Source organism: Girardinichthys multiradiatus, chromosome 22 (assembly GCF_021462225.1).
Source record: "Girardinichthys multiradiatus isolate DD_20200921_A chromosome 22, DD_fGirMul_XY1, whole genome shotgun sequence".
Taxonomy (NCBI): domain Eukaryota; kingdom Metazoa; phylum Chordata; class Actinopteri; order Cyprinodontiformes; family Goodeidae; genus Girardinichthys; species Girardinichthys multiradiatus.
The window spans coordinates 2,087,886-2,159,974 of NC_061814.1; the positions used below are offsets into that span (position 1 = coordinate 2,087,886).

Below are 72,089 nucleotides of genomic sequence, written 5' to 3' on the forward strand. Positions count from 1 at the left end.
TGGGAAATTATTTATATTGTGAAAGTGCTTGTTTTTACTGTGTAATTTTGCTCATATGACTAGGGACAATTATTTTATAAATTTCGATTTAAAAACAACAATTTTTCCAATGTGCTCGGCTTTAGGCGATTCCTCTTTTTTGAAAGGATTTCACCTGCTTTAGAAAATACCCTTTCACAGGGCACAGATGAAGCAGATGTAGCCAGGAAAACAACAGCAAGTGTATACAAGTTTGGGTAGAAACTTTTCTTTCATTTCCAATACTCCAAGGGATTCTCCAGTCTTCCAGTGTTTGGTTCATGCAGGTAAGTTTGGACCTCCACTGTCACATCCGCTGTGACAGTTTGTCACCTTGTCTACAGGACTGTAGTGTCCAAAGGCTGCTACATTTTACTTTTAATGTGAATAAGACTGTCAATGTCAGACTCTGGTTACCTCCGTGCCTGCTGCTTCCTTTTTCCACCACTAGGGGCCGTGGAGCTGGAGGACCGAAGGTGTGACAGGTGTTCTTCATTGACTCATCAGTTCAGAGGACTATATGAGGGCGGCTCACCTGCACTTCTGCGCCTGAGTGTTTTTGCCCTTTGTGGTAGTACTCACTGGCCATATACCTTGTATCTTGTGATTGTTTTATGAGGATTTTTACTAACAGTCTGTTTACCTTGTCTAAGGCACCATAGCCTTGCTCTTGGTTGGAGATCTCAAGAAAACCTCTGATCACAGTCTGGACTCTGGATTCATTCCATGCAGCGGGCCGCCCAGGATACCTCTCTTGTCTGGTTAAGTGAACCCTGTCCACGCTCCTACGGTTCCTCCTGGATCATCAAGAAGCCCCAACGGAATCAGCACCACCTCACTGTCCTAGACTCGCAACCATCTCCCCCCTGGCGGATCGCCCCACCTGAATAATAAGCCTAACCACAGAATTAGCAAGTCTGGTATCCCGATCTGAACTCACCTTGTTGTTTTCCCTTCCAGTCAGAGAGCCTTCCTGGAAACTTCGCTCCTTGTACATTTCACAAATTGTTAATAAATTATTTAAACGTTTCTCTGTTTGAGTGTTCCCTGCATGCGGGTCAAATCGGCCTTAAAAAAGATGACAGTCAATTCACTGAATACAATAATGTAATTATAGCGTATGCATTTACCTTGAGTCACAGGTGGATTGTGAGGCTGGAGATGAAGCTATGGTAGAATCTGATGAAGCAGATGAAAAGGCTGAAGTAGAAGCTGATGATGATGCTGATGGTAAAGCAGATGTTGACGAGTGTTGTATAACAGCAACACATTCAGAAGTGAGATGTCTCTCAGCATCAGCTGCTTTGTTGGGGCTAAAGAAGCCTAGCTTTTTAAATCTAAGATCAAGTAGTGTTGCCAATGACATGATGATCATGGACTGCAAAGTATAAAGCGTTTCCCTTAACTGATTTTTAAGACTCATTAATATCTGTGCTCTCTTGAGTTAGGATCACTCCCATTTCCTTGTCCTCCAGTGCATGGTGTAGCATTGACAGCAGTGGAATGATCTTTGATACAGACGTATTCTTTTCCTCAGAAAACCCAATAGTACCATCATTAAATGGGGACAGCACTTTTAAACTTTGAGCAATAATGTCATAGTGTTATGATGAAAGAGGGTTAATGTCAGTGTGTTGGCCTGCCGAAACGGCTCCTGCAGGTTCCCTGAGGTCATAGAGACATTGAAGCATTAGGTATGTGCTGTTCCAATGAGTATCCACTTCTTGAATTGGCTTCCATTTTGGTAGGACCATTTGCTGCAGCACTTCTGGTCAGTCTCTCCTATGAAACAGGCCAAAAAAATATTTTATTAAACAGCATCGCAAACAAAGCAGCATCATTTATAATATTGCTATGAACAAAATGAATTGCCTTTGCAGTGTTACTGGTCTTGAAATAATGTTGTTGGAATGTTAGACAGCATGAGGTTGTTTTCAAGAGTCTTCTTTATTTCTAAAGTATGCGCCACACAATTTGTGTAATGCATACGACGTTTATTGGCACAAGCACCCATATTTGCTGTTCCATCAGTCACAAGATAAGTAACTTTATTGGCAATACCCCACTGTAATGGCCGGTGACCTGCTTTGCTGTGATGCAGTTTTTAGTATGCAGATTTGGCTGTGGGAGCACACCGAGAAGATTGGTTGATTCAGATTCTGGGCCAGTCTCCTTCCTGCTAATCTCCGATTGGACCGGCCGTCAAACACTGGACCAATCACGTCTGCCAATCCACCAGCTGGATTCTTTAAGAAGCTCTAAGTAGAAACCCATTCAGTGGGGCAGCTTTGAACTGTGCACACTACATGCACACACTACATCACCATTTATGTAATCAACACAAGCCTCGTTACATTCTTCACTGAATATCTGCCTGGACTACGCGACATATGCTTTGAAGCATTGGCACGCTGAACACATCACTACTGTTTTGTGTTTAGACAGGGAGCACAGGATTTGTATCTTTTTTGGTTTGCAGGTTGTAGTGATGGCCAAATAAAGCCTCATGAAGCGATGAAGCTTTCCAGCACATTGCTTTGGTCCATTTCTTGATAGTTCATTCATTTCTCACCAGTAACATATGCTGCCACACAAACAATGTGGCAGCCTTCATACTTTAAATATCAGAACATGGCAGTATTTACAATGGTGTCACAATAGTTTTTTTTTTTTTTTTTTCAAACCCGTGTGTCATTTCTTTTTAGTCCTTAAAATAATTTATACCAAAAATAATTCTGCTAATATGCTGACGTCTGAGGTAACTTTTCTTTTATGTGACATGATTTTTTTTTATGTGAACTGATTTGACAATGAAGATGCACTGTATGCTTTGTTTGTGACTTCTTGCCTGAAAAACTTGAATTCTTTTTCTAGGACTTCTGCTTCCGATCCTTTATAGTTAGCTGCACTGTCACATTTGACAAGGTGATGGATGTGTATTTATGGAGCAAGAGCCACGTGAAACGAGGAGACTGAATGCTTAGTGCAGGTGAACCAAATAAAGTTAATTGACACACAGGAGAGAACAAAACTTGGCTGGAGCAAAACAGAGACTCTTGAATTCAAACTTAACCACAACTAGTAAACCATGAAACTAAAGCATGACCAGATCCAAAAAACCTAACTTGACAAAACATGAACTAGAAGCCAAAAACTAAAGCATGACCAGGAAAATAACAGAAGCATGATTCAAAAGTTTTCAATAATATTAATAATAATAATAATAATAATAATATAAGAAGAAGAACCCAAAAACACCCACAAATCATGACATGCACACAGAATTTCACTCGTTCAATAGGTGAAACTGATGTGTCCTTGCTGATCAAACAACTAAATGTGAAATTGCTAGTGGATGGATATTTTGATGTTTATTTTTATTCAAGAACAATACTTTTTTCAAAACTTGTTTGTAGTTTGTCATAATGAGGTGAGGTCCTTCCATGTATCCATGCAGAAATTAATTAAACCCTCCTAATTAGATCAATGAAATATACAGCAGTAAATGTTCACATTTTAAAGCTATGAAGTCTGGGGGGCCCATTTGGTGTATGTTTTAATTCTCCTTTCCTATGCAGAAGTTTATCCCTATGATTGAGTTTAACAACAATCACATATGATGAAATGAGAGCCTAATCTTTAAAATATCAAATAAATAATGATCATATTACATGGATAAGATGTCATGAAACAGTTAAAAAATATATCTTCCCACTCTGGAAATGAGGACTGAGGAGGCCTTTATGGAGTCACACATTAACTGTGACTGTCTTATCTTTTTCAGAAAACTACAAGTATAATCAAAGAAAAATGTTTTTTTGTTTTTCTACAATTATTACATGTAATGAAGAGGGGTAGTGGACCATGTTCTCTGCATCTATTGTCGATGCTGCTGCCCATAGCTGCGGCCGTAAGGTCTGCGGTGCCTGTCGTGGCGGCAATCCCAGAACCCGGTGGTGGACACCGGCAGTAAGGGATGCAGTTAAGCTGAAGAAGGAGTCCTATCGGCTGTGGTTGGCTTGTGGGACTCCTGAGGCGGCTGACGGGTACCGTGAGGCCAAGCGTGCTGCGGCCCGGGCTGTGGCAGAGGCAAAAACTCGGGCCTGGGAAGAGTTCGGTGAGGCCATGGAGAAGGACTACCGGTTGGCCTCGAAGCGATTCTGGCAAACCGTCCGGCGCCTCAGGAGGGGGAAGCAGTGCTTTGCCAACACTGTTTATAGTGGGGGCGGGAGACTGCTGACCTCGACTGAGGACATTATCGGGCGGTGGAAGGAGTACTTCGAGGATCTCCTCAATCCTGCCATCACGCATTCCGTGGTGGAAACAGAGGCTGGGGACTCGGGGTTGGACTCTTTCATCACCCAGGCTGAAGTCACCGAGGTGGTTAAAAAGCTCCGCGGTGGCAAGGCTTCGGGGGTGGATGAGATCCGCCCTGAGTACCTCAAGTGTCTGGATGTTGTAGGGCTGTCATGGTTGACACGCCTCTTCAACATTGCGTGGCGGTCGGGGACAGTGCCTCTGGACTGGCAGACTGGGGTGGTGGTCCCCCTTCATAAGAAGGGGTACCGGAGGGTGTGTTCCAACTACAGGGGGATCACACTCCTCAGCCTCCCTGGTAAGGCCTACGCCAGGGTATTGGAGAGGAGAGTCCGACCGATAGTCGAACCTCGGCTTCAGGAGGAACAGTGTGGTTTTCGTCCCAGCCGTGGAACACTGGACCAGCTCTATACCCTCTACAGGGTGCTCGAGGGTTCATGGGAGTTTGCCCAACCGGTTCACATGTCTTTTGTGGACCTGGAGAAGGCATTCGACTGTGTCCCTCGTGATGCCCTGTGGGGGGTGCTCCAGGAGTATGGAATCGGGGGCCCTTTATTAGGGGCCATCCGGTCCCTGTACGAGCGGAGCAGGAGTTTTGTCCGCATTGCCGGCACTAAGTCGGACCTGTTCCCAGTGCATGTTGGACTCCGGCAGGGCTGCCCTTTGTCGCCGGTCCTGTTCATAACTTTTATGGACAGGATTTCTAGATGCAGCCAAGGGCCGGAGGGGGTCTGGTTTGGGGACCAGTGGATTTCGTCTCTTCTTTTTGCGGATGACGTGGTCCTGCTGGCCCCCTCTAGCCAAGACCTACAGCATGCGCTGTGGCGGTTCGCAGCCGAGTGTGAAGTGGCTGGGATGAGGATCAGCTCCTTCAAGTCCGAGGCCATGGTACTCGACTGGAAAATGGTGGCTTGTCCTCTTCAGGTTGGAGGGGAGTTCCTGCCTCAAGTGGAGGAGTTTAAGTATCTCGGGGTCTTGTTCACGAGTGAGGGAAGAATGGAGCGGGAGATCGACAGACGGAGAGCTGAGCCGAAAATCAAAGCTCTCAATTTACTGGTCGGTCTACGTTCCTACCCTCACCTATGGCCATGAACTTTGGGTCATGACCGAAAGAACGAGATCATGGATACAAGCGGCTGAAATGAGCTTCCTCCGTAGGGTGGGCGGGCACTCCCTTAGAGATAGGGTGAGGGGCTCGGCCATCCGGGAGGAGCTCGGAGTAGAGCCGCTGCTCCTCCACATTGAGAGGAGCCAGTTGAGGTGGCTCGGGCATCTATACCGGATGCCTCCTGGACGCCTTCCTCGGGAGGTGTTCCAGGCACGTCCCACCGGGAGGAGGCCCAGGGGACGGCCCAGGACACGCTGGAGGGACTATGTCTCTCGGCTGGCCTGGGAACGCCTTGGGCTCCCCCTGGAGGAGCTGGAGGAGGTGTCTGGAGAGAGGGACGTCTGGGCGTCTCTGCTGAGTCTGCTGCCCCCGCGACCCGGTCCTGGATAAGCGGAAGACGACGAACGAACGAACGAAGAGGGGTAATGTTAATCAATTGTGAAAATGAATTGATGGTTTTTGCTGTAACTGTAACCAGCTGTAACTGGTTTGAGAGCAAAAAGCAGATAAATACTGTTAGAAAGCTTGAGGCTGAGCAGATAAGGAGGGCAACATGGCCTGGGAGCAAGAAGCGGCAGAGTCATAACATCAGGACAGGAGGTGCAGAGGAGAGCCAGCTTCACAGGAACTGGGCATGGATGGAAGGTCAACGAGCAAGCTCAAGTCATAACAAGCATGGGAGCGAGAAACAGGAAGCCAGGTGCATGCTGTTTTTCATCAGTCTGAAGTCCGAATAACAGGCAAAAGTGATGGCACCAGGATGGGAGCAGGAGTTATAAAAGTTGAAAAACAGGCAAAAGTCGTGGCACCCTGACAGGAGCGGGAGTCGTGAAGGTCGAAAAACAGGCAAAAGTCATAATACAGAGACTCTGTTTATGGAGGCTGGGAGACAGCACCGAAAAGTCACGCTGACCACATAACTCAATGATGGGAATGCTTGCCCGGCAACAGGGGATGAGCAGTGAGGCTATCTGCACTATACAAACTGTGCCAAAAAAGAAACAGAGTTGTTTCCTCGCAGAAGACCACCGAACAAGATCGGACGATGAAAGAAGCTACAGATGAATCAGAAGACCGGAGACGCAGCCCCGCTGACAAATTCTGCATAATACAGGTCCTTCTCAAAAAATTAGCATATTGTGATAAAGTTAATTATTTTCCATAATGTAATGATTAAAATTTAACATTCATATATTTTAGATTCATTGCACACTAACTGAAATATTTCAGGTCTTTTATTGTCTTAATACGGATGATTTTGGCATACAGCTCATGAAAACCCAAAATTCCTATCTCACAAAATTAGCATATCATTAAAAGGGTCTCTAAACGAGCTATGAACCTAATCATCTGAATCAACGAGTTAACTCTAAACACCTGCAAAAGATTCCTGAGGCCTTTAAAACTCCCAGCCTGGTTCATCACTCAAAACCCCAATCATGGGTAAGACTGCCAACCTGACTGCTGTTCAGAAGGCCACTATTGACACCCTCAAGCAAGAGGGTAAGACACAGAAAGAAATTTCTGAACGAATAGGCTGTTCCCAGAGTGCTGTATCAAGGCACCTCAGAGGGAAGTCTGTGGGAAGGAAAAAGTGTGGCAGAAAACGCTGCACAACGAGAAGAGGTGACCGGACCCTGAGGAAGATTGTGGAGAAGGGCCGATTCCAGACCTTGGGGGACCTGCAGAAGCAGTGGACTGAGTCTGGAGTAGAAACATCCAGAGCGTGTACAGAGTGTACAGGCGTGTGCAGGAAATGGGCTACAGGTGCCGCATTCCCCAGACCTGGGCTACAGAGAAGCAGCACTGGACTGTTGCTCAGTGGTTCAAAGTACTTTTTTCGGATGAAAGCAAATTCTGCATGTCATTCGGAAATCAAGGTGCCAGAGTCTGGAGGAAGACTGGGGAGAAGGAAATGCCAAAATGCCAGAAGTCCAGTGTCAAGTACCCACAGTCAGTGATGGTCTGGGGGGCCGTGTCAGCTGCTGGTGTTGGTCCACTGTGTTTTATCAAGGGCAGGGTCAATGCAGCTAGCTATCAGGAGATTTTGGAGCACTTCATGCTTCCATCTGCTGAAAAGCTTTATGGAGATGAAGATTTCATTTTTCAGCACGACGTGGCACCTGCTCACAGTGCCAAAACCACTGGTAAATGGTTTACTGACCATGGTATCACTGTGCTCAATTGGCCTGCCTACTCTCCTGACCTGAACCCCATAGAGAATCTGTGGGATATTGTGAAGAGAACGTTGAGAGACTCAAGACCCAACACTCTGGATGAGCTAAAGGCCGCTATCGAAGCATCCTGGGCCTCCATAAGACCTCAGCAGTGCCACAGGCTGATTTCCTCCATGCCACGCCGCATTGAAGCAGTCATTTCTGCAAAAGGATTCCCAACCAAGTATTGAGTGCATAACTGTACATGATTATTTGAAGGTTGACGTTTTTTGTATTAAAAACACTTTTCTTTTATTGGTCGGATGAAATATGCTAATTTTGTGAGATAGGAATTTTGGGTTTTCATGAGCTGTATGCCACAATCATCTGTATTAAGTCAATAAAGGACCTGAAATATTTCAGTTAGTGTGCAATGAATCTAAAATATATGAATATTACATTTTCATCATTACATTATAGAAAATAATGAACTTTTCACAATATGCTAATTTTTTGAGAAGGACCTGTATAGTGTGCCCTGAGAAGAGCTGCAACTCAAAATTGAGAATCTGAATTTCATCTGTTGCATTTTTACCAAGACAACTGAAGTGAACTTGGTCAGTGAACTGATTGCTCTAAGTTTCAGGCTACTGGTCCTGAACCAACCTCAATTACACCTCAAAGGTTTCCTTCAACTATTCAGCCTCTGAAAGCTACCGACTTTTGAAACATATGCCAACAAAGTTTCCGTTTTTTTAACTTTTTTAAAATTTTTTTCCAACTTGACCATCGAAACCCCGAGCATCAGTGCCTGTTCACTTAAAGGAAGAGAACTGAAGATTTGCCTTTCATGCAAGAAGAAAATCACTCTTGCCTACTAAAGGAATCATTCCATTCGGATCCAAGGTGAGCCTCCGTCTCCAAAGCCTCTTCAGCCTTACCAGTTTCAGCATTTGGGAAAGATAGGTTAGGTGGATTGATTTATTTCTATTATTCGAATGATTAGCTTTCGCTGATCTTTAAGCTGTTACTGACCAATGCAAAAGCATTACTAAGTAAAGAAAGCATATACAATTCTAGATTTATTGTGGACAGTCAATTATTTGAGTCACCTTATTTTTTGAGTTTTTTGTTGGTGGTAAAAAGTCTTGTTGCCTGGTTCCAAATGACTTTAGGAGGTTGCCTTAAGCCAAACTTGTTAAAACAATGCCCTTGGGGCTTGTGCCGAGCCACTAAACTATCAATCTAACCCATATTCCAATTGTAAGTTGTAAAATAGGGAATGAGCAGCCGTTAACAGAAGTGACTGTCGAGGAGAGGATGACTGCTATGGGCTACTCGGTTGTCCAGACCACCGGTTGAAGAATGGTGAGACCTTTGGATGTAGGCTGTCAGAGGTTAGGCATGTAATTTCCCGACACCAGCTTAAACAGATTTTCCAGGAAACCTGCTTAGTAAGACCTTCCAAGTTTAGGGAAGTCCGGAGCCGTTATATGGAGAGTTGGATTGAGCAATCCCCTTAGAAATAGGTGTCAGGTTTAAACCTACAATACTTATAACATCACAAAAAGAAGAGAAAGACAAATAATTATTTATTTCACTCGCAGCGAGGAGAACGGACAGAGATGTGCTTCAGTTACAAATCTCCTACCGCTCTGAAAACCACCTGTCCGACCCTCTCTTTTTATTATCTTTCGGGGGTCCCTAGTTACAAAGAACGTTCCTCTCTAAGGATGGGAAAAACAGCTGCATCGTAAACAGGTCATAAACGCCATTATCTTTTAACAACACACTTCCACAGTCTCCTCCAATCTTAGGATCAGTGCGTCTTCATTCACTTCAATCAGCCTTCATCTTTATAACCTCCTCAACTGCTTCCTCCTCATCTCCACTTTTGATGGTTGCCTGCAGACAACTCACACATCCTTTACTCACACAAACATCATGAAAGGTTATAAAATCAAATAGTCAAATAAAACAAAAGGAAAAATATAAGATAAAAGATATAAACTATATACAATTATTCCAACATTTCCCCACTGTTTGTCTTATATTTGCTCATATTCTCATATCACTTAACAGCCACTTCTTTATTATTTTCATGAGTACAAAGACAATTATACTCAGAGGTACTTACTGACATTTAAATCACAGATTCATATAGAGATGGATCTAGGTACAGGTCAGAAAAGAGGTCAGTCGCATCCTCATCATCTTCATCATCCTGATGTTTAAATAACAGATAGAGTTGTGTAACTCTGTCTTCCATAGGAGAAATAGTTGTGGTGATGAGACGATTAAGCAGAGAACGAAGGCAGGGAATACAACAATATCCACACAATGTCAAAATTGCAGCAAACACTGCAAAGGAAATTATTACTGATGATACTAAAATTGTATACTTCCCAAACACATCCAGTCAGGAGTCCCACATCGAGGTGTCTACTCCAGAATGCTCTTTCATTTTGCCATTTAGAGATCTCAAACCTTCTATGGCTTTCATTTGGCTGCCATCAGCCAGCAGCAGTGTTGTTAGGTATGAATGTACAACATTCTTCTCCAAAAATGGCACAAACCCCTCCTTTTTCAGCTGACAACATGTCCAAAGCAATTCTATTCTGGAATGCCATCAGGGACATTGAAGCCAATTGGTCATGGACAGCTTCAAACCCACTTTGTGTCCAATTTCCTAGTTTTTGTACATTGTAATGGATATAATTGATCCTGTCTACGTTTCTGTTCATCGTACACCACCAACAGATACTTGACTCAAATCTTGCAGCTTCTTGATCAGTTAATTTATCTTCATCTATAGCATCGATGTATGTAGAGTCTTCCTCAGTCTGCCAAGCTACTGCTCTGCACTTTCTATTACGCCAGTTATGTGGGTTTACACTAGATAGTCCATCTGTTACTTCATCTACATAGAATATACTGAAACTGGTAACAATAAAGTAATTAGAGCACAGAGTCCTGTTACTTTTGAAGGTGATCAATCAAACAACCTGTCGTCACCACACCACCACCAAATGTCTCCTCTAGAGACTGGTTTAAAATACTTATTAACTTTTACAATTGCAGTACACCATACTGCAGTGAGTTTTCCCAATTTATTGCCTCTCTCTGTCATATTTATACATGCGTAGTTTCCAGTGGTGACTCGCTTATGGAATACTGATTTATACTTATCTGCTCTAATTACAGGAAAAACAGAATCCTTGTGCTGACACATTTTATTATGATTAGTTTGATTCATTACTTCCATCACACAGAGTTGTGGTATCACAGCTGGAATTATTTGTGACAAAGGCCTGGGACCCAAACACACAACACAATCTCTTTTAGTCATGTTAGCCGCTTGCTCTACCATCAATAACCAGTTATTATTTGTTCCTGATACTCCAGGATCAGGAATAAAGTACCTGGAACTAGTCATCTGTGGTTAAGTTTCCTAACATAATTTTTACTCTCTTCGCTGTGTTACCTGGATTGCATTATCAGCTTTATGGAACTTAAACAACTTCTTTTGATGACTAGCATAAGCAGTGGTGCACCACTCTGGTGTCCAATTGTTTCCTTCATCAGCTACCATCATGGACCATGAGGTGTCTCTTCTGTCATTAGTTAAGTACCATTTATAACTTCTATAATCCTGCCCTTTCCTTCCTCGTTTGGTCAAGTTAATGAGTGGGATCAGCACCACAGCTATGTTTTTAGATTTCATGCACGCTTGAATGAAATAAGTATAAGAAGTTTGTTTAGTACACATAGTTAGGTTATCTTGCTTTCCTTGATTTAGCGCTACTTGTTTCATATGACTCATAACAGGTGTTATTACATTCTTATTTATCTTAACTAGTTCCCAGAAATACCAGAAAAATAAAAAATCAATATGAGAAAAAATATAAATACCGAGCAACGGAAAGCATTGTTCATCCATCTAAAAGTCATTTTGGCTCCTCTAAGTGGTTCCAGTGTCTTAATTTTCTTCACTGACTTTCGGGTCTCTCCAGCCTCTAAATGTCTGGGTCCACCCTATTATCAGTCTGTAAATCACTTCCCCTGACGGAGTTTTCAACCGAAATGACCTTTTTACAATGTATAAGGTGAATCCAGGTTGATCTCTCAGCTATTTTTACTGCTGTAGGAGTGGTTAGTAATACCTAATATGGGTCCTCCCACTTAGGTGAATACCAATGTTTCTTTTCTACACTCCTTATTAACACCCAGTCTCCTGGGTCTACTAGTTGCTTTTCCTGCTGGGAAATAGAACATTCCTCATTAGTTTGAATTTGTTTCTGTTGCTTTTCTAACATACTCCTCATATAATCAGCTAGGTTAGCTTCTTCATCTAACTCCCACTTATTTTTTAACTGTGGTAGTCTGTATGGTCTTCCAAATAACGTTTCATATTGTGTTAGCCCTGATGTGCTTGTAATGTTTAGCTGGAAATAGTTATATCCATTTAGAAAATGCATCTATAATGACTAAACAGAACTTTTTTTCCCTTCACTGTGATTTAACTCAATAAAATCCATATTAATTGTTTGTAGGGGTATTTTGGTTTTGGAAATTGTCCCCTTTGTGGTCTTAAATTCCCTTGTGGATTATGTTTTATACCACATGGTAATATGTAGATAACCTGGTGTCATCTGATCTTGTAGTCGAGTTATGACATTTCTTTCTTCTTTTAATAAAGCTGTACCTATGTCTAGGGGTGGCTTATTCGGAACATCCAGTGAATAGTGGTAATAAGGTGGTCCCACTCCTTTTAACACGAAATAATCTCCTTGGCTGAGTTCTGCTTTTCTCTTTACTACAATATGTCCTTCTGAGGTTGGAATTAATGCTAACCCCAGATGTAGTAATCCATCTCGTCCCAATAGATTCACCGGACACTCAGGGAACATTAGAATAGATAGCTGACATGACTGTCCATTGGGATCTCTTATCCAAACTGGTTCAGACTCACAGACTTGTGTCAATTTCCCACTAGCTGACCTTACTGTTATTTGTTGATCACTAAGTCTGGAATTTGGGATTGTTTCTCTACAGGTGGTCCTGCATGCTCCGGTATCACAAAGAAAAGTAATTGATTTTCCATTCAATAGTAAGGTAACTTCAGGTTTTATGCTATCTAGGGAGAGAAGGTCCTGGAAATTTAGGAGGACATCCTGCCCCTGTGTTTTTCTTTTTTTGTTTTTATCGGCGTCTGAGGTACTAGGAACAATTTCACTTGTTTTCTGTCCTAGTCATGCTGAATCATTATTTCTCCTCTCAGGACAGTCTCTAGCCAGATTTCCTTCTCACCCAGAACACCAACACCCTGAGGTATATTGTCTGTAATTTCCTCTCCCTACTCCTCCTCTCTGACCCCTGCGGTTTTGTCCTCTGCCTCTAAATCTTCTTCTTCCTTTGTTGTCTTGATAATAAATCTGTTCTTCTTCTTCTTCTTCTTGCTGAAAAAAGGTGTTGACTATATTTTTTTGTTTTTTATCCTTCATTACTCTTTCTGCATGGAGGGCATGATTTACATAGTCTTCTAGATTTGCTGTGGGGAACCCTATAAAATGTCTCCTTACCCAGGTATTAATTGCATCCCTGGAACCAGCATGTAATGCAATTTTTTAAGTGCTATCAATAAGCTCCTTGCTCGTTTTCATCTTCTTGTAGACCACTATGTATTTTAAACACTTTTGTCAGTCTAATCCTATATTCTTCAAAAGGTTCTTCCTCTTTTTGTTTCACTCTGGCTATTTCAGCGTAGTCAGCTCTGCGTCTGTACCTGACTGTAAGCCTATCGATTAATCCCCTCACTCTGTTTGTTCTGCTGTTAAAAAGAGTAAAATATTTTCTAAGGTTACTCAGAGAAAAAAAAACTTGTCATGCCATGAACCTCCGTGACACGCTGTATCAACAGCCTTCAGCGTCTCAAACAATAATTTAAAAAAATAAACACAAATAAAACATACATGGTGGGGATGGATTTATTCACCAAAGGGACTCATTTTAGCCCATCTTATCCTGTCAAACCTCATCAGATCTTTGGTACAAAACAAAAACTTTCCACCTACTCTTTTTACTCACTTTCTTTTGTCCTGCTGTTCTACATTGCAAGTCCATCAAAAATTACTTCTTAGCCCTCTGACCTTTTCTGCTTTCCAAAAAAACGTCCATTCTTATCTCCTGCATCACATCTCTCTCTTTTTAGTTACTTTTAACCAATAATCTACATCATCATAACCTTCTTTGTCCATTTTTCTTAAATCACGTGTATTTTTAATGTACTTTTAATTATTGCATCCTATAGATCATCTCATTTTTTAGAGTTTAAACGACCATCATAATGATATGTGGTTATCCATTTATCTAAATATTTTAATTTTAATATTTTAATTTGATCCTGTGCTTCTATAAATTTCCAATCTTTGCATTGTTATTCATTTTTAGATTATTTTACTCACCCGTTTTCCCATTGTTTTTTTTATTTTTATTTTTTTCAATCTGGTCCAGTATCTCAATACCTAGGGTATTCTAAATACTGGATTATTCTGCTCAGTAGTTTGCATCCACAAAAGTTAGTCACTTTCAATCCCACTGCTTTGGTATGAGGCAAACCTAGTTGTTTAAATCCTCCATTAATTTCTCACATGCACACATTTTTAAACGCGGAATTTTCTTAGTATTTTTGTTTAAAATACTTAAACGCGTACTCCGCCGTCCTTTACACTCTGAATTTTCAGTATTACTTCTTAATACTTCAAGGACTCCGCCGTCCTTTACACACTGAATTTTCAGTATTACTTATTTATACTTAAGAGGACTCCGCCGTCCTTTACACTCTGAATTTTCAGTATTACTTCTTAATACTTATCCAGGACTCTGCCGTCCTACTTTTACCTGTTAGGGCCTAGGATTCACAGGGTTTTATTTCACACAATGACCCCCAGTCATTCGTCACTCTTTTTTAATCCAAACTCAACTCACCACTTTGTCTTCTACTCTCTCAGAGTTCCGTCAGCCGTCAGACCCCAGCGGGCGGGCTGAGGTCCAGTCCCGGAAAGGGTCTGTGAGTCTTCCTGTTGAAGCCTGCCGTGCGCACGGTCTTTACTGGTATCTGCCAACCCGCTGGAATCTTCAGGGTCTATTGGAATCCAGCTCCAAAGGACCAAATTAATGTCAGGTTTAAGCAACCTACAATACTTATAACATCACAAAAAGAAGAAAAAGACAAATAATTAGTTTTTTCACTCGCAGCGAGGAGAACGGCCAGAGATGTGCTTCAGTTACAAATCTCCTACAGCTCTGAAAACCACCTGTCCGACCCTCTCTTTTTATTATCTTTCGGGGGTCCCTAATTACAAAGAACGTTACTCTCTAAGGATGGGGAAAACAGCTGCATCGTAAACAGGTCATAAACACCATTATCTTTCAACAACACACTTCCACTGCCCTGCGATGGACTGGCGATCTGTCCAGGGTGTACCCTGCCTCTCGCCCATAGACTGCTGGAGATAGGCACCAGCTCCCCCGCGACCCACTATGGAATAAGCGGTAGAAAATGACTGACTGACTGAACACACTTCCACAATCTCCTCCAATCTTAGGATCAGTGCGTCTTCGTTCAGCACAATCAGCCGTCATCTTTATGACCTCCTCAACTGCTACCTCCTCATCTCCACTTTTGATGGTTGCCTGCAGACAACTCACACATCCTTTACTCACACAAACATCATGAAAGGTTATAAAATCAAATAGTCAAATAAAACAAAAGGAAAAATATAAGATAAAATATATAAACTATATACAATTATTCCAACAATAGGGAAGTAGGAGGAGGGGTTAGCTCATCGGACAACAAAAGGTTGAATGGTTTCTTCATTGGCTGAGGACCTCCCCCAGCCTTCGAAAACACTCTCTTGCAAGGCATCGAGGATCCTGGTGATTGTAGGAACTTCTGTGCCATGCAGTACAAGTAGGGATACACATGTGTTTGTGTATGCCAGTACTCCAGGGGGTCCTCATGTCTCCTCAAGTTAACTTCTGCCAGGTATCGCTTAACCTCAAGTATTGCATCTGCATTGGAGCTTTGTTTCTTCTGATCCACTTTTTCATCTAGCACCACAGTTGACCTATAAATAACAGAAAAAAAAACATTAAATATAATCTTACAACACCAGTAGCTGAAATGCAGGTGTACTAATGCTGCATTGTACGTATGTCAAGGTCAAGGAATTTACAGAATAAATACAAACTCACTAGAGTTGCTGATGCCTTCTCCTGCAACTGGTGGATGTGGAAGTGGAGCTTCACTGCTGGCTTTAGTGCAGTACATTCAGAATTTAGCTGCCGTTCTGCCTCTTGTGCCTTGTTTTGGCTGAGAAAGCCAAGAGTTTTAACCCTCCAGCAGACCTTACTCAGTGCTTGTACAGAGCAAGGTACATATCACAGGAGGCGTGAGACAGTTTTTTCCTCCTCGAACCCAAGACATAGACAACAAAAAATAACAAAAAAAATATATAAATAAATAAACATAGCCAGGGTCTACCCCTCTGAGACAGCATGGAGAGGTGAGAAAAAAAAAATGCAAAGCATATCAGGGGTCCAACTGACCCCCTCTGGGAAAGCGGGAGAAGTAAATAAATAAATAAATATCTACACCACATAAACTTCCAGGGTGTGACGAATTATAATATACCTGTAACAAGATCTGCCCCCCCCCCCCATATCTTTCTCTCACAGACACCGCTTCAGTAACGACAAGAGCACAAACTCAGAAGATATGCATTGTATTCACTCAATCAAAAGATAGCATACATGAGAAGGTTCACTCACTTCAATAATAATAATGAGGCTCTCCAATAGAGCACAATGGTCTTAGACGATAAACTTCATGAGTGTTTGCATACATCTCTAGAATAGCAGCATGAATTCTACAGGAAGATCTCAGTTCATACAAGACCGTCTCCACTATTATTTTCACAGTCTGATCCTCTGCTTTTAGGCTTCGTAGCATTAGCAGATTCTGAATAGCAGGAATGAGATGCGGAGTTCGGAGTCGACGTATGATTGGATTGTAGTGGAGTTGATAATAATCGTCATCCACATCAACTGGGCATTGGCGTCGATTTGGGCTGGGGTGACCTGTGTCACAGCCGCTTTCTCGGTGGAATTCATCACAGGTCGCAGGTCGTTATTGAGCAGATGAAGCAACCCGCTTCTCACAGTAGATATGAAAGCGGAAGACATCTATCCGTCAACTTCATCCCACTCCCGCGAACCTCGCTGGAGGCCTCCTCGTCGACGACACTCTCCCCTTCCTCCTCGGTCTCTTCGTGCGAGGTACTCAATTCGACAAACTTGCTCAGAGACGGTGCTCCCAACAAAGAGTATAAGGAGGACATGGAATGGAAGATGTAGGGAGAAGGTGGACCCGTCGGAGGTGTTGGTGTTGGCAGTGCTGTTGTCAAAAAACAGCTCATATGCATTGTCCTCCTAACAAGAAACAACTGTTTTTTTTTTGTTTTTTTTTTGTTTTAAAGTTCTTAAAAGCCGGAAAACTATCGTTTATAAACTAGAGTTTCTAACTACAATACTGGTCCAAACTTTAACTGCTCTCAAGAATAACAGTTTAAAACCTTAAAGAGCTGTACATCATATGTTTATTGATATAGGAAAACACCATGAATAACTATGTGAGCTGCAGTTAAGAAAAAACAACAATAACAACAAGACAGAACCCACCTCAGCCATGTTCAGCTCTTGCCGATATTGTAAAGTTTTGGTAGAACAGTGCGTTTGAGCATTTTGCAGCAGGACGGTTAGTTGTCTGACAGTCTGCAAGCGGACCTTCCCATGTTAATAAGCAGACATGGTCAGCCGCTCAACCCCCCCACCCTTTTTTTTCCACCCGTTCAACAGCCTCTTTCTGCTTCTCGCTATGAATAACGAACCTTGTAGTAATATCCCTCTGTGTGTGTTTGTTTGTTTTTATGAAATATCAGGACATTTTTATGATGACACACCTACAATATTAGCACACTTGGAAAAATTAGGAAATTTTTCAAGTCCTCATTTTTCAGAACATACTAGAGTGTTCTGGAAATCCCTGAAATGCCCCTAATCAAAAAATCTCCAATATCCTGACATATCACAACTTTCAGCAATTTTGTGCGTGAGTGTGTTTATCGTTTTTGCTCAGTTGTGATTTCGCCAACTAGTGGCTAGTTTTGGAACTTTACACACTTTTCACACACTTGCATCCATTTGTCACGTTGTTCAGAAAAACTAACACTCTTCAACATTAATAGCAGGTATAAGTATTACACCAACAAATAATCTTAAATTCAGAGTCACAACTCTCCAACAACACAAAACAACTCAACAGGGAAAAAAAACTAGAGTCCATAATCCAAAGTCCAAACTAAACAAAGTCGAGGAGGCCAGCGACGAAGCAGCCGGCGATCAGGAGTCCAGCGGCAAAGGAGCAGACAATCAGGAGGCCAGCGACGAAGGAGCAGACGATCAGGAGGCCAGCGACGAAGGAGCAGACGATCAAGAGGTCTGTGGAGGAGGAGCAGATGGTCTGGAGGCCTGCCGAGCAGAATAGAGAACCCTCGGAGCAGGAGGTCTGCCATGGAGTGTAGAGGACCCTCAGACCAGGAGGTCAGCCGTGGCGAATAGAGAACCCTCGGTGCACTCTAAGAAGCTTGGGACCCAGCAGGAACTTAGCAGGCTTGGGACCCAGCAAGAACTCAGGAGGCCTGGAGTCTGGCTGGGAGTCTGATGGCTTGAAGTCAGGCTTGGAGTAAAGCTTGGAGTCAGGCCTGGAGTCAGGTGTGGAGTCAGGCTTGGTGTCAGGCTTGGAGTATGAACGCTGAGAGTCTGAAGGCTGGGAGTCAGGCGGAGAGTCTGGAGACTTGAAGTTAGTCAGTAAGTCAGTCATTGTCTTGCGAAACATGGAGTTTGAAGGCCTAGAGTGTGGGTCTGAAGGCTTGAAGCCTGGCTGAAAGTCTGAAGGCTTGAAGCCTGGCTGAAAGTCTGAAAGCTTGAAGTCTGGCTGAAAGTCTGAAGGCTTGTAGTCTGGCTGAAAGTCTGAGTTGGAGTTGAGTCTTAAGTCAGTCTTAGTGTCGGGCTGAGGCTCTGAAGACTTGACAGCGGGCTGGGGCTCTGGAGACTTGACAGTGGGCTGAGGCTCTGGAGACTTGAAAGCATGCTAGTGTTCTGGAGCATGCTGGGGCTCTGCAGGCTTGGCAGCATGCTGGGGCTCTAGAGGCTTAGCTTGAGGCGGTTCATCCCTGAACCTCTCCTGCAACTCGGGAACCTGGATGGGAGGCGGTTCATCCCCGAACCCCTCTCGAAACTCCGGAACTCAGGATGGAGGCGGTTCATTCTCAAACCCCTCTTGGAACTCTGGAACTTGGATTGGAGGCGGTTCATTCTGGACCTCCTCTCGGAACTCAGAAACTTCAAAGGGAGGCTTGTCGGCAGGCTGGGACTCCTACTTCTTGGCGGTCAGCTGGGGCTCTGGAAGCTTAACAGCTGGCTGAGGCACTGAAGACTTGGACCCACGGTCACCCTGAGAAGTGATACGAGAACCGACAGAGTCCTGGGAAGCAGCCGGTGAGCCCGAAGAAGCTGCAAGTGAGCCCGAAGAAACTGCAGGTGAGCCCAAAGAAGCTGCAGGTGAGCCCTGGTTGGGCACTGGAGCTGGTCTTGATGGGGTTGGTAGACCTCCAGCAGAGACTGAGCCTGGAGCGTCATGGAAACCCCACACCAGGAAATTCCTCTCGAAGTGCCTGGAGCACTAACGCACAGTCCTGGGGTTTTTTGGCCAGATGTAAGGCTGCCTCCAGGCACTAGGAGTCAGAGCAGGCAGTACTAGCTGCAGCTAAACCGGACTGAACCCATGCAGGAGTAGGAAGTTTGCCTGGAGGGCGGACAGCACGTGCAGTGGCTCCTGGTTGCTCTGGAGAGCCGGACCACACCCCTCTCTCTCTCCTGATGTCACCGATGACGAGGTCGGGACCCGAAGAGGAGCGGAGCTCCAATGACAACGGCGTGCTGGCCGAGAAGAGAAGCCCGCAGGAAACTCGGTGGTGGTTGAGGCAGTGGATGGGCCGGCTGAGGCCACTGTGGACGTGGATGGCTCGGCTGAGGCCGCTGCGGACCTGGATGGCTGAGCAGCGAACGCTGCGGGCGAAGAAAGCTGAGCAGCGGGCTCTGTGGGTGAAGAAAGCTGAACAGCGGGCGCTGCGGACAAAGAGAGCTATGCAGCGGCCGCTGCATGATTAGACAGCAGGCGACAACGGCGCCTATGGCGCGAGGAGGAAGCAACTGGACACGGCATAGGGTGAGTGGAGCAGTTCTGGCCTGGTTCGTAGCCTTGTGGCGCCAGCACCAGACGGGATCCCCCAAAAACCTCCTCAATCTCCTCAAAAAGAAGGGGAGAAGGCAGGCCCATACAAAGCTCTGGTGTCCTCCTCCTGCTGCTGAATCCACCCAAGTAGGTTGGCCGCTATGTCTGCTCAGTCCTGATAATGGCTGGTTCCTACTGTCAAGGTTGTGGGTTTGGTGGCAGGACCAGAATGCAGAACACGGTGAGCAGGCCACATGGTGAGCAGATTAAGTATTTTAATATGAAGATAACTGACTTACAGGCAGGTAATCCAAACATCAATTCAGGGGGTCAATAGAAACAGGACCACAAGGAAGACAACTAGGGAAGCGACGTGACAAAACATGAGGAACAAGCGAGGAGTTTAGCAAACAAACCAGTTAATAAACAGAGGGAGTTGGAATATGGACCAATGAGGGAGGAAGGCAGGTAATCAGATGTAAGTGGTAACAGGTGTGCAGGCCAGGTGAAGGGAACCGAGAAAATAGGTTGTTATACTAACTAATGTGATACAGAGGTATGGGAGAAACTAAGCTAGACAAAACTTACAAATGAAAACAAACCTGAGGGTAATAAACCTAGAAGTTAGAAAATAGAAATAAACTGTAGGTAGAACTAAACAAGAGGACATTGGGAAACCAACCGAGTAACAACAAAGGGGTCTAAGGCCAAAGAGGAAAAATAACTAATAAACTAGAAGAAGAATGTACCAAGAATAAATAAACCTAACAGTAAACAAGGACAGAAACACTAACCGAGAAACTGAACTAGAAAAACCAAAGGAAAATAAACAAAGAACTGTAATAATAATAGTAATAACAATAATAACTAGAGGACACAATTCTAAGGAATAAATAAACAAGAAAGCAACCACCAAGGGAACTATGGGTGAGGGGAGAAAGAACTACTAAAACTAGGAGGCAGGAGAGAGAGCAAATCTAACATCAGGATAACAGAAGGAATGAACAAACATAACTACTGGAATAGAAACACCTAACTGGAAAAATAAACAAACACAAAACCAAAATGAAGTCCAAAATGGCAGATCCTGACACTCCTGGTATAAGCCTTTGTTTTTCTTATATTAGAAAAGAATAATAATGGTATGTATAGAAAAATGAGTATTATACAGTACAATTTTTTATGTAAAATCAATTAAAGATATACTGGACAGATATGTAAACAGAATGGAAATTCAATTGCAATAAGATTTCTCATTCATCATATATATATATATATTTATATATATATTTATATATATATATATATATATATATATATATATATATATATATATATATATATCACAAAGGGGATTTCAGTGACTTTGAACTTGGCATGGTTGCTGGTACCAAAGGGCTGGTCTGAGTATGTCAGGAATTTCTCTTTTTTTTTTTTAACCGTGTCCTGTCCGGCAGAGTAGCACTCAGAATTGTCATCTGAGTGCCAAGAAAACAGATTAACTTTCACAAGTGGAGCATTATGAAAGTAATGATTATGTTAGATTATGTTTCAACCATAAAAATGGTTATTCCTTCACTGTAGTGGCTATTGTCTAAACATGTTCAGTACTGCTTTATTCAAGCATTAAAGTTGACTAGCTGCCAAATAGTAAACTGATTGTGTTCTGTTCAGAATGCATTAATCTTAAGGTTCAGCAGAGTAAAGTATGTGTGGATGTCTGAGAATATATTTTTGCACGTTTATACGTTATTAATTATTTCTTTCCCATCCAGCTTACATAAAAGGTGTTTTTTTTTGGAATTATCTTCAGCGCCTGTTATTTTTAATGTACACATCTCACAGAGACTGCTTCAGAAATCACCTAATTTATAGGGTCTTCCTATGTGTAACCTAATCTCAGTATAAATCCAGCTTTTCTTTTTTGAATGCCTCAGAGGTTTAATAGAGACCATAAGTAAACAAACAGCATATTGAAGGCCAAAGCTGTTGAGAAGTTTAAAGCAGTGCTAGGTTATAAAACAATATTCCAAGATGTACACAATCCATTAAGTACTCTTCAGTCTATCATCCAAAAAATGGAAAGACTAAGAGCCATGTGAGAAACAACTAAGACATGGCGATCCACCTAAACTGACAGTCGGGGCAAGGAGATGATTAATCAGAATCTGCTGACAGGAAAAATATTACTTGTGTACTCCATAAATTTGCCATATATGGAAGCTTGGCAAAGAGAAAGCCATTTTGAAAGTAAAAAAGTGTTGGACCATTTGTTTGCTGAATATTGGACCATTTGCACGTTGCTGGATGCTTTCCAACGCCTTTCCAACGTCATCGGCCATTTTGTACCGCAGGATAGTCTGTCCTACAAATCCCAGCGGCCACTGCAGCTGATAAGACGGGGCGTCCCAGTTCCAATGCCCCACTGAACTATATAAACGGACTATGCGACGGCCCATACCTTGCTTTTCACGTTGGATACCGGACCAACATCTGAAGCATCTCTCTCTGGAGAAGAAGAGGTCCCACGTGGATTCTTCATTTATTCTCCTTCGTTGGCCAACAAAAAACTCTGGAATAAGAAGGCCAGAAATTTAACTTTGCCGATCGAAGACGTGAGTTTAACACGTAATCAAAAAACCACGGAGTTTCAAGGAGACACAACTTTCCCTCCTTGTTTTGTAATAGTCGAATGCTGACAATCAGATCATATTTTTCCTTTTCGCCAAGGAGGCCAATTATTTCTTGTATGTGCATGCCTTTGTTCTTTTGAAACGTGATCACCGTTGTTTTCTGAGGCCACTGAGTCTCGCAAGATTGTGGTTTCACCGTGTGAACACCTGAGAGCAGGTGTACTGTTATAATAACCTTATGGTGAAAATCAACCATTTTCTTTGTTTTCAACTTTACTGCTTACTGGCTTGCCGCCAAAAGTTTTATTATCCTTTGTCCTCAGGGTTTACAACCTTGCTGGGGGGGGGGGGGGGGGGGGGGGGGTTTATGACTGCCTGCATCTCACTGAGCTACACTTTCTGGTGTAGCTCATTTTTAATTATAATTCTTGATAAATATTAATTAATCAATAATTATAATTCCAACAGAAGTAACAACTAGTTCCAGTTTGCTACAAGATAAGTAGAAGACACAGCAATCGTGGAGAAAAGTGGCCTGGAGACCAGCACTAAACTTTCGGACACACATGCAACACGATATATAAGTGCGCTGCGCATCAGTCTTAACAAACCATCCTCAGCAAAACATGGTGTTGGCAGCATCTTGCTGTGGGGATGCTTTGTAACAGGAAAATGACTGTAAAGATACACCCAGAGCTCAATTGTCATAATCTGCCTGTGTTTGAGTTCTGTTTACCTTATCTGCATTGCCATGTTCTTCACTTGCTTTATTTTAGTTCATTCAGGTTTATTAGATCACTTCTGTTTTGTTGTTTGTTATTTCCCTGGATTCTTAGATTAGATGTTTTAGTTCTTTTTTCTTGTCGATTGGTTCATTCGTTCATTCTCAACATTTATACACTCTACTGTCCTTACTCTCAACTGGTTCTTCCTGGAAACTACCCTGCATACTATCCTGTTTGCTGCCTGCTCCATGTCTCATATTTGCCTGTGTTTCTTGTATCTGCTCAACCCTGTAAGTCTGCTTATTATTACTAAACCTTTTTACATCTTCCACTATGCTCTGCAGTTGGGTCCTACCTCAACACATCATGATAACAATGGAATGGTTTATATCACAGCATAATGTGTTCAAATTGTCCAGTCAAAGTCTGACCTAAATCAAATTGAAAATGTGTGGCAAGAACTAAAAATGTATCTCTCCGGGGAGTCAGATAGATACATACATACATACATATATGCATTCACTTGCTGTGACATGCTGTACAATATACAAGCTTTTGACACAGAGGACTGAATACATACACACATACATACATACATACATACATTTTTCATCACCAAAAAATCTTAAAAATCATAAATAATCACCCTTCCTTCTAACAAATGTGTATCACCTTAAGTTGGTCTATCGCATAAAATCCAAAATAAAATACAATGAAGTTTATGGTTATAATCTGACAAAATTTGAAGGCGCGTACAGGCACTGTACATATTTGTTTTGCCCTGTAATATTTAAAATTATTTTAAGCAGTGCAATGTTTTTATGCTTTCTTATATTGTTTCACATGAAATATTTCAAACTAAAACAGCTACAAAATGCTTTGATGGTGATTTTTAATTACCATAATTTACCTACTTTTTTTTTTCTCTATGAAGTGTAACTGATTGTGTGTTGCATATGCCTAATTATGTCTTATCTCCAGAAAAGGTGTCTCTGACTGGTGATTGGCACAAATTAACCAAATGAAAATGTGCAAACACTGACAACACAAGTGCACATGAAGGGAAGCCATTTTTACATGTTGTTTATGCCTGAACAGACACACCAAAGGAATAGCACATGGAGAAAATACACCATAGCCTTTTACAACAATTAATCTCTGAATAGCCACGCCAAGCAGCACCAGGTGTTTAATGAGCTGTGTGTCCGTTTACGTTGGTGGGTTGTTCTTAACAGAATAGTGCTAGAGTCATTGGCACATCAAGGTAAATCACATACAAGGGTTGGACAATGAAACTGAAACACCTGGCTTTAGACCACAATAATTTATTAGTATGGTGTAGGGCCTCCTTTTGCGGCCAATACAGCATCAATTCATCTTGGGAATGACATATACAAGTCCTGCACAGTGGTCAGAGGGATTTTAAGCCATTCTTCTTGCAGGATAGTGGCCAGGTCACTACGTGATACTGGTGGAGGAAAACGTTTCCTGACTCGCTCCTCCAAAACACCCCAAAGTGGCTCAATAATATTTAGATCTGGTGACTGTGCAGGCCATGTAGTGGAACGGCATTTCCCTTGTCTTTTATTGTTAATATTGTGTATTTATTTTGTCTTGTAACTGCTGTATTCTATTTTTGATATAATTTTTATTGTAAAGTGCTTTGGTCACCTTTGTGGGTTGTTGTTAAGCACTATATAAATCAATCAATCAATCAATCAATCAATAATGCTATAATAACTGTATACATTTATACTGTTTACAAACGGCTTCTGTTTTACATGGTGAGTTGCCCATTGGGCTTGTTTTGGGCTTGCTTCCATTGAGCTGGTTGCTTGTTTTTCTCATGAGATCTGGCAACACTGCCAAGGATACGGATGTTTGTCCTCTGTCCCCTGTTCTCAATGTTGTCAGCCTGCTAGCTTATCTGATGGCTTGAGAGTTTTCAGTTGGCACTTCTGTTTTTCCTTCTCTGTGGTAATTGGTTTGCCTCGTTACAACTCCAGTGGCACATGTGGGGTAGGTGTGGTTGGGTATAGTGGTGGCTTCAACACACCACTTGAGAGTCTTCTCCTCTGTCTCCTTCAGGGAAATTGGCTTGCACGATGGAGCAATGATTTTGGTTACAGTTTTTTTTGTTATTTGGTGCTATTTTCTTATCAGAATTCAGACAGAATGATCTTATTTTGTTGTTGGCCAAACCTTCTTTTTTTTCACTGTGAATAGCTGTTGTTTGAGTTTAAATAAAATTGGGCAAGCTAAGATTTGTCTGTGGATTCTCCTTTTTTGTTGCCAACTATGAGCCAAGTTGATAACACTTAATTTATCTAACCTCTCCCCCAACACGTTCAGGTTGACATTCACAGGGTACACGAAATTCTTTATTCAGTCTCGGTTAAGCTTTCTTCGTGGTTGTTAAGCATGTTACTGTGCTTCATCAACAGCTCTGAAATTGGGCCCAACTTCTCATTCATAATCTTGGAGATGTTATTTTAGCCACTGCCTCACGGAGTGCCTGTTAAGTGGCATCAACTCCTGACTGCCTACCCTGCCAGTCCCTACCTCGGCTGCACTACCATAACAATTGCTAGTACTTTCTTCTGAAGCACTGGCAGCTTGATTTTTTTTTTTACATGGCATTGCGTCAGGCTGTCTCAAAAAGTAGTGACTAATACTCATTTCAAGTTCACACATCTCCCAAAGCTTAAAGCTGTTGTATCTAGCGGGGTTAGAAAATTTTAAGCAAGTTCTTGTCCCAGCTCTTCCGAATGCGACCAATCCCCTACATTGCCATCTTGAAAAAGCCCCTTCTCTGTTTCAGCTAGTTTTAACAATTTAAAAAACTCAAACAAAACATTTTCATATCTGCCCGTCTCAAACTCTGGACTCCATGGACAATCCGGGCCATGATGCTCTGTTGGCTTGACTAATTAGAACTACAAAGAGAACATGTTCTGAGCCCAAAAAAGCATGTCATCATACAGAGAAAACAAGCTAGCATTAGGCTGCTGTTTCCGTAAATTCCTTCCTCAGCAGTGATTCTGTGCAAGATAGGCCGTTTTGCAGCAATATGTGCCAGTCAAGTCACTATTTAGAAATCAATACAAAGCTACAATTGTCATGGTATAATGAAAGTGTGAAATTGAGGTTCATATCTCAAAAGTTTTAACTTTACAAAAATGATATTTTTAAAACTTTTAAATGAAAGATGTGCTACCATTTTGAGAACAAAAATATTTAGAGGGAATCCAGTTTTTTTTCTATAGGAGTCTTTTAACGAACATTTAAAACTGATTATATTGACCATAATATTATGCTTTTTAAGAATGTTTGCTTTGTAAAACATGGAATTCAGTTTTGTAGGTTTCTGGGTTTAGGCATCTAACGCCAGCAGAGCATATATTGTATATTTTACCTCAATTGTTTTCATGTTACTGTGTCGTGCTGCACTTTAGGTCCATTTTGTTTATTTATGTGATTGAATTAAGGCAGTTTTATTTATTGAGGAACAAATAATTAAGTTGCTCAAGTTCAGGTTCAAATGTCCTACAAAGTTAGAGTGCTTATAACATTTACTGTCAGAAATTATAGTGTTCTAGAGTCACAACTAAACAATACAATTTATCTTGCTTGTAAGTTATAAGCGAATGGAACCAATAGGATTTGCCTATCCCTAGTTGTTTTGTTCACTCTCTTGTGCATAAATAAAATTTAGATTCATCAGTAAACCAAACTAAGCATAACATAAAATAATAAAAACGAGACATATTTGGTTAAAAGGATAAAACATAAAATAACAAATCTTAAGGAAATAAAAAAAAACTAAAACATGAAAAATGATTTGGGTAGTCTTACTTCTGTGTAAGCTGCATGTTTTTAGTCCTGATTCAAAGGAGCCAACAGTTTCTTCACATTTTAGACTTTCAGGCAGTTGGTTCCAGAGCTTATTTGGATAGAAACTAAATGCTGCCTCCTGTTGTTCAGTCATTGTCCTGTAAACACAGCCATGTAGATTCCCCCAGCTGATCAGAGACCTCATTACTCTGTTTCCTAACTTGTGACTCTGATGTGAATTTTACCAACAGAAAGTTTTATTTTTTGAAGGTGGATGCCTGAACATCATATCCTGTGGATTTTAAAATTTTCATTTTCAGTTATTTTGAATTGCTAAAATTAACTAAAACCAAGAATTTGTATGCCTAGCTGTTAGCTTTCAAAGCTCTGAAGATTTCTAAACTTAAAAAAAAGGATTTAAAAAATTTGAATGAGGTTGTCCCTTTATCCATTTAACTTCTCTAGATTCTTAAACTGCCAATGGAAAATAATCCACAGACTGCAGGAAAAATGCTGTTTTACTGTAATTAGACATGCGCTCTAAAACAGGTAAGCTTCCTTTGATTATAGGCACAGCTGACAGGTCCAAGCTTCCCAGGAACATGTTCCTAGATGTCTGATTATTGAAGTAGAAAAAAACATACATACATAGTTTTTACTTCAGCTGCCACTATGTTACTGGACGTTATTAGCATATTTAATCCTGCAAAAACACCACCAAGAATAAGGCTAACAAAGAGCAATGATCACTTAATTCCTTACATGCAGTAGAAAATTCTTTCTTCATTTTGTAAACATAGAGATTACCTGTTCCATGTGTCCAAAGCCAAGTCTTAGTAGGGCCAACTAAAAAGCAGATTCCTCCTATCTTAAAAGAATTCCAATCACAGAAATCTCACAATGATTCATGTGCACATGGTTTCATAATCTTCTAACTCTACACATTTGCATTAGGCAGTTATTGACAAAGAAATCTTTTGTTAGCATATCCAAGCAGCATATTCAGAAAGTGAAATTAAAAGTAATCTGGTGTAAAAACCCAATTCCAAGCACGTGTTCAATGTTATTGATTTTAACTATTTGACAAGCTTTATCTTGACTGTTCATTCTGAGGTCTTAACTTCAGTTTTTCTAAGCTATGGTCATCCAAAGAGTCACCCAGGTAAGATACTGACAGCTAATAACCATGTGTGGCTTCAAGATTACAAAATATAATGCATATTTTCACTTAACTCAGATAAACTCACCTTATTTTAAATCACATTTTAGCATGGACTGGTGATATGCATCACTCTCTGTAAACCTAACAGTTTTGTATTCTGCATATCTGTCTGTATGACATTTAAAACAGACGGTGTCTAATTTATGTCTGAACGTTAAATTTAATACAGGGATTTCCCAGATGCAGAGTAGCCAAACATAATATGCCTGTAATGTTTTTGAAGAGTTTAGATTTCCAGTGAACTTCCTTAACCCATGGCTTAAAAACAACTCAGACACACACAGACACAGCAAACACACGCACAGTTTCCACTAATTTGTCATGATAGATGTCATGTGGTTCTCACTGAATCTGGAATAATGAAGTTACTATAAGCCACAGCAGTGTCATGTTATATGTATCCTGTGAAAATGTGTTGTGGGAAGAGTTGAGTGAGTGTCCGTTGAGACAATAATATGCAGTGACCTGGTAGGGAATGTCAGTCACACTCAATCTTCAGCAGACTCAGCTTCCCCTACATCTAGTTTTTATTTTGGCAAAAATATTGGATCCAATGGCATGCAAAAGACAAAAATGATGTGACATCTGTTTGTCTTAACATTGCCACTTGTGTGAGTATACACACAGAATACTGCATGAGTACATTTCTCTGCTGTTTGTAGTGTCTTGCAAAAGTTTGTACCCCTTAAACTCTTTCACATTTTCTCACATTGCAACAACAAACTCCAACCCACAAATCTTAGTGGGATTTAAAGTGACTTAATGTTGTTGTTTTTCAACAAAAGACCTGAAAAGAGTAGTGTACAATTGTATCCATCCCCCTCTATGTAGATAATCATAAACAAGGTTATAACATTATATCCCCAGCAATGAACATATCACTGAGCTCTATCTAATTCATCATCTGAAAATGGAAAGAACATGGCACAACTCCACACCTACAGATACATGGCTGTCTTCTTAAACTTGCAGGCCATGCAAGGAGAGCATTAATCTGGAAAGCAGACAAGAAACCCATGGTAACTCTGGAGGAGCTGCAGAGATCCACACCTCAGGGGGTGAATCAGTCAAGGGGATAACTTTTAGTCGAATCCTCTACAGATAAAGCCTTAACAGAAGAGTGGCAGAAGATGAAAACCTTTGTTAAAAGAAAGCCATATGAAGTCCTGCTTGCAGTTTCCCACACACCACAACAAACGTTTTGAAAGAGGTAGTCTGGTTAAATGAGACCAAGACTAAACTTTTGGCCAGCAAATTGCATCAAATAGAAATAATTCCCTAAACATCATGTGAAATCATCATCCTCATAGTGATGGCAGCATCATACTGTGGATATGCTTGTCTACAACAGGAACAGGGAAGCTGGTCAGAGGTAATCAGAAGATGCATCGAGCTAAATAAAAGATGTACCCTGATATAGAAACTGTTAGAAGCTAAGGACAACTGGTGGATGCTCACGTACCACCCCAACAATGACTGAAGTTACAATGGAATGTTTCAGTCAAAGCCCAGCTGTATATCTGGACATCTGAAAATCTTTTGCAGGGCAGAATGCTGACCTGAAAAAAGTTTCAGTCAATAGATATACAGAGCTGGCAAAGACATTTCAGGAGAACACAACATATAAATATAAAAAGGTTTCTTGAGAGCTGTTAAGGGTGCGGCAGAAACGGGGTCAGAATCGGGAAGGCATATTCAGGCAGATGGATCCAGTGCTTAGGCAAAAGACAGGCAGTCAGGAGGCAGAAATAAGGTAGGTATCCAGAGATCAGAAGCCAGCGAGATATCCATCGTAGGCAAGACAGAGCAGAGAAATCCAGGATACAAAAACGAGATCAAGATCAGGCAGGCGGGCAAGGAAGGAACGCTGGACATTTACTGACACAAGGCTTTCAATATTCTGGCACTGGTTGTCAGGCAGTGAGCAGTATAGAAAGCCAGGTGAATAGGTGAAGTGGGTGAGGCGTGATTAGGAGCTGGCCGGGAAGGGGTAGGTGAAAGCAATCATCAGATTTGCTTCAGCACAGAGATGATTGTTGTGCAGACAGAGGCAGTGCAGCCAAACAGTCCAGAATAATTTAGGGGGGTTACAAATATACTGAACACTTTTCTGTTTCTTTACATAAAAAACACACAGAAAATTAAATACATTGTATAATGTTCCTACCACTTTACTGTATTGTTCTACTTGGTGTTTGTCAAAAACAAATCTCACTAAAATATTCAGAAGTCTTGGGTGCTAAAGTGACAAAGTCAGAAAAGGTTCAAAGGGGTCTCAGTACATTTGCAAGGCACTGTAAATCTGTGTTGTTATCAAGAGAAGAAATTGGCATAACACCTTTCCTTGGGGTCACACAGTTCAGCTCTCCAGAGGACCTCAAATGGTACTGCCCAATAACGTAAGCAGATATGCATTTCCTTTCTTCAGTCCTTTATTGCCTTTACAAAATCTCTGGAGATCCTGAACTAACATCTTGCAGGCTTTCAGTCCATTCTCAACAATGATAAAGGGAGAAAAAATTGTGCTTTCAATGTCTCAGTTGCAATATGTAAGTCCAATAACCTCCTCAGTGGGTCTTCGCATCTTACCAGATACAAATGAAAAAAAAGCTTCTTAAACTTTGCTGCAGGCTCTTAGAAAAATCTAATAGTAGTTGGAGATGGTTAGGTTTTCTTTTCACTAACATTACATCAGTCTGCAGGATATTCAACCCAAATGGCTGCCATACAAAGATAGCCCTTGCCTTCCCACTTTTAAGAGCTTTGACTAATCATTGTTCAATTATAGATCAAACTGCCTTCCACTACATGCATTCAGTGTGGAGAGCTAATTCGCTTGATCCAAAACCTACCTAACTGGAATTCCTGCATGTAAACCTTACTTTCGCCCAACCATTTCTGATTTCACTCCAGCAGAAGCTAGGGCAGTTATAATAGTACAGATGTGTCATATCATATTCAGAACCCCTGTACATTCATCCACCCAGACTCCATTTTTTCTGTAATCTGCTGGCCCACAAGGTCTTGGACAATTCCCTCTGCCAGAGAACACCTGTCTTCCAACAGCTTCTTACTATCTCTGAAGCCCAGCAGCACTGCCCACTCCCCTCACATTGCATTTTACTGTTGAAAGCTCTGGTCTACTGTCAGCTCCCATCATGTAGGTCAGGTGGAAGAAAAGAGGAAGAAAACTGCTGAGCCATATTTCCCTCTCTTCCAGCTAACACAAATACAGGGAAAGGTTAGATAAGTCTGGCCTAATCTTTGTTCATCAGTTTCTATATTTTAACTCTAAATGTAGCCTGACAAATCAAATTCTGATGTCATTGATGTCTTTTATAGACAGAAGGTGAGGAAAACATTTTCTACCAGTGCAAGAAGGTCACTTGTTGCTCTAATTCTTAAAATACAGTTGCCATTATTATGTCTTTAAGTCAAATGGTTATTTTTAATTCACTAAAAAAGTCAATTGTCACGACCCTGGTGGGCTTGAGTGTGAATGTGTGTGGTAATTATTTTTTTCAGAGGATCTCTGTTGGGGGGGCATGGCTGACCAGTTGGACAGGCATGCTGTCTGGCAGAATCCAATTGCACCTGTCAGCAATTGCATTCATCTGACTGCTGGAGTTATAGGGAGCTGCAGGACAATAATTCTCTGAAGCTCAGCCTTCTTGGTAGACTTCAAGCCAGAATTGTTTTCCTTCCGGGAACAGTATCACCTATCATTATTTACCCCTTTAAATAAATAATTTTCCTTGCCAAGATTCTGGTTCTGTGTATAATTTCTTCATGTAGGTCAGAACATGTGTAGAGTAATGACATCATTTTGTTGTGTTTGAGTGTAATTTTGAAATTAGTATTAAATAAAAAAGGTACAAATTATTAGCTTTAATGTGGACACAATTTTCTTTCTTTTCACAATGTGTTTGGGTTACTCTGATTGTGTAATCATCAGAATCAGCTTTATTGCCAAGTTTGTACAGACAAACAGAGAATTTGACTCTGGTGCACTTTGCTTTCAATAATAAGGAATATATATTTAAATGTACATGTATACACAAACGACTTTACAATGGAATATGATGTGAGATCAGTCCAAGTATGCATCAGAATCAGAATCAGAAAAGCTTTATTGCCAAGTACGTTTTTGGACATACAAGGAATTTGTTTTGGCGTAGTCGGTGCAATACAATACAAATTAAACAGTATAAACATATCTACAATATAATATAAATATATGTGCACAGTTTTAAGTGATTGAGAGTAAGTATAGAGCAGTATAAGATGCAAGAGCAATACAACAGTGCAGGTGATCATTGTGCAAGTAAAGCAGGAGTCCAAGCTGAGCGTTAATGTAACGCATAGTTAAAAGTTACAGGTGTCCTGTCAGCAAAAACAGGGGGGTTGTGGGGGAAAGGGAGAGTGTCAGGGTGGTTTCCGGGCTTTGTTAACCAGGCTGGTGGCAGATGGGAAAAAACTGTTCTTGTGGCGTGAGGTTTTGGTCCGGATGGACCGCAGCCTCCTGCCAGAGGGGAGAGTCTCAAAGAGTCTGTGACCGGGGTGGGAGGGATCAGCCAGAATCTTCCCTGCCCACTTCAGGGTCCTGGAGGTGTACAGTTCCTGGAGCGACAGTAGACTGCAGCCAATCACCTTCTCAGCAGACCGAATGACACGCTGCAGCCTGCCCTTATCCTTGGCTGTAGCAGCGGCGTACCAGATGGTGATGGAGGAGGTGAGGATGGACTCAATGATGGCTGTGTAGAAGTGCACCATCATAGACTTTGGCAGGTTGAATTTCTTCAGCTGCCGCAGGAAGAACATCCTCTTCTGGGCTTTCTTGATGAGGGAGCTGATGTTTGGCTCCCACTTGAGATCCTGGGAGATGATGGTTCCCAGGAAGCGGAAAGATTCCACAGTGTCAATTGTGGAGTCACAGAGGGTGATGGGGGCAGGTGGGGCTGGGTTCTGCCTGAAGTCCACAACCATCTCCACTGTCTAGAGCGTTGAGCTCAAGGTTGTTCTGGCTGCACCAGTCCAACAGATGGTCCACCTCCCATCTATACGCGGACTCTTCACCATCAGAGATGAGTCCAATCAGGGTGGTGTCATCCGCAAACTTCAGAAGCTTGACAGACTGGTGACTGGAGGTGCAGCTGTTGGTGTACAGGGAGAAGAGCAGAGGAGAGAGAACACAGCCTTGGGGGGAACCGGTGCTGATGGTCAGAGAGTCAGAGACGTGCTTCCCCAGCCTCACACGCTGCTTCCTGTCAGACAGGAAGTCGGTGATCCACCTGCAGGTGGAGTCGGGCACACTCAGCTGGGAGAGCTTCTCCTGTAGCAGAACTGGGACGATGGTGTTGAAGGCAGAGCTGAAATCCACAAACAGGATCCTGGCATAGGTTCCTGTGGAGTCCAGGTGCCGGAGGATGAAGTGAAGGGCTAGGTTGACTGCATCATCTACAGACCTGTTGGCTCTGTAGGCAAACTGCAGGGGGTCGGTGATGTCTTTTAGGTGTGAGAGCACAAGGCGCTCAAAGGACTTCATCACCACAGAGGTCAGGGCGACGGGTCTGAAGTCATTAAGCCCTGTGGTCCTTGGCTTCTTGGGAACAGGGACGATGGTGGAGGACTTGAAGCAGGCTGACACATGACATGTCTCCAGTGAGGTGTTAAAAATGTCTGTGAAGACTGGAGACAGCTGATCAGCGCAGTGCTTCAGGCTGGCTGGTGAGACAGAATCCGGACCAGCAGCTTTCCGGGGGTTCTGTCTCCTGAAGAGTTTGTTGACGTCCCTCTCCTGGATGGAAAGAGCCGTCCTCGGCGTGGGTAGGGGGCTGGTGGGGGGGAACTTCAGGGTGGGGGTTGGAGGTGCCAAGGCCCCTCTTGAGGTTGGGGAGGTGGGGGTGGTGGATTGTGGCTGCAGCTGTTGGGGGGCGTCGTGGGGGATGGTTGCAGGACTGTCCCTTTGTCTTTCAAAGCGGCAGTAGAACTCGTTCAGGTCGTTGGCGAGGCGTCGGTCGTTGATGGAGTGGGGGGCTTTCGGCTTGTAGTTGGTGATTTGCTTGAGCCCTTTCCAGACAGACGCAGAGTCGTTGGCTGAGAACTGGTTTTGGAGCTTCTCAGAGTACAGTTGTTTGGCCTCTTTCACTGCCTTGCCAAACTTGTACTTTGCCTCTCTGTTATATGTCTTTGTCCCCACTCCTGAAGGCCTCTTCTTTATCCAGTCTTAACCTTCTGAGTTTAGCTGTGAACCAGGGTTTGTCGTTGTTGTAACTCACCCTGGTGCATGATGGTACACAGCTGTCCTCACAGAAGCTGATGTAGGAAGTCACAGCCTCAGTGTACTCGTCCAGACTGTTAGTAGTCCAGACTGTTAGTAGTCCTGAACACATCCCAGTCTGTACAGCCTAAACACGCCTGGAGATTCTCCACAGCCTCACTGCTCCACTTCCTTGTCGTCCTCACAACAGGTTTGCAGAGCTTTAGTTTCTGCCTGTATGCAGGAATCAGGTGGACCATGATGTGGTCGGATTGGCCAAGTGCAGCACGTGGGACGGCGTGATAAGCGTCTCTGATGGTGCTGTAACAGTGATCCAGAATGTTGTCCTCTCTGGTCGGACATTTAATAAACTGTCTATATTTGGGGAGTTCGTGGGTGAGATTACCTTTGTTAAAGTCACCAGCGACGATTACTAAGGAGTCCGGGTTGGTCCGCTCCACACTCAGTATCTGGTCGGCGAGCATGCGCTGTGCGACCTGCACGTTAGCTTGCGGCGGGATGTAAACACCGACCAGGATGAACGCAGCAAACTCACGGGGGGAATAGAAAGGCTTACAGTTTATGATGAAGGATTCCAGGTCTGGAGAACAGTGCTGCTGAATCACTGTCACGTCATTGCACCAACCACTGTTGAGGTAAAAACAGATTCCTCCACCTTTCGCTTTGCCGGAGAGTTCCGTGTCTCTGTCCGCTCTGTAGAGCTGGAAACCTGCCAGCTGCAGCGCAGAGTCCGGTATTAATCCACACAGCCACGTCTCCGTGAAGCACAAAACTGCCGATGAATAAAAGTCCCTGTTTTTCCCCAACAGCAGTTGTAGTTCCTCAATTTTGTTGGGAACTGAGCGCACGTTAGAGAGAAATATTCCAGGTAACGGTGTTCGTAGTCCACGCTGGCGAAGACGTACCAGCACCCCAGCCCATTTCCCTCTCTTCCGGCATTTCACCGCGTGAACAAAGGTGAGCGCACCTTTCACCAGAATGTCCAAAAATTCCAGAGCAGTAGGCAGAAAAGTGGGAAATAACTCCTCTGCTGTAGTAGCCCTGATGTTCATGAGTTCTTCTCTGGTGAGAGAGCTCTGGGTACCATCACAGAAGACCGTTTTAAAGCAAAAAACAAAACAATGCGCACCAACACGCCGAGGCGACCATCTGCGGCGCCATCTTGGATGCATGGTATTGTTCTGGAACTCTGACTGTCAAGAGTTCATCAGAGAAACAGCCTGGGGGAAGAAACTGTGTCTGTGGCGGCTTGTTTTAGCAGACAGCGCTCTCTGTGGTGCCGACCTGAAGGTAAAAGCCTAAACAGTTTGTGTGCAGGGTGTGTGGGGTCTGCAGAGATTTTAGCTTACATATTCCGGATCCAACACCTGTATAAGTCCTGGGTAGAGTGAAGGTCAGCCCTGATATGATTCTCTCTGCAGACCTGATTGTTCGATGCAGTCTGGACCTGTCCTGTTTTGTGGATGAGCCAAACTACGCTGAGAGGAATGAAGAGAGGACAGACTGAAATATGGCAGTGTAGAAGACGTCCAGCAGCCCCTGTGGAAGTTTGTACTTCTTGAGATGCCACAGGAAGTACAGTCTCTGCTGGGCCTTTTTCCGAAAATTGTCTATCTGTTAGGGCCATCTCAGGTTTCGTTGAGAAATGGTGGTTCCTAGGAACTGGAAGTGGTCCACAGTAGACACAGTGTTGTTGAGTATGGGGGGTTTGTGGGGGTGGTGTTCTCCGAAAGTCAACCAATCTTCTCCAAAGTCTTGAGTGGGTTAAGTTCCAGGTCGTTCTGACCACACCAGTATACCAGCCGATCCACTTCCTGTCGGTATTCAGGTGTAGAGGGTTGAAAAAAATGGCTACATGAAAAAATAAAAATTGTTGAAATAATACCCCCCTATTTTTGGTTATATTGTGTACATGTAGATTTTATAAGTCCAGTAGAGGGCACTCTCGTGCCACTGTGGATCTGCCAGGGAGGATAAAGTTTCTAGTTCTGGGCATGCGCAGCTCAGAATAAACAAGCTCTGGCCCGGACAACACGCCAATCGCTGTCTCCTCTCGGATTCAATGGTACAATGAAATGCAACTTTCATAAGCCCAAAACATGATTTTAATGTAATAAAAATATGTTGAGATTATTACTGCAGTATTTTAAGTGACTGATGATACGTGTAATGTCAACAGTTTTATTGTTAGCTTTAGCCAATGTTTGGAAGATGGCATGTTTTCTGTTAGAGCCCAAACTAATTTTTGGATGTATCTAATTGACATAATCAGTCACCGCTGTTGTGTCTTGATTTAAACATTGTTAAAATGTTAATCTGTCAGTAATTGTTTGTGTGAGGATTTCTCATAAGTGTATTTTTTTTTTTTGTGCATATGTGTGTGGCAAGCTCCATAACGTTCATAACTGCCATTATGTTCATAACTGCCATAACATTCATAATCACCAATTGTGATTAGATGCTATACTTTTGTATGTTTTGTTCTTTTAATTTAAGATCTAATTCTCTTTTGTAAGTAATGTTGTGTTATGTTATTTTATTTATTTTCTGTTTAAAAGAAAAAATGGTTATTGGTTCCTTTTTTTGTTTGTGCCAATTTTATTTTTCTTTCTTTGTAAGTACATTGTTGATTGTATTTATGTATGAATTGTATTTTTTCTTGAAATTGCACAGCTCAGAATAAACGAGCTCTGGCCCAGACAACACGCTAATCGCTGTCTCCTCTGATTCACAGAGTATCCATTCACGTTCATGATTTAAGTGAACCAGAATTGTATGATGTGATTGTTGACTTTGTTAGAAGTGAGAAACTGGAAGCATTGGAGGATGGAGGCATGGCTCAACTTCTTCTTTTGGATGATCTGGTTAGTAACCTGCTCACCTCTGACGCTGGTGCAGCTGGAGATGACTCAACCACATTTTTAAGAATTGATGATGTGTCAACCATTTGGTCTGGTTGTCTTGCCTCTCTTCAACCGGAACCCATCGATTCAGGCTCGCGTACAGCTACTCCAACTACAGACATTCCCTTGCAGCCAACACATGCAACCAACAAAATCCATACACAGTTCTTTTTGCCTCTGGACAGTGACTTGCGGGCTCATGGAGGTACTGCGGGAGGCACCACTTCTGCCACACCAGTGAAAACAACTACAGCAAGTGAAAGTGGTAAGAGGAGTCCCTCTTCCAGTGTGGGAGACCAGAGGCTAAGTGATGCTGCAGGTTTGTTTCCACGCAGGGAGTTTAGGCTTCATGGTGGACAGATCTCTGATTTTGGTTCTGATGTGTCAAACAGTAACCTGTGTAAACAAATAGATGAAGGGTTACAGGAAGGTTTTACTGAAACAGAAGTAATTTGCACAATCCTCAAGATAATGAAGCCAGGTACATTCAAATAAATGTTGCCTAATAACTGTGACTTAAACATTGATGAGCTTAAGAGGTTCCTGCACTCTCATATCAGAGATAAAAATAGTACTGAGCTTTTCCAAGATTTAAGTAATGCAAACCAACAAAAGAAACAGAGTGCCCATCAATTTATGTACAGAATAATGGGACTTAAACAGTGTGTCCTTTTTGAGTCAGAGCAACCTGGTGCAGATTTTAGCTATGATAAGAAACTTGTACAGGGTACATTTTTGTACACATTGTACCAAGGGTTGAATGAAAAAAATTATTATGTCAGACATGATCTTAAACCTTTCCTTGGTAACTTGCAGATTAGAGATGGTTTTCTCTTAGAACAGATCACAAAGTGTACAAGTGAGGAGGCAGAGAGACTGAGAGGTTTTGGGTCAGTATCAAAGACTTGACCTGTGACTGTAGGTGCAGCTCAGCTTGACAATACTGCCACAAAACAAGATAAAGTTGACGTTGAGTTGCAGGCTAACCGTGCTGCAGTTAAAGAATTGACTGCACAGGTGTCTTCTCTGACCAGACACTTGTCCCTGGTAGTAAAAACTACTGACAAAGCAGTGGGTGACTATCCCTCTCTTCCCAATCCTCCAGCAGCTCCAGCTGAAACCCGAGGCAGATGCAGCAACTGTGTAGAGCAGGGTCAGGCTACCTGCCCTCACTGTTTCATATGTGGCCAAGCTGGCCATCGTGCTGTTGGCTGTCTGCAAAGAAAGATGTCGGGAAACTTGGAAAGGTCACTAAAGAGGGGTGACCAGTGACCAGGGTGACAGAGGAGGCCCCAAAAGCATTACACCACTCTAAAACCAGCCATTATGTCACATCTCATGAAACCAGTCAACCCCAACAAAGAAAACATCTTGTACAGCTCTTTGGTAAAAGATGTATGGTGTTGTGTGCCATCAATGGGGTTCCCGTTGAAATGCTGCTCGACTCATGGGCCCAAGTGACTATGATAGGGAAGGAATGGATAGAGAGGGCCCTGCCTGGTGTTCAAATTCAACCTCTCGAGTCCCTCATTTCTAACCAGCACTTAGAAATTGCAGCAGCAAATGGCACCAATGTTCCATTTGATGGCTGGGCGGATGTTGAACTACAGATCCGTAGTGTGAACCATGGCCATGTTACCATACAGGTACCCGTATCAATTCGCCAGAACTGCCTTACCTGTCCTCTTTTAGGCAGTAATGTAATCGCAGAGGTTATTAAAACCAACACAGAAGAAAAAAATGGAACTGATATCACTGCATTACTTAAAGAGACTTTAAGTGTTACCAGCAGTGCAGTAGAGGCTTTGGTTTCTGCCCTCCAGATTTCAACCTTTGATGAGGCTGCCCATTACAGTATGAGGACTGGCAACAAAGGTGTGATCATCCCAGCAGGACAGATTTATGAAGTAGAGTGCAGAGTTTGGGAACGGCTGAGAGGTGGTTCAGTGTTATTCCAGCCCAGCGTTGAGAATAATTTCCCTGAAAGTCTAGAGATTTTCCGACCTCTAGTTGAGGTCCCCAGTGGGTTAATAGCTGCCATTAAAATCCCAATTCAGAACCCCACTAAACACGCCCTTTACCTTACCAAAAGAACAGTTCTAGGAACTTTGGAGGAGGTCACAGAGGTGACTCCAATTCAGTATGACCAGAATGATTCACAGCCAACTCCTCGTGCTTCTGTAACCTGATGCACAGCACAGTTAATATCAGAAAGCAGTAAGATGCAAGATGAGACATGTCTGAGATGGCATCCTCTTGTTGATTTGTCTCATTTGGAGGAGAATGAACAAAAATTAGTCAGGGATATGTTGTATGAAGAGTCTGATATATTTGCTAAGCATGACTCTGACATTGGCTGCATCCAAAATTTGCAATTGAAAATAAATTTTAATGATGAGGCACCTGTCCAGATGTCCTACAATGCAATTCCAAAGCCCCTGTATAAGGAGGTGAAATACTATGTACAAAATCTCATTGACCATGATTGGATTAGGAAATCCACTTCACCATATTCATCCCCTGCCATCTGTGTCAGAAAGAAAGATCAGAGTTTACGACTGGAACAGGTCCTTGATGGTCTGAGGGATTGAGTGCTCGAGTGAGTGCTGCTCTACATACTTGGATGACGTTCTTTGTTTTTCCAGAACTTTCCAGGATCACATTGATGACTTGAGGCTTGTGCTTCGCCCCCTGCGAGACCATGGTGTCAAGCTGTGGCCAAAAAAAGTGAGTTTTTTAAATGTCAGGTCAGATATGTTGGCCGTTTAGTGACGGGTGAAGGTGTTCAGATTGACCCTCAAGATCTTGAAGCATAAAGCAGCTTAGAGATAGAGAACCAAAAAATGTGGCAGAAGTCAGGGCCCTGCTAGGATTCCTAGGCTATTACCACACTTTCATTCAGGACTTTTCCAGGATAGCTAGACCATTGTTCAAACTCATATAAAGTTCCAGAGAGTGTAATCAGAAACCTGGCTCAGCTAAATCTAAAACCCAGCCGAAGTACAAGAACGGTGGCCAGTTACCATCCAAAACCTCAGTCAAGTGGGCAGCAACACATAGCAATGTAGTGTCCCATCTTGTTGATGTGCTAACAAGTTCCCCCATAATGGCTTACCCAGATTTTCATCTGCCCTTTGTTCTCCACAATGATGCATCAAATGAAGGTCTGGGAGCAGTACTTTATCTGCAACAGGAAAAGGTGAGGAGGTGATGAGTGGCTTCACAGGGAATTTCAAGCTCTGAGGGAGTCTCTGGAGTTTAGCCAAGAATAACTCGCTTCGCTCACAGCTGAGAACCAAACACTGAGGGATAGCGTGAAAACACTCACCGATGGAATGACGCAGCTGTCTGGAGAAAATAAAAAAATGAAGGAGACCATCCTGGATATGCAGGCCCAGGGCATACGGGACGACCTTGTTTTCTCCGGTATCACGGAACGGGCAGAGGAGGACGCCGAATCCACCGTCCATGAATTTCTCCAAAGTCAGCTAAAACTCCCAAGTGACGAGGTAAAAAACATCACTTTCCATCGTATTCACCGGTTCGGAGGTAAGAAACCTGAACACAGCCGACCTCGGCCAATTGTAGCAAAATTCGAGCACTAAATACAAAAAGAGTAGGTCAGAAGTCGGGGCAGAGAGCTGCGGAGAATGAACTTCAGCATTAATGACCAGTTCCCAAAGGAGATCCTCGATCGGAGACGAATTTTATTCCCAATTAGGAAGAAATATATCAGCGAAGGCATCAGAGCTACAGTAGCTGTAGCCAAACTTTATCTCAATGGTCAGTTGTTTAGAGATCGGGAGATCACTCCATGGCTTTATTAGGAGCAACAGCATGTTAATCTATAACATGTAACACTGGTTAGATAAGAGGTTAGATATCTGGCGAATGTAATGTAAAGCACAGCTCAGCAGGTTGTTTACATTGTATGATGTGGGTGGGCCCAAGGCTGGGCTTTTGGGTATCTGCTCCTTTTTTGTCTCCTCTCATCTTCCTCTCATTTACACTTGTTACCACACCTCTCTGTCACTCTCTTTTCTCTCTGTCACACACAAAAAACACACTCACACACACACAAATATCTATTAACATAACCTTATATCTCTCACTCCCTCTTACCCCCAGCAGCCTCTTAATCCCTTAAATCCCTGCCATATCTCTGCTTCTGGACTCCATATCAGGCAACCCCAAGCACTGACTATGATTTCACTTGGGTCTATCTGTTTCGCTGGTGACATGCGCTGTACAATTTTAGCGACACACGCACAACTATGGGCACACTAAGGTTTCTCACATAGAATGTGCATGGAGCCGGCACCAGAGAGAAAAAGTTAAAAAGTTTTCATCAGCTTAAAATACTACAGGCAGACCTCTTATTACAAGAGATTCATAAATCTGCCACAGCTGCAAATGATCTTCAATCACCTGAGTTTCCTAATCTGTTTTCTGCCTGCTATAATTCTAGGCAAAGGGGAGTAGCAATCTTAATTCACAAAAATCTTAACTTTGCAGTAGTAGACACAGTTACAGATCCAGAGGGTAGATATATAATAATACAAATATCTATACCTAACCAACAGATATGTATTGTCAGTACATAAGCCCCAAATGTTGATGACCCCCTATTATTCCATTCTTTTTTTTTCTGCACTGTCTAAACACTTGGATTGCTCACTTCTTCTTGGGGGTGATCTCAACTTTGGTCTAAATGAAGAAATAGACAGCCAGAGTACAACAGGGACTCAGCACAGATGGCAATCAATAAATATTGTTAAAGAGTACATGAGTGATTATGGACTTTGCGATGCATAGCCATCTCTTCACCCTAATCACAGAGAATATACATTCTTCTCACAAGTCCATCAATCTTACTCTCGTCTGGATTATTTCTTAGTCAGTAGCTTGTTGTTGACTGACATTTCAGACACTGAGATACACCCTATAGCTGTCAGCAATCATGCACCTGTCTCCTTAACTCTAGTAAATAAGAAAGAAAACCCACAAAGCAAAAATTGGAGGTTTAATACATCATTGCTTAAGGATGAAAAATTAATTAAATATTTAAAAAAAAGAGTGGACTTCATATTTGGAATTTAAGGATATCCCAGGGACATCAACATCTGTTCTCTGGGAGGCTAGGAAAGCAGTGATGAGAGGTAAAATAATCTCATTCTCATCACGTAAGAAGAAAAAAGAAAACAAACGTGTACAGGAATTAGAAGAAATCATTAAACTGTTAGATGCTTCCCAAGAAGAGGAAAAGTTAGGCAAAGTACGTCAAGCCAAACTAGAATTAAATGAAATCATCGACAAAAAAACCCAATTCTTAGTACAAAGACTTCGTATACAAAACTTTGAACATGGCGATAAATCAGGTAGCTTTTTAGCCAACCAACTAAAAATAAAGAAAGAAAGAACAATAATATTTGCTGTAAAGGACTTGAAAGGGAATACAGTTTATGATCCTGAAAGAATAAACAGCACTTTCAGAGATTTCTACAAAGTTTTATACTCACCACAGACAGACCTGTCAGATAATGACATAGATCAATTTCTGTATAAAGAAACAAATCCTAAATAAACTACCAGATAATCAAGCGATGGCCCTGGACCACTGACTTCAGCCGAAATCCAAGAAGCTCTAAAAAGCATGCCCAATGAAAAGGCTCCAGGCCCAGATGGAGTCCCAACAGAGTTTTACAAAGAATTCTGGAATATTTTGGCCCGAATATTCCAAAGAATGGTCCAGGAAACCGAAATAAATGGCAGACTTCCGCCAAATATAAATTCTGCCAACATCACTATCTTGTTAAAACCAGGAAAAGACCCAGTACTCCCTACCAGCTACCGGCCCATATCCCTTATTAACGTCAATCTCAAAATAATCTGTAAAGCTCTCGCAAAAAGGCTAGAAAAGGTTACTCCTCTCATAATACATCCTGACCAAAATGGTTTTATTAAAGTAGGCATTAATCCACTAATTCATGCAGATAACTTACTTTAATAACCTATTCCTATAGTAAAAATATTGACTACAGTCTATTACAGTCAGGGAATATTACATATTTGGGCATTAATGTCTCTCCTAGATTGGCAGATTTAACAAAACTAAACCACATCCCATTCTTAAAAAAAGTGGAAGATGATCTCGCTAGATGGAAATCTCTACCCATATCACTCATGGGCAGGGTTGCTTCAATAAAAATGATGGTCTTAGCAAAAATCATTTACTTATTCTCAATGATTCTGAATAAACCGTCATCTGACTGGTTTAGATCTCTGGACTCCTCCATCACTAAATTTCTCTGGAAAGATAAGCCCCACGTATTAGCCTAAAAACACTACAAAAGACCAAAGATAAAGGAGGACTAGATCTTCTTAACTTTCATCATTACTTCTTAGCTAACAGGCTACTTTATATCTCAAAATGGTCTAAACACAGTCCTCTAGATGAACCCTGGCTAGACGTACAACAGACATTATCTAATAATATAAAGATTTCTGATCTACCATTTATTAGCTCAAATATAAAACGGCATGTATGCTTCAAAAGCCTTAACATCAGCACCTCTCTGACAGCATGGTGGGACTATCTAAAAATGACAGGGTCTTCACTAATCCCATGCAGACGTACACCCATCTGGAACAACCCTGACATCCTACAAAAAAATAATATGATAAATTTTCCATATTGGAAGTGTAAAGGAATTGAATACCTGGAACATATATTTGAAGGAATTCAGTTCATCCCATTTAACTGATTAATTATACAATACGGAATTGACAAGAATACATTTTTAGAATATCAACAAATTAAATCTATAATAAAAAATTAATTTAGACTTGAAAATGTTGAGTTACAAATGCCATCAAGTGTACTAGTGTTCCTAAAACTCAATTTCCCTTCCTATTACGAAAAGGGAGGTGGACTTATCAGTTAACTTTGACCAAACATTCTGGTCTCAGATATGTTCCAGAACTTTTAAACTGAAAAGTAACCCCAGTTTCCAATTAATACAATATAAAATCCCTCATAGAGTATACTATACAGGTCAATGGATGTTCAGGATGGGCTTGGCACCTTCTAATACTTGCTTACACTGCACATGCAATATACCAGACAATTACATCCATGCACTATGGTTATGTACACCCATTCAGAGGTTCTGGTGCCTGATATGTGAAGACTTATCAAAGTGTCTGAAATGTAATATTTCACCTTCCCCTTCAGTTTGCTTGTTGGGCAACTTAGATGATGTCACCACAGAGACAAATTCAGTTCACATGGTTTTCACTGCCTTATGCACCGCTAAGAAAACTATCCTCATGAACTGGAAAAATAAAAACCTTCTTAATATTAATCAGTATAGACATTTTCTGTTGGATTATATAAGCCTTGAGACAGCCTCTGCCTCCACGTCAGATCAATCTCTCTGGGCTCCTTTAATCGGCTCCATCACCTAGTGGGGGTGGGGTGCCCTTGGCTTCATCCTGTGGGGCGTTGTGGCGGATTTTCTCCTTCCTTCAAGGAGCACATTCTGCTGGCGGGGTGGAGGGTCTGTGGGAGGGGGTCAACCTGGGTGTCCAATGTCTTATGTGCTCTGGGAGTTGTTTGAATGTTGGGGTGGGTGCAGGTTTCCTTCTGGGGTGGGGATGGGTGGTTGGCATTGGATGGGTGTGGGCGTTGTTTGGTCTTGGGTGGTTCCGGCTTGGTTTCTGGTTCCTTGTCTTGGTTCCAGTTACAGACGCCAGTCCCTTTTCTGTTGAAGGGATCTGCATGGTTTGGGTATGCGGGCTGGCCAGGGTTGGTCTCGGGGTGGACTGGTTTCGGCTTCTGGATGGGTTTTCGTTGTGGCTCTGTGGGCTCTCTTGCCTTTTGTGGGCCTCGGTGTTGGTCTTCTTGCGGGCCTGCTTCTGGCAGGGGTATGGGTGTCGGGCATGTTCTAGGACTGCGGGTCTTCTTTTTGTGGGGGTGCACTTTCGTGGGGGGCTTTGTTTTTGGGGGGCTGGTGGGGGCACATTTGCACAGTGTAAGTTTTGTGTGCAGCTTTTGCTTTGGGTGCTCTTTGCTGCATTCCGTTCTCCGCTGTATGGCGCGCTGTAGTGTTGGGGCAGTGGTTCTGTGCGCGGCAGCTCTGACCTCCGGGCATGGGTGCAGCAGGGCTGGCGTCGCTGAATTCTGCGCTTGCGTCGGGCTTCTCGGCTTCATACTGGGGTGGGGTTTGCTTGTTTGCTGGATGGTTCTTGGTGGGTTGTGTGTGCTTGGGGTTAGTGGTCTTCGGCGTGCCCCTACGAATGTACTGAACGATGTGTGGTGTTGCTGTGGCGCTGGCTCGGGGGGGATCTGCGGTCTGGCTTGGCTCTTTCATTTTTGCTTGGCTGACCTGAATGTAGGTGGGTCTGTGTCTCTGGATGGGGGTGTGGCCTCTTTGCTACGCGTGCTGGGGCCCTTCTGTGGCACCCTTCGGCCTGCTGGGCCGGCATCTTTCCCTTGGGCATGGTAGTGGGCGGGGTGGTACATCGTGACGTCTGCTTGACTGCCTGGCTGGCCCGGCAGTCTCGGTTCACCTGTCTATGGGGGGGATGCATGTACCTATCCTGGCCTGGAGCTTGCATTTGGGTGGACCTGCCATTTTGGGTGGTGTGCAGTTTTGGTGGCGGCCTCGGTGTTGGAGTGGGATGTGTTTTGTTGCCCTGCTTGCCTGGTTGTGGCTGCTGTCTGGTGCTGGGCATCGGGGGCTTGGCGCTCTGTTGGCTCTGCCCCTTGGGTTTGGGGTTGGCTGGGCATGCTGGCCATGTGCCCTCCTATGTGTGGCATATTTTGGTTGCACTGGGTCGGCTGGTCTGCTCCTTTGTTTGGAGTGGGGCCGCATTCTTGGCCGCATGGGCGCTTCTGGCTGGCTCTCTTTTGTTGGGGGTCGGTGGTTACTTCGGACGGCGGACTGGGTAACGGGCTGGGGATCAAGGTCCGAGGGTCTGGGTCGTTCTGGTAGAGGCTGGGGACGTTGGTCCCGATTTTCAGTTGGTTCTCGGAGCCTGTTACCTGTCTCTAGTCTTTTGCCCAACAGATGTGCCTATACCTCCCTCTTTTGTTGGGACTCGGCAAACAGGGTGCCTATTGTGGTCAGCCGGGGAGCTGGCTCCCTGGGAGAGTGGTTTGCCCCCCAGTCATTCCCTCCCCATCCCCAGACACCTCCCTCCGCCAGCTCCATCACATTACCACTCATGGAGGGCCTTGGGGTGTGGGTGCGCCATTGGAGTGCCACATAGGTTTTCCATCTCTCCGGTCCCATTGCAGCCTGTGCCCCAACTTTATTGTACAACTTAGACGCTCTCACTTATAACATTCTCATGTTCCGTTTTTTCTTTTTAAATGCACACTACAGCAACACGCATTAACACCACATTTGAGCTGGCGGAGGCAGGCTTGGGCTCTTTTCACACCCCCATTCGCTATTTCCCATCTGTGGTCGGAGGCCGGGAGAGGGAGTGGACCCTCTAGTCGGGTCTGGGTCTGGGGTTGGGGGTTGGGTCTTGGGGATTGTGTGGTGTTGGGGCTGGCGTTTTGGCACTCTTGGGATCGCTTGGGTTCCCTTGGATCTCGGCCCCTGGCTTTGGGCCCTGGTCCACCGGCTGTGGGGCTGCCGGGCTCCGGTAGGGGGGTCTTAGCCAGCGCTGATTGGGATGTGGCCCCGCTGTGGTGGAGGGGCTGGCGGGCTGCATGCTTGGTGGGCCATGGTGCACCATGCGGAGGTACGGGTGGCCAGCGGGCTGGGGCGCCCCTGGGGTTTGGGGGTGGAGTTGGTGGGGTGCCCAGTAACTGGTGCCGCCAGGGCCTTCTTCCACTGCTTCCTTCTGTGGTTCTGGCCCATGGTCGGGCGCCGGGCTGCGGTTGGCAGTCGGGTGGGTGGGGCGGCGGAGCATGTCTTGTGAATGCACCGGGCGGCTGGCGGGTTGTGTTTGGTCTTGAGCGCTTGTCCTGCATGGCCCAGGTACCCGGCTGGTGAATGTATTCCTCTCGTGGACTGGTGGGCTAGGGCAGTTGGCGCTGTCTGGGGGGATTGGGCAGGCTTGGCAGTGTGCTGCTGGGGGGAGGGGCTGCAGCCTGTGGGGTGGAGGGGTTGTGTCCACTTCTAGGTAGTGGGGTCACCGGCGTTTGTAACGGCTGGGATAGTGGAGCCGAGCTGGACAGTGTTTCTCCCTGGGCGGTCGTTGCAGTGGCAGTGATATAGTGTTTTTTGTAGCTGAGGGGGCGTGGTGGGGGACACTGGCCCTGGGAGCCTGCCGCTGGCCGGGAACCTCTTGGTGGGTGATTTTGTCCCGTCATGGTGCGGGGTTGGGTGTCCTGTTGTGGGTGCGGTGCTCGGTGGGGTCTGCCCTGTTGCGCCAGTGGGCGGGGGTGGCGTTGTGCGGGGCCCTTGCCTTGCCGTTGTGGCACGCTGTGTGGTGGGGGAGTGGGGTGCAGCAGGGGGGCTTAGAGCGGGGTTGTGTGTGGAGCTTGCACTGTGTGGGTGTGGCTTCATCAGCTTCTCCGCTAAGGAGTTCACCTGTGGGGATGTGCCCCTCTGGGGGAGGGGATTCGTGGCGTTTGGGTTCGGGGGCATGTGTTCGATATCGGAGTCCTTGTTGGGGGTGGCCCTGTGGGGAGGTTCATGTTGGAGTTCACTGGGGGTGGGAGATTCATGGGGTTGGGATCGGAACTCGTTGGGGCGTCGCGACTGCTCCGTCCTGGGGCAGCTCTGGTTGGCGGGCTGGTTTGAGACATGTGGACCCCTCTTTTGTACATAGCCCCTTCTCTGGAGGTGGATGGGGGTTGTTGGGGACTGGGTCGGGGTTGGGGCCGGGCTGGGGTCACCCGGGTCTGGGAGGTACTGGCGCTGTCTGCCTGTCTCTGTCCCCAGAGGGAAGGGGACCACCTCCTGGGTCCAGGGGCCGGTTGCCCCTAGGGGGTACCGTTGCCTGGACCTGGGAGTATAGAGTATGCATGGGGAGTGCGAGTGAGTGTATGACATCCATTGTGTTTTGTCTTTACGTTGGGTGCGAGTGATTTTATGTCTATGCACGAGGGTGGGAGTGGGTGATTTTGACTGTGTGTGCCCATATTATGGGGGGCCTATTTCCTCCCCGCCACACTACCTGCCAGTGGTTGGAGTCTCTGCCCGCTGGTGTACTTGTGGTTCTCGGTGCCTGGGGTTGGGTGCTTTGGTGTGTGCTGGCTCACTCCCGGTGGCTGCTTGCCGGGGCCTGGCCCCTTGGGCTCTGTCGGGCCTCTGCTTGGGGACTGGTGTGTCCCGGGGTCTTGGGTCTCTGGGTGCATGGCTGGATCTGCTCGGGAGTGGATGGCTGCCGGCGGGGCCTGTGGGCTCGTCGCTGCGGCTCCCTGGGGCTTCTGCACTGTCACTGCTGGGTGGTTCGCCTGGGACTCTCCACTGCTCTTATCTGGGGGGGTTGCAGTAGTCTCGTGGGGTTCCTATGCTTTTTGGGGGCCTTTGGATGTCTGTGGCTCGGATCTGCTCAGTGTCGGTCCAGGGACCATGGGGCAGGTCTGTGGGTCCTCACACTCGCTATTGCATATTTTTGAGGAGAAACCTTGTATACAAAAGCGCGTCCACACTCATACTTGCAGGTGTTAAGCTTCAGGTGTTGACACATACACATATTTTCTATATTGGGCTGCACCTCTCACTAAGCACATTTGACATTCATAAGTACCATGTACTATTTTGTTAAAATAAAATAAAAATAAAAAACAGCTGCAGGTGTATATGCAAGCAGATTGTAATCTTGTATTCTCTTTATCCTTCTTTCTCTCCTCCACTCTCTTCCTTTTCTCCCCTTTTTCCCTTTTGCCCCATCTCTCTCTTTTTCAAGCTTCTTTTTTCTATTCATTTCAGTCTCCGTGTCCGTAACAAGTGAAATATTCCCAAAGAAGTTTATAATAAAGTTTCTTTTATAAATATCAAGCAGAGCTTTAAAGCATTAGCTGTGATGCTCTGCTTGTGAAAGTAAATCTGTTGGGTAATTTCTTGTCACTCAGGGCACTCAGACAACAATTCTGAGCGCTACTCTGCTGAACAGGACATGGCTAAAAAAAAAGAAAGAAAAGGAAAACAAACTCTGTGTTATTGCATATGGCTCCAGGACACTTACCCATGCTGAGAAGATTTATCATCTTAATTCTGGCAAACTCAAATTTCTTTATTTGAAGTGGGCTATCTGTGATAAATTTAAGGATTATCTCTACTATGCAACCACCTTTACTGTGTTCACTGATAATAATCCTCTCACTTATATTCTGAGCACGGCAAAGTTAAATGCCACCAGACATCGCTGGATGGGGAAGTTAGCTGACTTTCATTTCAACATAAAGTATAGACCCGGAAAACTAAGGCTGATGCTGACACCCTCTCATGTTACCCAGTTCCTCTCAAAGATCATCTGAGTGAATATACGGAAGTCATGCCCCCAGAGGTGGTCTCTGCAATCTGGCAGAAAGACAAAGCTATAAGAGACGGCGATGTACCATGGGTGGCTGCATTAAATTTACACCTGGGTGATGACGACAGTAACATTGAAAGCACCCCAGTTATTACCGCAGAAAACATCAGTGCGGCGCAGAGGGATGATGCTGTCATCTGTGTGGTGATAAATCTGAAAATGAAGGGATGGAAACCTAACAATAAAGATAAGAGTCAGATGGATCGAGAGACATGCAGCATGCAGGCTCATAAATTAATGGAAAAGAATGACATTGGACAGGGGAGTGTTGTACAGACAGACAGTACTCAAAAAGCAGCTAGCTTTACCCAGTGAATTGAAGCAAACTGTGTTAAAAACGATGCACGATTATATGGGGCATGTTGGAGCTGACAAAGTCATCCAGCTTGCCAGAGAGAGGTTTTAATGGCCCTTTATGCAAGCTGACATTGAAAATTATGTCATTCGCCAGTTCACTTGTGTCAAGCAGAAACAACCAAACAAACATCAGAAAGCACTAATGGGATCATTAACAACTAGTGCCCCTTTTGAGCTTCTTTCTGTGGATTATCTGCACCTTGAACCAAGCAAAGGTGGTTATGAGTACATTCTGTTCCTGGTCAATCATTTTACTCGCTTTGCACAAGCCAACGCAACTAAGAGTCAGAAAACACTTTTACAAGTACTGAAACAAATTTACATTTCAGAAAACAAATTTACATTTCAGAAAACAAATTTACATTTCAGTAAACACTTTTACAAGTACTGAAACAAATTTACATTGGCAAAATCAACCGGAAAGGGAATGTACCAACGCCAAGGCTGACCCGGAAGTCAGCCTCAGGGGCTGCATCCTTCGAAGGACCCGGTCGACGTGGGCGGGGTCCTTCGTCGACCGCTAAAACCAGCGCCATAGAAAGAGAAAGGGTCCTTCTATGGTGCTGGCTAAAACCACGGAGGCCACAAATGAGCAGCTGCGGTTTGGGACGGTCTATCCTTTACCAGCTATTCCCGCCCTCACCTCAGCATAACAGCTGTCGCCTAGCAACCGTAGCTGCGAGGAGAAAAAAGCACTTAAAGCAGAATGGAGCCAAACTTCTGGTAGTTTTATTTTAAATTTTTGAGGAACTTCAGCAGTTTTATCGTCGTCGCAGACATCTCCTTTATTTTATCTCCGGCTGATATATATATATAAACAACAACTTTCAATTTTAAGATAGATGGGAATTATAAAGTATTTGATCCCCTCTGGCTGGCCTTAGATAATTATATAATAATGCAGTGTTTTTGGTGTATTAGTATGTACTAGCTTTGATCACTTAAAATATCTAGAAGCATGCCTTAAAAATGTGTTTTTCCATCTCCATTCTTCCCTTTTCTAGACCAGACCCCTTTACTGCAGGATCAACCTGAGTGTCCCAGTCCTGAAACGCTTCCTCAACCAGGAGGACACCAGGCCTGATTTTCAGCTGAGCAGGGAGTCTCTGGTAGTGCTGCTAAATCTTTTGCATCAGGATAGACGACATGAATGGGTGCTACTATTGAGACCTTGTTTTTTCTTTTCTGGCACATCCTACACTCTGTAGGTCTGCAGAGTGTTTGGGATGCCTCGCTCTACTGTCCATCGCATAGTGCACAGAGTTACAGAGGAGATCGTGGCTATTCGTCACCAGGTCATCTACCTTCTAAAGACCCCTGAGGACTTAAGGCAGTGTCCCGTGAGTTTGCAGGGCTGGATGCCACAGAGCTTTTCTTAAAGCTGTGGGTGCAATTGACGGCTGCCATATCCACTTCAGGTGTCCAAGCAGCCTTGATGGTCAGTGCTACAGGAACAGGAAACTCTTCCCTTCCATAATCCTGCAAGCAGTTTCTGAGAGCCATTTTATTGACACGTATGTGGGCTGGCCTGGGTCAGTGCATGACTCTAGGGTGCTCATGTAAGTTTTGACCTAGATCCATTTTATATATACATTATACATAATATATACACATATATGCACCCTCTTTTAAATTGTTTTCAGGTCATAACAGCATGCGCCATCCTCCACAACATCTGCCTTGGTGCTGGGGATGTCATGGCCCCAGAGGATGACCCAGAGGAGGCTGTAGAAGAGGATGAGGGTGAGGTCGGGACTGAGGCAGTCAGCGGTGCTCTCTGGCGGGACCAGCTTTCAGCTGAGGTGTCTGCCCTGGAGGAGGTACCACCAGAACATGACTACTGTGTCTGCCAAGTATAATATTATAAATGTGATTTATTTAAATGTAATCCAATAGAGCAAATGGGTTGAAAATCCAAACTTCAATCCAAGATGGCCGACTTCCTGTTTCTTGTAGGACGTGGGTGCAAGAGAGTTTTAGGTAGTTCTTGGGGAGTTCTAGAAGTGTACCAAATTTCATAACTGTACAATAAACTAAGATCAATGCGGAGGCTTTTTTGAAAATTTCAGGGGGGCGCTGTTGAGCCATTTTTATTGCGACTTTCGTGAAACCCTTAAAATACGTAAATTTTCACTGATGTCTCCGCTAAATTTACAGACTTTTTGAATATATTAAAGCCGCGAAAAAGGCGATTCCTTTCTTGCCTGAATAATAATAATACACATTCGAATTACAATAGGCCTTCGCAGCTGCTTTGCTGCTCGGGCCTAATACTAACATAAACTGTTAGAAATCACTTGTGTTAAACATTCACTGTGATGACTGCCAGCGGAAGCTTAGTGCCAGGAGTCCGGTCAGATATCTCCAAGTATAGCTTGCCTCACTGCCGGGAAGGCTGGTGAGGCAAGCCAGTTACTACGCCGGGAACGGAAAACTCTGAACACGTCGGAGCACATATGAAATTAAGCGATGTTTAGATAAATAAAGCAGATATTTCATGTCTACATAGTTATATTCCCGCACTAAAAACATTGTAGAAGTTAATTTGTGTCACAGAAAGTGTAATTTTCCACAATTTACTCACAGCTTTTGCCGCTATGGTCCGCCATGGCTTCCCCTGCTTGACCAATCCGCTTCGATCCGCAATGAATCATGGGAAATGATGGGCCGTGAAGGATACTCACGACCCATCCTTCAAATCAGGCAAATGAAGGACACATTTGTCGGCCACATTTGAGGGAGTCTCGGAATGATTCATGAATTGGGACAGCCTTCGTCGACACGCTGTAACGTAATCGGCCTATAAATACGGCCTACAAGGGATGCAGCCCCTGAGGCTGACTTCCGGGTCAGCTTTGGCGTTGGTACATTCCCTTTCTGGTTGATTTTGTCAAATGTAAATTTGTTTCAGTACTTGTAAAAGTGTTTTCTGAAATGTAAATATGTTTTCTGAAATGTAAATTTGTTTTCTGAAATGTAAATTTGTTTTCTGAAATGTAAATTTGTTTCGGTACTTGTAAAAGTGTTTTATGAAAGGAGGAAAGTAAGACACCATGTCCCTCAGCCAAATGTCCACAGTAACCTCAGAGCAACAGCTTCAGAGTTTCAGCCTGCGAAACATTTAACACAGAAATTTGAAATCCAACAGCAAAATTCAAATCAGACAGTGGTTGTCCCAGAATCTGTAACTCCAGTGGCACTCCTAACTGAAGAACTGTATGGAGACCCATCAGTGGAAAATGAGGTGGAAAATGGAGGATTGGAGGAGCTAGGGGATAACACCAAACCTGACATGCACACACCAGGAGAAGAAGTGCCACCAATAAGGAGGTCAGCCAGAAGGGTAAAACCTCGCGAGGTCTTCACATATGACCGCTTGGATCAACCATCCTATCACCCAAACCAACCTGGAGTAAATTTGATGATTGCATGTCTTCCTTTTCCCATGCTGTTTTACCCAGCTACATCTGACTGCTGTTATCCTATGCCAATATGGACATGTTAGTACAGTGACACTGGACAAATGGACATTTGGCACGAGGTGACAACCTGACTTTTCCTGGTTATATTTTTTACTTCAGTTCCAGATGCCTGGAGACATCTCTTAGAATGGGGGAGAGTGTAGAGAGCATGCAATTTTTATAAGTCCAGTAGACGGCACTCTCGTGCCACTGTGGATCTGCCAGGGAGGATAACGTTTCCAGTTCTGGACATGTGCAGCTCACAATAAACGAGCTCTGGCCCGGACAACACAATAATCGCTGTCTCCTCTCTGATTCAAAGAGTATTAGCTGCACAGTGCTCTTCAGCCTGTGTGGCGATTGCTGCTTGCTCAGGTTCCCCTAGATCTGGTGCTGGTAACACAGACTCATCACTGTCTTGGATTGGTCCAATAACAGTGGTATCATCTGCAAACTTTAGAAGTTTCACAGACGGTCTGCTGTGGTACAATCATTTGTGTAGAGGGAGAAGAGGAGTGGGGAGAGAACAAGCCCCTGTTGGGGCACCAATGTTGATGGTTCTTGTGCAGGAGAAGATGCTTTCCAGCCTCACCTGCTGCTGCTGGTCCTTCAGGAAGCAGGTGATCCACTGACAGGTGGAGGATGTCTGGGTTGATGGTGTTGAAGGTTGTACCGAAGTCCACAAACAGGATCCTGGCATAAAAACCTGGGTGGTTGAGGTGTTTTGGGATGAAGTGTAATCCTTTACTACATCATCTGCCAACCTGTTTGCCCGGTAGGCAAACTGCAGGGGTCCAGCAGGGGGCCTGTGTTGTCCTTCAGGTGCTTCAACACCAGTCCCTCAAAGGATTTCATGACCATTCAACTGATTTGCCGGGCGAGGATTCTGCTCAGGGTTGGGAGAAGGGTCCCTGTAGGCAGTCAGGTTTTTCAAACCATTCCAAACAGCAGAAGCTTCTCCATGTGATAAGCTTCTATTTAGCTTCTCACTGTAGCTTCTCTTTGCTGCTTTCATCTGCCTGGTTAGTTTGTTCCTGGCCTGCTTATACAGGGCCCGGTCCCCACTGCTGAGAACCCTTTCCTTATCCCTGCTTGGCTGCCTAAGATGAGAAGTGAACCAAGATTTATTATTGTGTGCAGAAGGTCTTGGTCTGAACACATGTCCTCACAGAAACTGACGTATGATGTCACCTCTTCAGTGAGTTGGTTTAAATCAGTGGCTGAAGTTTAAAAAACAGTCCAATCTGTGCAGTCAAAGCAGGCCTGTAACATCTGTTTTGTCTCATCAGTCCACTTCTTAACAGTCTGAACAACAGGTTTGGAAGCTCTTCATTCCTGCCTGTAGGTTGAGATGAGATGGACCAGAGAGTGGTCATAAGGTCCCAAAGCAGCCCTGGTGACAGAATGATATGCATCCTTTAAAGTTGTGTAGCAGAGGTCCAGACTGTTTTTTTTTTTTTTTTCTTTTTTTTTCTTAGCTGTCTGTATTTGGGAAATTCATTGGAGATGTTTGCACTGTTAAAATCGCCAAGAACAATGATGGGAGAGTCTGGGTGTTTTTTCTCCACATCTGTTATCAACTCAACTAGTTGTTTTTATCATGACTTGCTTAGATAGTCGAAGTAGAACAAAACCAGAGGATGAAACAGACTCAGCACACAGGATAAGACGGTAAATGAGGTTTATTTCTACTGTAGACTTTGTTTAAGGTATCTTGAGCTGGAGTTGTCCAGAAGCCAGAGGAGGAGGAGGTAAACCCAGGAATCCAAGGAGAGAGAGAGAGTACTGGTGATGAGAATATTTACAGTACAGTCCTTAGGAGGGAGTATTACCAGATGTTGGCAGGCAGATAGGCAGGTCGATAGGCAGACAGGCAGGCAGACGGATAGGCAGACAGACAGGAGTCCACATAACTGAGGTTATGTTCCAGCAAAGGTCTGTATCAGCAGCTACCTTAAGAAGCCCATGAGCTCATTAGGAGAATGCGTTGCAGCTGCAGACAATGAGCTGCCAGAACCAACCAGAAGGGGAGGAGCAGAGATCCTACAGTTTTTCAACATTTGAAGTAGAGCCTTGTGATGGTATGTAAGAAGCAGTTCGTCCACCTTGTTGGCCAGGGAACGTGCATTTGCCAGGTAGTTTGAAGGCAAGGTTACGCGTAGTCCCTGCAGTCAGAGGTTAACGAGTGTGCCGGCTCTCTTCCCTCTCTAGCGGTATAGCCCATAGAGAGTGCGGCTCCACTGGCCAGGATATCTGTAAAGCAGGGGTCAATGAATGATGGTGAAAAAATGCCAAGAAATCATTGTCTGATGTTTAAAAGTTCCTCTCTCCTGAAAGAGACCTCTGAATGGGAGCAAAAAGCATGCAGAAAACGAGAGAGCAAAGCTTCGAGGCTGCCATCAGCGGCAGCATCTTGGATCATGCACAAACATTTGCACATCCATTCATTAATCCACTTAATTCTGCAATATGGTTGAGCAGCAATGGAGCCGATCCTGAAACGGAGAGGGGGGTGGAGCCAGGAAAGTCGTCAGTTTATTAAAGGGGAAATCCACACAGGCACTAACATCTAAGGGGAATTTCAAATTTTTGGACTGTGGGAAGGAATCACAACACTTGTAGATTTCAGACATATCATCCATCAAACCTTTTAGACCCCTTCCCAGTTAGTAACACAAAATAAACTTCTGTCCTGGTAGTTTACATTATCATATTAATGAAGTTCTAGCGTGACTACAGTACAGATATAAGTGATGCGTGAAAAGTAGAGATGCATGAATCACAATTTATTTGACGGTTGAACCGTAACCTTAACGTGGTGGAGGGGTTTGAGTGCTCAAATGATCCCAGAGGCTATGTTGTCTGGGGCCTAAATGCCCCTGGTAGGGTCTCCCATGGCAAACAGGCTCTAGGTGATGGGTCAGACAAAGAATGGTTCAAGAACCCCTCATGAAGAACACAATATCGAGGCACGTGACGTCGCCCGGTACGGCGGAGCCGGGGTCCCACCCTGGAGCCAGGCCTGGGGTCGGGACTCGTCGGAGAGCGCCTGGTGGCCGGGTTGCTCCTCGCGGGACCCGGCCGGGCCAAGCCCGAACGAGAGACGTGAGGCCATCCCCCAGTGGGTCCACCACCTGCAGGGGGAACCGTGAGGGACCGGTGCAAAGAGGATTGGGTGGCGGACGAAGGTGGAGACCTCAACGGCCCGATCCCCGGATGCTTAGGCTGGCTCTAGGGACGTGGAATGTCACCTCGCTGGGGGAGAAGGAGCCTGAGCTTGACAGTGACACCTGGAGAGGCGTGATCGGGAGGAATGGCCTCCCCGATCTGAATCCGAGTGGTGTTTTGATATTGGACTTCTGTGCTAGTCACGGATTGTCCATAACGAACACCATGTTCAAACATAAGGGTGTCCATCAGTGCACTTGGCACCAGGACACCCTAGGCAGGAGGTCGATGATCGACTTTGTTGTCGTATCATCAGACCTTCAGCCGCATGTTTTGGACACTCGGGTGAAGAGAGGGGCTGAGCTGTCCACTGATCATCACCTGGTGGTTAGTTGGATCCGCTGGAGGAGGAGAAAGCCAGACAGACTTGGCAGGCCCAAGCACATAGTGAGGTTCTGCTGGGAACGCCTGGCGGAGCCCTCGGCCAGGGATGTATTCAACTCCCACCTCCGGGAGAGCTTCGACCAGATTACGGGGGATGTTGGAGACATAGAGTCCGAGTGGACCATGTTCTCTGCATCTATTGTCGATGCTGCTGCCCATAGCTGCGGCCGTAAGGTCTGCGGTGCCTGTCGTGGCGGCAATCCCAGAACCCGGTGGTGGACACCGGCAGTAAGGGATGCTGTTAAGCTGAAGAAGGAGTCCTATCGGCTGTGGTTGGCTTGTGGGACTCCTGAGGCGGCTGACGGGTACCGTGAGGCCAAGCGTGCTGCGGCCCGGGCTGTGGCAGAGGCAAAAACTCGGGCCTGGGAAGAGTTCGGTGAGGCCATGGAGAAGGACTACCGGTTGGCCTCGAAGCGATTCTGGCAAACCGTCCGGCGCCTCAGGAGGGGGAAGCAGTGCTTTGCCATCACTGTTTATAGTGGGGGCGGGAGACTGCTGACCTCGACTGAGGACATTATCGGGCGGTGGAAGGAGTACTTCGAGGATCTCCTCAATCCTGCCATCACGCATTCCGTGGTGGAAACAGAGGCGGGGGTCTCGGGGTTGGACTTTTTCATCACCCAGGCTGAAGTCACCGGGGTGGTTAAAAAGCTCCGCGGTGGCAAGGCTTCGGGGGTGGATGAGATCCGCCCTGAGTACCTCAACTGTCTGGATGTTGTAGGGCTGTCATGGTTGACACGCCTCTTCAACATTGCGTGGCGGTCGGGGACAGTGCCTCTGGACTGGCAGACTGGGGTGGTGGTCCCCCTTTATAAGAAGGGGGACCGGAGGGTGTGTTCCAACTACAGGGGGATCACACTCCTCAGCCTCCCTGGTAAGGCCTACGCCAGGGTATTGGAGAGGAGAGTCCGACCGATAGTCGAACCTCGGCCTCAGGAGGAACAGTGTGGTTTTCGTCCCAGCCGTGGAACACTGGACCAGCTCTTTACCCTCTACAGGGTGCTCGAGGGTTCATGGGAGTTTGCCCAACCGGTTCACATGTGTTTTGTGGACCTGGAGAAGGCATTCGACTGTGTCCCTCGTGATGCCCTGTGGGGGGTGCTCCAGGAGTATGGAATCGGGGGCCCTTTATTAGGGGCCATCCGGTCCCTGTACGAGCGGAGCAGGAGTTTGGTCCGCATTGCCGGCACAAAGTCGGACCTGTTCCCAGTGCATGTTGGACTCTGGCAGGGCTGCCCTTTGTCGCCGGTCCTGTTCATAATTTTTATGGACAGGATTTCTAGACGCAGCCAAGGGCCGGAGGGGGTCTGGTTTGGGGAACAGTGGATTTCGTCTCTTCTTTTTGCGGATGACGTGGTCCTGCTGGCTCCCTCTAGCCAAGACCTACAGCATGCGCTGTGGTGGTTCGCAGCCGAGTGTGAAGCTGCTGGGATGAGGATCAGCTCCTCCAAGTCCGAGGCCATGGTACTCGACCGGAAAAGGGTGGCTTGTCCTCTTCAGGTTGGAGGGGAGTTCCTGCCTCAAGTGGAGGAGTTTAAGTATCTCGGGGTCTTGTTCACGAGTGAGGGAAGAATGGAGCGGGAGATCGACAGACGGATCGGTGCAGCTGCCACAGTAATGGGGGCGCTGTGTCGGTCCATTGTGGTGAAGAGAGAGCTGAGCCGAAAAGCAAAGCTCTCAATTTACTGGTCGGTCTACGTTCCTACCCTCACCTATGGCCATGAACTTTGGGTCATGACCGAAAGAACGAGATCACGGATACAAGCGGCTGAAATGAGCTTCCTCCGTAGGGTGGCCAGGCACTCCCTTAGAGATAGGGTGAGGAGCTCGGCCATCCGGGAGGAGCTCGGAGTAGAGCCGCTGCTCCTCCACATCGAGAGGAGCCAGTTGAGGTGGCTCGGGCATCTATACCGGATGCCTCCTGGACGCCTTCCTCGGGAGGTGTTCCAGGCACGTCCCACCGGGAGGAGGCCCAGGGGATGGCCCAGGACACGCTGGAGGGACTATGTCTCTCGGCTGGCCTGGGAACGCCTTGGGCCCCTGGAGGAGCTGGAGGAGGTGTCTGGGGAGAGGGACGTCTGGGCGTCTCTGCTGAGTCTGCTGCCCCCGCGACCCGGTCCTGGATAAGCGGAAGACGACGAACGAACAAACAATTTATTTGATAAATTCCTGATCTCTAATTTTTCAAAGCTTTAACCGGCAATAACAGTTTTAGCTGATTCAGCTTTATCTTGAAGACCTAAAATACAAGCAGTCATAAAAAGCATAGAAATATTTGTTTCTGACATATCTGCCATGACGAGTGAATTATTTCACTAACACAGGCTGTCTATAGATGTCTTTTTTTCTATATTTTTCTTGTTGACTAGTGCTGCCCTTGTTTCACACAGCAAATTATGTTAAAACTGTCCTTTTAGGAACATAATGTCTGTAAGTGTGTTGCTTAAATCAAGACACTGACAATTACTTTTTAACATCCCTAATAACTATCTAACTGCATTTCACCAGGTGTTTCCCTTTTTTCCCACATTTACGTTTTTTACAAGAAATGCAGCACAAAATTTTGTTAATGGTAATGCGAATGCTCTTAGGTCCCTTAGCTAAGCATGATGAGCATTTATATTGACAGAGGACTGACCTAGTTTCTGAGTTATTTGTTTGATCATTAAACTTTAATCCCGAGATGGATAGTTGAAACTTAAATATGAAAAACACCCTTCATCCTAGTGCAAGCACACAATACAAAACATAGAGGCACAAGCTTCAAATATGTGACGGGATTTGATGTGCCACAAAACGTGCTTTATTTCCTCACATTTAGACACACAAAAATGAGTGATACAGCAACAGACAGGATCGGTTCAAGTCACAGGACACAAAGACTGTTGCCAAGGGTGCCAAATACTGAAGGGGGCACTGCTGTGACAACTAAAAAAATAAAATAAAACAAAAAATAAATAATAGCATCAATGTGTTGCTCCAGTGCCCTTTTATCATGCTCTGTATTGAAAATAAAAATTCAGAAAACATAAGCAACAACCCCGCCACCTGCACCCTGTGATTCTCTTTTCTGGTGGGTTCTCTTGTTAGTAGCTGAAGATAGCATATGATTTTTAGCTTCTGACAGAGCTGCTTTGTTTGTGTCTCCCACCTGAAACAGCTATGAACTGATGTTACAACAGCCTTATCTGAGTTTACCTGCTGAATGGTTGTAGGACAGTATTTCCTCTGTAAAGTTACAGCAGGTTGAAAATAAAACCCCGTAAATATCTGTTTTTCTTCATTTCAGGCAGATTACTCATTATACTTTGCATCCTCTTGTTGCCCAAAAAGCTAAACATTTAGGTATTTGAACTATTTATTCATGTGAAATCGATAGGTGTGAATGGAATGTCAGTCTCTGCTTTGTTGTTTCTGGTAATCATTTTCATCTTTTACTAAATAATGCTGCCACCAACATTGAAGATGAAGGTTTTCTCTTATCTGTTGTTATCTTAAATATATTTCACAAAATAACCTTACTGTCATGTCCTTAGTGTTAACGGAATAGGGTAACAAAGCTTTGAACAATATAGTAAAGAACATTATTTTACCCCCATTTAAATGTTCCTGCATTCTCCAGGTGTTAGGGTTTTGGTTTTCTTTTTAAGTTTATATTTTGAGAATTTCCAGGTTACGTTCCTTTTTTGTTATTTTATTTGAATATAGGCACGTTATCAACAGTATAACATAAAAATGTATACTATATTAATTAGTTTCACATTTTCAAAGGAGTGTTTGGAAGTATTAATTTATTTAATGTCTCCATGCCTCGCCATTATCATTAAATATTAGCAAACTGCATTATACATACATTATACATACATACATGTTTAGAAATTTGACATTCTTATAAATCAAGGCGGTGACCTTAAAATTTAAATAAATATGCTCCAACATACAGTACTTGACTGAAATGTCTAATAATTACAGCAGCAAAAACAATGATGCCTTGTGTTCATATTATTTATTTAATAAGCACGGATAATACTTTTACTACCTATAATAAAAGTACTAATAAACAACATTATTACATATTGTATACCATAATGGCATTCTTTGTTTGTAAACTTTTTTTTTCACATTAGTTGTTTCCTTGTGTTTTGTTTCTGAGTTAATTCTTGTGTTCTGTTTTTTGTACATTTGGATTTTATTTCTCTTAGATCACTGTTTGCCTTTCTCCTGTGGTTTGTTGTTTATTTGTATCTCTGTTCAGCGCCTCGTTTTAATTAGTCTCCCTCCCTCAGCTTCCTGCTTTTATTCTGCCACAACTGCTCCATCCTTTGTCATGTTCCACCCTTGCCTCAGTATATAAGCTCCTAATTTTTGTATGTTCACCTCTGGATTCTTCCATTACTCTCTCCCTTTCCCCCACCAATCAATCTGCCTGCACTCCATGACCTATTATTCCCGTGATTTCCCTTGTAAGGCAGACAATTCCTCAGAAAATAGTTGCTGATTAAATTGTTGGGGTGTCTCTTTATTGCTGGTGATGAACAGAACTGCTCTAAAGTTTGTTTGGTAGGAACATCTCTTGTCAGGTTATTTGTACCTATTAGGCAAGGAAAGGAAAGGCAAGTTAATTCATACAGCCCATTTCAGTAACAAGACAATTCAAGTGCTGCACATGAAAAAAGGAAAAAAAAAAAGAATAGGAAAATTAGATTACAGTGGCATAATGGTAATAACACAATTAACAAACACAAATAATTTGAAGATAATAAAAAATTAATAACTAAATAAACTTCCTGCAGGAAAATTTGAGAATTTAATCCAATCATTAATGGGCCCATATTAATCCTGTATTAGTAGGGCCCATATTTTCTCAGTATAAATTCAAAATTTCTCCCTGGGGGGTTGGCAATTTCCTGGAACCCATGCCTGTTCCATTTCACTGGAACTTTGCTTCCCGTCCAATTTATTCGCAAGTAATTTACCAGCAGCCAATGCACACAGAGTGAAGCACTTATTCAATTTCAATTCAATTTTATTTATTTATATAGCGCCAATTCACAACACGTATTCTCAAGGCACTTAACAAAGGGTTTGGAATGGTGCCGGGTTGTTGGGGAGATTAGATTAAACTACTGAGTGTTAGAGTTTGGCCATTTTAGAATGGGCTATGTGTAGGGGTACTAAGTAAAATAGTAAACTGATAAAGTTTGTCCATGTAGAGCTCACTGGTGGCCATTGTTAAACTAAAAACCACAAGGATTGGGGGTATCTCTTTTTTCTCTTATAACCATTGGAAAAGAGAAGGGGTCACACTGGTAGCAGAAATGGAGGGTGTGTTTGCACCTCAACCATAACTGAGCCGGTTTAGGCTTAATCTGATTCCCCCTTACTCCGTCCAACAGGGAGGGAGGAAGGCATATTTTAAAATTATTGGAGAGTGTTGTTACCTGTTGCATTGTGTAAAAGGTTTAAAATGGGCTAAGTCAATTCAATCAAATCATACAGATTTCAAGTCAGGTACAAACATTCCAATTAATCCTAACTATTCAGGGCAGTCACATTCAGTTATTTATTCAAATTGGATAAAGTCTTTCTATCTAAGGAAACCCAGCAGATTGTATCGAGTCAGTGACTTGCAGCAGTCACTCCTCCTGGATCAGCATGTAGAGACAGTGGACAGTCACTGGCGTTGACTTTGCAGCAATCCCTCATACTGAGCATGCATGTAGCAACAGTGGAGAGGAAAAGGTCCCTTTTAACAGGAAGAAACCTCCAGCAGAACAAGACTCAGTGTGAGTGACCATCTGCCACAACTGACTGGGGGTTTGAGAGAACAGAGCACAGAAGGAAAAAGAACAGAAGCAGAACACAGAAGCACTGATCCAGGAGTGCTTTCTATGGGAAGGAAAAGTAAATGTTAATGGATAAAGCTCCTTTAGTGGTTTCATCTTGGAAGAAAAAACAGATAAACTCTGAGCCAGTTTTCATGTTTAGACTATGAGAGAGAGCATATACAGTTAGCCAAAGTAAATGCTTAGTCAGTAGCTATGTCTAGGAGAATAATAGTGTTAAACACTGAAAGACAGGGCCAAGTGTATCATCTGTAGAAGGTGAGCCTGAAGTTGTTGGCAGCAGAAGCTTGGATGATGCCCCCCTCCTGGAAGGTGTCACAGGTAGACACAGAGTCAGGCCAGGTATAGTTTCTAGGAAGAGAAAAAGAGAGAACATGAAGTTAAAAGCTGAAATAACAGCAAATAATGCAAAATTGGAGAGTAGTATGAGAATGTAGCAGAGAGAGTTAAAGTGGTAATTATGTCCTCCAGTAGCCTAAGCTGCATAACTACAGAGCTAGCTCAGGATAACCTAAGTCTCTCTTAACTATACGTTTTATCAAAACGTATAGTTTTGATACGTTTTGATAAACGTCGGACCAAAACTGGGAGCTTGTTCTACAGGAGAGGATCCTGATAACTAAAGGATCTGCCTCCCATTCTACTTCTAGAGACTCTAGAAACCACCAGTAAACCTGCAGTCTGAGAACGAAGTGCTCTGTTAGGAATATATGGAACAATCAGATCTCTGATGTATGAAGGAGCTAGATCATTAAGGGCTTTATATGTGAGGAGGAGAGTTGAGAATTTTATTCTGGATTTAGCAGGAAGCCAATGAAGGGAAGCTAAACTAGGAGAAATACAGTGCTTTGCGAAAGTATTTGGCCCCCTTGAACTGGTCAACCTCTTGCCACATTTCAGGCTTCAAACATAAAGATATAAAATAAAAATGTTTTGTGAAGAATCAACAACAAGTGGGACACAATTGTGAAGTGGAATGAAATTTATTGGATGTGTCAAACGAATTTAACAAATAAAAAACTGAAAAGTGGGGCGTGCAATATTATTCAGCCCCCTTGCGTTAATACTTTGTAGCGCCACCCTTTGCTGCAATTACAGCTGCAAGTCGCTTGGAGTTTGTCTCCATCAGTTTTCACATCGAGAGACTGAAATTCTTGCCCATTCTTCCTTGCAAAATAGCTGGAGCTCAGTGAGGTTGGATGGAGAGCGTTCGTGAACATCAGTCTTCAGCTCTTTCCACAGATTCTGGATTGGATTCAGGTCTGGACTTTGACTTGGCCATTCCAACACCTGGATACGTTTATTTGTGAACCATTTCATTGTAGATTTGGCTTTATGTTTTGGATCATCGTCTCGTTGGAAGATAAATCTCCGTCCCAGTCTCAGGTCTCTTGCAGACTCCAACAGGTTGTCTTCCAGAATGGTCTTGTATTTGGTCCCATCCATCTTCCCATCAATTTTGACCATCTTCCCTGTCCCTGCTGATGAAAAGCAGGCTCAAACCATGATGCTGCCACCACCATGTTTGACAGTGGGGATGGTGTGTTCAGGGTGATGAGCTGTGTTGCTTTTACACCAAACATATGGTTTTGCATTGTGGCCAAACAGTTCGATTTTGGTTTCATGTGACCAGAGCACCTTCTTCCACATGTTTGGTGTGTCTCCCAGGTGGCTTGTGGCAAACTTTAGACGAGACTTTTTATAGATATCTTTGAGAAATGGCTTTTTTCTTGCCACTGTTCCATAAAGGACAGATTTGTGCAGTGTACGACTGATTGTTGTCATATGGACAGATTCTCCCACTTTAGCTGTAGATCTCTGCAGTTCATCCAGAGTGATTATGGGCCTCTTGGCTGCATCTCTGATCAGTCTTCTCCTTGTTCCAGATGAGAGTTCAGAGGGATGGCCAGGTCTTGGTAGATTTGCAGTGGTCTGATACTCCTTCCATTTCAATATGATTGGTTGCACAGTGCTCCTTAGGAAATTAGGAAGGGAGGGGGCAGAAGGAGCAGAGCGTCATGTTTACATAACTTCCAGGAGAAGTTGAAGATAGCCGGCCATCAAGGCTGTGCAGGGGAGCCAGATTCAGAAAAACAATAATTATTTGGGTTAGGCTGACTCTTAATTTTCCGTCAGCCTTGAGAGTCTCGCTGGTGCTTCTCGAAGGCGAATCCAAACAGCCAAATTCCTGGTCTTTCTGCCAGATCCGAGCGAACAACCTTCTCCAAGATTTATCCCATTTCACCCCTGAGTCCAGGAACCGCAACCTGCCTGCGATTCTGTATAAGGATCACATCCAGTCTGCGACACGTAACAGTGAGCTCAGTCTGAGTGCTGATCGCCCTGAAGATCCCATCACACATGCCAGGCAGCCTCACAATTGCCAGAACAGCTGCTGACATTCTCCACATTTCTTGATATGCCAGGTAACCACTGACTCCAAAAAGCAGAAATCCTGATATCAAACATCCAATTAAATACATATCTTCCACATCCTCGACTGACATTATCGACAAACACACGATCCTCCACTTCTGCCAGGAGTCTATTGTGTATCCAGAGAAAAACGTCCAGTCTGGACAAGTTGGGCTCTCCTTCACCGTCTTCTCCTTGAGAAAACTTTATCAATTGCATTGAGAGACCAGCTGACCAAATCCATAAGAATTTGGAAGATATGCAAGAAGATGCTCCAACGACAAGACACAGAGCTGAAGCAGGGCAGATATGGGAGGGGGTGGGAGACAGAGAAAAAGCGTCCTCCTCCACCGAGAGCAGGAAGATTAGCTCTCCTGGTTCATTGGTCATCTCTCCACCCTGCCAGAATTTAAACTTGCTGTTTTTTATTGTTCACTAAGGAATTCCACTGTTTCCCTGCTTGTTCCATAATTCATTTAATTATTAAAGTTTTTATTTTTTTCAACTATGCTGTTCACTTGAGTACTTCCTTAATCTCCTTATGACAGAAGAATCCAGTCAGTTTAACTCAGCAGTTTTTTTTCTGAGTAGTCTTTTGATCAGTTAAAAGGAACTATAGTATATCTTGACACTGTGGCCAAGCCCTGTTTTCCCCTGAGGATGCAGTGTAGCAAGATTTTATTGCAATAGTGGGCTTCGCTTCTCCTTCTTCTGGGTATGGAGAAGCTGCTGGAGGAACCTGGTTGGGACAGCCATGCAGCATTGTCAGATACATTGTAGATCACGTTTGTCTCCACCCCTGTTCTGGAGAGGCTGACCAACAACGCCATCTTTAACGCCTCTGATTTAGTTTCTAAAGGTCTGGCTGATATCTCCACCTTTCCCACCTCAATCTCCTCAGCTCACCGCAGATGTCCCTGTATGCTGGCTGCCTCCACTCCTGCCTCTGTGGGTCAGTTTGACGCTTCAGCTCCTGCTTCCAAGGGCTCAGCTGATGTCTCTGCTCCAGCCTTCGAGAGTCCAGCCACCGCCTACGCTCCGCCACCACCTCCGCTCCTGTCTCTGAGTGTCTGTCCAACACTGCCAACTTTACTGTCCCTGCTTCATGGTTTCGCCGTAGACAGCGCCATCAATGCAAAACCACCACACCCGCTCAAGAGGTTTAGGTCGGCATCATCTCTCCTTCACAGGCAACACTTGCAATGTCTCCAGTACCACCTAGTGGTCCGCAGCAGACATCAAGTGCCCGCTCTATTATCTAAGACTCATGGTTGACTTCCAGGCAAGGTTCTCTATATTTATACTCTCTAAACTTCAAAAGTCACAGTAAGCACTCCTTACTGTCTAGGTTTTCTTCAGGAAGTTGAGGAACACACATTGCTGTTTGAGATGTGATGAATCACAGCTGCAGAAAAAGCATATCTGACCCCATTTCTGTTGAATCACACAAGAACAGTTAACTGGCAGAACCACAGATAGGGGAGAATTGGAGGAAGTCTTTACTGAAGGGTTTATTTCCAAAGGAAAAGTTGCTTATCTTCTCAGTATGGACCCAGATCTCTTACATTATTTGTTTTACTTGTCCAACCTCCTTTAAGGCAAAAATAGGTTTACCTACTTACAAAAGTTGCAAACTTTAAATTTATTTTATCCTAAATGTCGTTAGAGTCAGCTAGAACGATAAGTATGTGTGTTTCATTGTGAGATTTAACAGAAAATGAAAATATTACACTTAATTTATGGGTGAATAGCTGTGATTAAACGCAATATTCTGAATTGTGGAACTTCATGTGTGTGCAAATTACAATGTGTCCAATTATTTTTAAGACCGAGTAAATAGTATCACTAGGCCAAAAGCTTAGTATGTCAGCCGAATATTATAATAGCTAAGAGATCATTGCTAATTACTCCCTCATTAGCCTTCACTTTTGAACACACTTAAACAGATGTACAATCTTTACATGAAAACACACACCCCTTTGATAATTCATTAGGCACAAGTTTCAGGGTCACAAAAACACATGAAGAGACAGATACAAGAAAAAAGAAGTCTTGGTGAGAAGTTTGCTAATGAGAATATTGAGACAGAAGAAATTGAAAGTGTGAAACAAGGAAAAGGGAGACATATAGCAAGGAACCTTCTGTACAAGAGATACAGAAACCACCATGCCTAATGAAAGTTTTAGAGAAGAGATTTAGGAGGTTTACAAGCAGCTTTAAGAAGACTTCAGGGAGCTGTTAGAGATTTTAAAAGTGTGTTGTTTGATGGCTCAGTACCATTTCTCTTGGTGTGAAAGCTACTTTGGAGAAATACAAGTAACAAAATCCAAGGACAGTAGCTTAATGGAGGACAGGTTGTTCTTTGTTATTGCTTTGAACATTTTCTGCTTCAGTGATAAACTTACACAGTCAGGAATTATTTTTTAGACCCTTTTAGTATCCATCTACATGCAATAAAACAGTTACTTTGCTTCTTTTATGCAAACATAACAAAAATAAAATTACTAGAGCAGTCCTTACAGATGAATTTTGTTTCTGCTTTTTGTCAAATCTATTTAAGATCATGAAACAATGTCAGATGGTTAACTTGAATTTCAATCTGAAAAGACTCACAAGGAAAAGGGATGGCAATTAGAAAAGTTTTAATGATGTGTGATTACATGGTTATTTCTTAGGCGCTCGGACCTGGGAGGAAGACATGAATGCTAAGAATGCCATGAGCTTAAGATGAACATTTATAAGGTTTAGATTTAGAGATGTATTCCCCCTGATCAGACACTGGTTGTGGATTGGAGGCATGGGAGTGAGGAAGCCGGGAGGAGATGGGAAGGAACATGGTGGAGGTGGGGTGGAGGAGGGATAAGCTCAGCTGACAAGCGAGGATGAACACGGCTGAAGGTCCTTGAAAAGCGAGGCATCGGAAGGTGATTGGATGGAGAGTCAGGCGGACAGGATGCTGGTTGGAAGGCAGGGAGACGCACAGAAGAGACATTGGATTGTGCAGATGGTGAAGGTTAGTCTTTCATTCTGAATTTTCGTCAAAACTCCATAAATACAAAAGCAGTTTTCAAATGGTTATTTAATTCATTAAAGAAAAAAAGCTAAACTTGTCTTTATATAAAAAATAGGACCTGATTGACAATAATAGATCTAGGCAACTAGTTCTCACATCACCCAGGCAACACCTCTTGCACAAAAAAAAAAAATAATTAACATCAGATGAGACAGAGTCACAGAATTTAAGACATGAACCTTAGAAATATATCCCCAATTCCAATGAGGTTGGGACTTTGTGTGAAACAAACAAAAAAAAAAAAAAACAGAATACAATGATTTGCAAATCCTGTTCAACCTATATGTATTTGAATACACTACAACAACAAGATATTTAATGTTAAAACTGGTAAACTTGATAGTTTTTCCAAAAATATTCACTCATTGTGATTCGTGACTTAACAATAAAAAAAATAGACAAATTGGATCCATGGTGAGTTTTAAGTAAAACCGTGACTGACCAAAAAGGACAAGGGACCATTTTAAAGTTTTCAGAAAAACACATTAAAGATCCCCAAAATTTGGGGTTACATTTTTTCGTTGAAAAAAATTAAATTTTATGAAAGCTTGTGCTTACGTGACATCTGGCAAAAAACATCATACCTACAGTCAAACAAGCTGGTAGTTGATAGTGTGGGGCAGCTTTACATGTTGCAATAATGGAGCCAAATTCTGTTTTCTACCAGAAAATCCTAAAGAAAATGTCCGACCATCTGTTTGTGACCTTAAAGGTTTATTTTGTGAGGTTTTGTGGAGCTTTATCGGTAATAGTTCCCATAGTAGGAAAATGTGATGTTATCGGGAGCTTCTTGAAAAAGTAAATAAATATCTTCTCAGAATGGAGGAAAACTAAAAGGCTAGACAGATGCTATATCAGTCAATCTCATCAGCTGATTGTGAGTGCTGGGAAATTTTTCAAACAAGTACTAGACCTGTAAGGTCTAAAGGACCTTAGTATCTTTCTTGCTGCTGCGCAACTGATAGTCTGATGCAAAATCTAAAAGTTTGCTCCAATCTTGGGAGAGCTAGAGTGAACTGAATAATTGCAGCTAATCCAGTAAATTGATACAGCCGGCAGGCTGAACAAACATTAACTCCACACAGGAGCCCAGACGTTGTTCCGCAACAAAACAATGCTAAATTTAACAACTCTCTCTAGTTAAAGTGTAGACTGTTTATACCTGTTAAAAGTTTGAGTTTCACTGAAGTAAATCATACTTTAGAAAATCTCGTTTTCCTATTGTGTATAAAAAGACAGCACACTATCTCTCCTCACCTGGGGTCCTTGCTTCTTTTCTGCTATTGCTGTAGCTACCTCTGATTCCTGCTATTCCTCTGAAGGGATTTGGGTCCTTTGCATATAAGGAGCTACTGCTGGACTTCTCCACTCTGCAGGGGCTACTCCAGATTCATGGCCTGAACCTGATCCAGGTTGTCGCCATAACATCAACGTTCTTGTCCCCTCTGAATCAATACTTTGTAGAACCACCTTTCACCATAGCTACAGCTGCAGTTCTTTTGGGGTATGTCTCCAGCTTTACACATCTAGAGTATGAAGCTTGTGCCCATTATTCTTCGTAGTGGCTCAAGATCAGTGAGATTGGATAGAGAGCAAATGTGAACATAAATGTCATAACAGTAAACACCTACCACTGATTTTCATTCCATCTAGGTCTGAACCCTTCCTGGGCATTTCTAACACCAAAATGCTTTAATCTAAACCCATCTATTGTGGCTTGAATGCATGTTGATGGCCATTGTCCTGCTGAAAAATGAACCTCAACTCCAGTCTCAAACCTTTTGCCTCTAACAAATTTTACTTCAGAATGTCACATTTTTAGTTTCATCCATCTTGACATTGACTGTCCAGCTTCCTTGTCCCTGCTGCAGCAAAGAATCCCTACAGAAACGATGCAGCCACCATGTTTTACGATTAGGATGCCTCGTTCAGATGAACTGATCCAGTGATTTATTTCAATGTGAAACAGAAAGCAAGTTAAATCAGGGTAACATAATTTCACACTGAGCTTAAAGCCTAAATGAACGAAGAAATTTCAATTCAGAAAGCACACACTGTGACAGATATCTGGGAAAGTATAAAGAAATTCCTTAAAAAGACTCAGTCTAAGATTAAGACAGTTTGGCAAAGAGCAAAGATGTAGCTCTTTTCAAATTATAAGTACTCTTGACTTTGTCAACAGTCAAAGGCCAGTCTCTTCTACTACTTAGGTAAAAAAAAAAAATTTATTATTCCTTAGAATTTTGGTAGTTGGCAAGGAAAGGTGCAAGCAGGAAACTGATAGAGAGAGATAATTAAGACTTTCTTCTGGATCACAGGAAGCTATTAGTGTGGTTATCATAAGTGCCTGCGACTAAATCCCTTTGTACTCTTCTCTAATTGGGGCAGATAGAGTCACTAAATGAACTGTGGCTGCATTACAAGTCCCTGGGAGCTGGACAATTAGGCTTCTAAGGGAACACACACACAAAACACACATGGCAGCAGATTTTCCAAATTGGTATAGTGACAGGTTGTGTAGCAGATATACCGCCTCGAGCTGAATGGCACAATTTGTTATTTAGCTACAGGTGAAAGAAAATTAAAGGTGATAGTGAGCACAGACATTGGCAAATGCTCATGGGTAAAATGTAGAAGCAGAGTGGCTCTAAGAACACATTTTAACTGATATGACAGCTGGTTGGGCACTCAGTTGCTCTCTCTATTTTATCAGAAAAGCTGTTCAGTTAGTTAAATGATTTATATCATACATACTTTTAAACTTTTCCTTTTTAGTTTAATTTATTTAATATATTTAAGTGCATATTGAGAATATTTCTATTTAAACAATTAGCCACAACTACTTTACATCTGTAGTTCAGTAGGTCGGGAACAAACAACAAAATGACAAAAGCAAAACACTATCAACCCTTGCACAACAAAAAGAGGAAAATCATAATGCAAATGAGGAAAAACCCACAACAAACAATTGTGAGTTTTAGTTCCATTATTTTCCATGTTCAATATAAAAAATATGTTAAAAAAAATAGAAAATCCTGCAAAAGAAAAAAAGCAACCATTAGGCACCAAAGACAGCAGGCAAACATTCCTGAAGACAAATGCAGTTACGTGTATCTTGTGCAACTGTAGGTTTGGTTTGGCTTTTCTAAACTGTTAATTAATATCAAACAATTATTAACAAAATTGTTAATACATTTAGAAAATAACATTTTTAGTCAGACTAACAATTCGGAGCATCAATGTTGGGCAACAGTGATTGGTTTAAATATT

General features: G+C 43.5%; 1 protein-coding gene and 1 long non-coding RNA gene across 2 annotated transcripts in view; one reads left to right on the plus strand and one right to left on the minus strand.

Annotated features, from left to right (window-relative positions):
- Positions 1-975, plus strand: part of LOC124859582 — a 1,554-nt gene extending 579 nt beyond the window's left edge. Inside the window, exons 2-3 of the long non-coding RNA XR_007036145.1 lie at positions 470-589; positions 672-975. This is a non-coding gene — a long non-coding RNA (uncharacterized LOC124859582). The remainder of the gene's footprint in view (positions 1-469; positions 590-671) is intronic.
- A 44,106-nt stretch (positions 976-45,081) lies between these two features.
- Positions 45,082-45,926, minus strand: LOC124859612 (proteoglycan 4-like). Its single transcript, XM_047352497.1, has 2 exons — positions 45,698-45,926; positions 45,082-45,563 (listed from the first exon to the last, which is right to left on the minus strand). Exons 1-2 carry the CDS (start codon positions 45,924-45,926, stop codon positions 45,082-45,084), a joined length of 711 nt encoding a protein of 236 aa, XP_047208453.1.
- Positions 45,927-72,089: the final 26,163 nt, after the last annotated feature.

Excerpts from the sequence above, each read along its gene's own strand:
- LOC124859612 (XM_047352497.1), bottom strand. The coding sequence starts at position 45,926 with ATGAAAGAGCCAAGCCAGACCGCAGATCCCCCCCGAGCCAGCGCCACA. Across the intron at positions 45,564-45,697 it reads TGCTGCACCCATGCCCGGAG|CCCCCCAAAAACAAAGCCCC; the intron begins GTCAGAGCTGCC and ends TGCCCCCACCAG.